At 43.7% G+C, this 60,948-nt stretch overlaps 1 protein-coding gene and 1 long non-coding RNA gene across 2 annotated transcripts; both read right to left on the bottom strand.

Moving 5' to 3' along the window:
* Nucleotides 1-17,565: 17,565 nt before the first annotated feature.
* Nucleotides 17,566-30,869, bottom strand: CALM2 (calmodulin 2). The gene is made up of 6 exons (XM_064158356.1): nt 30,748-30,869; nt 26,288-26,318; nt 21,125-21,268; nt 20,942-21,048; nt 20,047-20,182; nt 17,566-18,803 (listed from the first exon to the last, which is right to left on the bottom strand). Exons 1-6 carry the CDS (start codon nt 30,748-30,750, stop codon nt 18,775-18,777), a joined length of 450 nt encoding a protein of 149 aa, XP_064014426.1. The 5' UTR covers nt 30,751-30,869; the 3' UTR covers nt 17,566-18,774.
* Nucleotides 28,025-30,274, bottom strand: LOC135183402 (uncharacterized). Its single transcript, XR_010305547.1, has 2 exons — nt 30,106-30,274; nt 28,025-28,875 (listed from the first exon to the last, which is right to left on the bottom strand). It is a non-coding gene; the product is annotated as an uncharacterized LOC135183402 (long non-coding RNA).
* Nucleotides 30,870-60,948: the final 30,079 nt, after the last annotated feature.

The raw sequence follows: 60,948 nt of genomic DNA, 5'->3' as shown, positions 1-60,948 counted from the left end.
AGGAGATGCCACATGGACTCCAGACAATTCAATGTGAATTATGCCAGAGACCTTTATTGATCATTTCAGCTCTCAATATATCCCTCGGGACACAAAGCACACGCCTACATATTAGCATAATTAGTCAAGGACAACCCTTCCAACCCCTGACATCCTGTGATTCTGTGATTATTTGCATTTTCTCTGGCTGCCTGGGAGAAGAGACCAACCCTCCCCTGGCTACAACCTCCCTTCAGGTAGTTGTAGACAGCAATGAGGTCCCCCCTGAGCCTCCTCTTCTCCAGGCTAAACACCCCCAGCTCCCTCAGCCTCTCCTCATAGGGTTTGTGTTCCAGGCCCCTCACCAGCTTCATTGCCCTTCTCTGGACACATTCCAGCACCTCAACATCTCTCTTGAATTGAGGGGCCCAGAACTGGACACAGCACTCAAGGTGTGGCCTGACCAGTGCTGAGTACAGGGGCAGAATAACCTCCCTTGTCCTACTGGCCACACTGTTCCTGATACAGGCCAGGATGCCATTGGCTCTCTTGGCCACCTGGGCACACTGATGCCTCATCTGCAGCTACTCTCTACCAGTGCCCCCAGTTCCCTCTCTGCCTGGCTGCTCTCAGCCACTCTGTCCCCAGCCTGTAGCGCTGCTTGGAGTTGTTGTGGCCAAAGTGCACAACCCTGCCCTTGGCCTTGTTAAATCTCATCCTGTTGACCTCTGCCCACCCATCCAGCCTGTCTAGGTCCCTCTGCAGGGCTCTCCTACCTTCCAACAGATCCACAGCTGCTCCTAGCTTGGTGTCATCTGCAAACTTACTGATGCTGGACTCAATCCCCTCACCTAGGTCATCAATGAAGATATTGAACAGGACTGGGCCCAGCACTGATCCCTGGGGCACACCACCAGTGACAGCTGCCAACTGGATGTGGCACCATTCACCACCACTCTCTGGGCCCAGCCCTCCAGCCAGTTCTTGGCCTATATCAGAGTGAATCTGCCCAAGCCATGAGCTGCCAGCTTGGCCAGGAGCTTGCTGTGACAGAAGGTATCAAAGGCTTTGCTGCAGTCCAGGTAGACTACATCCACAGCCTGCCCCACATTCACCAGGCGGGTAACCTGATCATAAAAGGAGATCAGGTTGGTCAGGCAGGACCTGCCCTGCCTAAACCCATGCTGGCTGGGCCTGATCCCTTGGCCATCCTGTAGGTGCTTTGTGATGGCACTCAGCATGACCTGTTCCATGCCCTTGCCTGGCACTGAGGTCAGTGCTGAACGTGGGCCAGCAAGGCTTACCTCTGCCAGCCCAAATCTCTAGGGTACTGCTGATTCTGACCCTCTGCAGCAACCACAAGGCAGTTGCAGAGAGCTGGCTAACTTTGCAGAAGTTAGTAGTAGTGAAGGGGGAAAGTCTAAACAAACTGCTTTTGGAGGTCTGTGATCCCTCTCACTGAACTGAATTAAAACTGCCCAAATTTCCTGGAGTGACACCTAACAAAAGTTTGGGTCCTTAATTTATAAGCTTAACAAATTTGACTTGGGCACAATTGGTTAAGTAAAGGTGAGTAATGCAAAAGGCATTTCCTGGCATAGTCAGGACTGCAGAAAAAATAAACACCAAACCCAAGCTACTAACCTTTAATTCTGACAGTCACAGACCCTCTGGGTCATGACTGTTAAAAGATCGCTTAATTTTACTTCAATTAAGTGAGTGTTGGAAATCTAAGCTTGTGGAAGTGACAAAAATACTGCTCCTGCATGTAGAGAAGCTGACATTTAGCAACAGACATGAGGCTGTGAACAGCACAGAGCTTTCTCCTGCTGGTTAATACCAGGATAAAAAAAACCCACCCCATCATCATCATCCGGAAAGCAGGACTTGTGTATATTCTGCTCTGTTTATAATTCAGAGTTAATATAGAGCACAGAGACGTTGCTTTTACAAAATCTCTGTCCTGCCTGCAACTGTATTTTAAGCCATTCACAGGATGTTGATATGCATTTGTGAAATTGAAAAGCTAGCCCCCGCAGATAGGGTTACTGCAGCAGTGCAGCGGCTTGTGTCGTCCTTGTGATGATGGGATTTAGATGGGCAGCAGTTGCTCGTGAGACTACTTAGGCTACATGATCAAAAACCTCAGCACAGATGCCAGTTGTGTCTAGCTGTTAGCTGGAGGTCAAACGAGAGGGGTTCTAGCACAGAACAATTACAGAAATGTAAAGCCATGCTCTAAATCAGCAGCCGAGAAGATCTACTCTGCCCACAAAACACACTAGATGCAGGCTGAAATGCCAAGGCTGGAAACACTGTTTTAAAGGATACTGTGAGGACAGGCTACAAGAGTTGGGGCTCTGCAGCCTGGAGAAGGATTCCAGGAGACCTTGGAGTAGCCTGCTGGTATCTAAAAGGGGCCTACAGGAAGGCTGTGGAGGGACTATTTACTTGTAGTGACAGGATGAGGGGAAATGGGTTTAAACTGGCAGAGGGGAGATTCAAACTGGATGTTAGGAAGTTCTTGACAGTGAGGATGGTGAAAGAGTGGCACAGGTTGCCCAGGGAGGCTGTGGCTGCTCCTTCCCTGGAGGTCATAGAAACATAGAATCAACCACTAGTGACTGGCTGCCAACTGGATGTGGCACCATTGACCACCACTAGGTGGTTAGGGTTAGAGGTGTTCAAGGCCAGGTTGGATGAGGCTTTGAGTGACCTGTTCTAGTGGGAGGTGTCCCTGCCTATGGCAGGGGGTTGGAACTGGATGATCTTTGAGGTCCCCTCCAACCTGAACCATTCTATGATTCTACAGGTGATTTGCTGCAAATTATAGTAGCAGTATCTATAACTCATTTAAGGGGTTGCTGTTTACTCAGAATGGCTGTTCTACCACAGGAGGCCACCTGGCACAGAACAGCTAATGAGATCCTAAAGGATTTTCAAATGAAAGGCTAGCATTTGTTTGACTGAGAAAGTCTGCCCCCTGATAATTCACATTAATACAGTCCTTTGCTGTGTTTTCAAGTAAACACTGAGGAACAAACTCTGCTGCTGTTTATGTCTTAAAGATAAATTCCCTTCTAGAACTGTAATTGTGACAAATAGAGCATCAGTAATTTGGTTTGCAGGGAACAATAATTGATGGCAGCTCAAGACTGTTGATCAGCAAACAGATTCAGCCCCAAAAGAGGAAAGGGCCTGCCTGCTGCAAGAAGTACAGCCAGAACCATGGCTGAGTCAGGTATGAATCCCTGACAGACAAAGGACAGCATGTACACAAGCATTATCACCGCAGGGTCTACTTTCAAAGGAGCAAATTAGCAACTGCTACAGTAGGAACTTCTACACTTCTATTTGCTCACATTTTTCCCCCCAGAGCCATACCCAAGTGTATGTCAAAGGCTTTCAGGAGGCATGCTTTAATAGTCTCACAAATTGTGAGCAGGTTGTTATCAGCTATAATTTGAGTTCTCCCCATCTTCAGGCACTGCAAGCTTCTAGTCAAAAATAACAGATCCTTGAACCTCATAAAGGGCCTTGGAAGGAGCACGATGTCCTCAAGACACACCTGGTTATGCCAAGCTTGACAGGGGTCCTGAAAAAGCAGACATGTTGAAGGAAGCAACACCTACATTTTCATGTCTGAAGCTGACAGCCAGCTGAGTGCTCTCAGCAGTGTTGTTTTCACTTTTCAGCTGTGCTGGGGGAAGAGCAATCTGCCAGGGCTCAGCCTACTCACTGCCTTCTTTCTGCCAAGCCTGTTCCATGAGGAATACGTGGGCAGCAGCCCCTCGGCTCCTCAGAGGAGCTAGGCTGCAGTTCAGCCATCCCATATGTGCCCCTGCCTTCAACAAATGGCTGCACACAGTGCTCTGACGACACAGGCAACTATTAATAAATGCCAGTGATCAGTTCCCATTGGACCCTCTCGACTTTTGAAGCACAGTGAATCCTTCAAGCAAGGGCTGCCAGCCCGGGCTGCCCGAGTACAAAGTCAATCACGAGACGTCCAGTCAGTTTTGACACTTCACCCCCTCCCTGAATTATAACCTTTCTTTAGTTCGAGCAGCCAGCCAGAATCACTTGCTGTTAGAGTGATGGTTTTCCTTTTATGGTTTACACATTTTGTGGCTAATTGTGAAGCAGGCCATGTTTGGAATGCCTGGGCAGCACACGCGTGAATCGCGGCAGCCAGCCACTGCTTCTGCCTTCCAACATGTACCACGGAATTGTTCTCTTCCATCCCTTTTGTAGTACAGTACATTCCACGTTGTGAATCATTTTCATGCAAAAATAGCAACCAGGGATGACTCTATGTTCACAACAGAGAAGCAAGAGCTGGCATCCCATATATTCAAGTGCCAGGTTTAGTGGTGTTGTAACCAACTACTGAACAGATGGGCTTGAGTGTCAGCTGTAGAGAGATTAATAGACCCCTAAACAATGCTTCCGAATAAAACAGGGTTAAAGCACAAATTCAAAGTTTGGTCCTCAGGGAAGATCCAAAAATCACAGAATCACAGAATGGCAGGGGCTGGAAGGGACCTTAAAAGATCATCTTGTCCACCCACCGCTACCAGAGCAGGATCACCTAGACCAGATCACACAGGCATGCATCCAAATGAGTTTTGAGTATCTCCAGAGAAGGAGACTCTGCAACTCCCCTGGGCAGCCTGTTTCAGTGCTCTGTCACCCTCACAAGGAAAAAAATCCTCCTCAGGTTTAAATGAGGCTTCCTATGCCTCAGCTTCCACCCATTGCCCCTTGTCCTGTCATGGGGCATCACTGAGCAGAGCCTGGCTCCATCCTCCTGGCACTCACCCTGCAGATATTGGTAAATATTGATGAGGTCACCTCTCAGTCTCTTCTCCAAGCAGCACAGCCCCAGCTGACCTCACAGATCATCAAGTCCAACCCTTTACCACAGAGCTCAAGGCCAGACCATGGCACCAAGTGCCACGTCCAATCCTGCCTTGAACAGCCCCAGGGATGGCGACTCCACCACCTCCCCGGGCAGCCCATTCCAGTGTCCAATGACTCTCTCAGTGAAGAACTTTCTCCTCACCTCCAGCCTAAATTTCCCCTGGCGTAGCCTGAGGCTGTGTCCTCTCGTTCTGATGCTGGCCACCTGAGAGAAGAGAGCAACCTCCTCCTGGCCACAACCACCCTTCAGGTAGTTGTAGACAGCAATAAGGTCTCCCCTGAGCCTCCTCTTCTCCAGGCTAAGCAATCCCAGCTCCCTCAGCCTCTCCTCGTAGGACCAGCCTCAATGCTGAAAGGGTCAAAAGCGTTTTAAATATTGCAGAACTGTAATTTAAGCAAGAAAGGGATTTTACACATCATTGTTCTGCCACATAAATATGATATGCATCCAATCTGCTGACTCCTCTTGTGAGCTGCAGAAACATTCATACCTTGGTGCACTTGCAATATGAATTCCCCTTAGCCACAGAGGCAGAACACTTTTGCTTCTTTTAACCCCCTACAAGGGAATTAAAACAGAGAACAATTGGGTTTTTTTAGAGGATGGGTAACATTAGAAAGAACACATTGCTTTTCACTATATACACCACAAAGGACTTCAAGACTGAAGAGTCACAAAGAGAAAGCTTAGGTGGTTTGGTTGCATTCTGAAGACCTTTTTGCATGAGCTGACAGTCACAAGTGGTGTTCCTCAGGGCTCAGCATTAGGACCACTTCTGTTTAACATCTTTCTCAATGATCTTGATGAGGAGGTAGAGTGCAGCGTTAGTAAATTTGCAGATGACATTGAGTGTTGATCTGCTGGAGGGTAGGAAGGTTCTACAGAGGGACTTAGATTGGATCAATGGGCCGAGGTCAGTGGGATGTCCTTCAACAAAGCCAAGTGCTGAATCACGCACTTGGGCCACAACAACTTCATGTAACACTATAGGCCTGAGGAAGCAGGGCTGGAAAGTTGTCCAGCAGAAAGGGACCTGGGGAGTTCTAACTGACAAACAGCTGAACAGGAGCCAGCAGTGTGTCCAAGTGACAAAGAAAGCCAACAGCATTCTGGCTTGCATCAGAAACAATGTGACCAGTAGGACTAAGGAAGTGATTGTCCCCCTGTGCTGTGAGGCCACACCTTAAGTATTGTGTGCTGAGTTTTGGGCACCTCAATACAGGAGTAACATCGAGGTGCTGGAGCTGGTGCAAAGAAGAGCAACGAAGATGGTGAAGGGCCTAGAGAATGAGTCTTAGGAAAAACAGCTGAGGGAACTGAAACTGTTCAGTTTGAGGCAGAGGAGTGTGAAGGGAGACATCATTATTCTCTACAACTACATGAAAGGCAATATATAGAGGTAGATGCCAGTCTCTTCTCACCGGTAACTAGTGACAGAACAAGAAGGAACCACCTCAAGCTGCACCAGGGTAGGTTTAGGCTAGACATTAGGAAAAACTTGATTCTGTATGTCACCTTTCTTCCAGCAGCCATTACAAAGATGATTCCTGCAACAGCTCTTTAAAAACTGTGCTTAAGAGATCAATGCCCTAGTGGGCTACCAAGGCCACGGGAATAAACAGTTGTGGAAGGCAGCAGGTTCTCATGCACCAGGTGAGATGAAGTTAGTGTTGGTTGTAAGAGCATTCCTCGATGAGCTTACTGTGCTTTTCTGCAGTAATTTAGGAGCTACCACTCTGTATTTGTAGTTGTCATGCTCAGAGCAAGCAGTCAAAAGAAGAGAATACATCACGTGCCTCAACAGCTCCACTGTGAAGCCTGTTGGCTCAACTTAAGTTTCACTTCACCTGCAATTCAAAGAGCATCAATAGAGCAGCTGAGGTGGGACACACATTGTGTTTGCCTAGTTTTTGTGTGGAAGGGGACAACCTTCTCTTGAGTTTATTCAAATACGGCACCCCCTGGCAGCACGAACTGAGCTGACACTGCAAAGGGCTAAGCTGATTTGAATTACTTGTGCTCAGGTCATACACAGAGCTCCTATGCCTCAGCCAACACATGGCAATTTATGCCCATCTTTTGCATTTCAGATGGCCATGCATATTTTATTAGTGGAAATATTCATTTGCATGGTACTTAGAGTGAAGTGAATTTTTTGAGTGCCTCTGGACAACAGAACAAAACACTAACTGCCTGGGCTTTGAAAAAGAAGCAATTACTGCTGTCATTTTTTCCAGGTGGGGCTTTGGGTTGTTGCTGGTTTTGTTTTGGTTGGGTTTTATGGTTTGTCGTTGTTTGCTTGGCAGAATTTTGTTTGCTTGCTTGCTTTAAGAACCTGGGCAATCAAAAATGTGGGAGATGTTGGGTAATAGTAGGAAGAAACAACACTGCCCAACACTTACTAGTATCCTCTGCCACTCCCTAAGGTAGAATATCTCTCCGTTTTTACTTCAAGCTGGACTGCCTTTTCATTTCAAAGTGGCTGGGTTTGAGTCAGCTCTGGTCTGAAAGAGCTGCAACCACAGTGGTATCTACTGGGGCTGTGTGACTGCAGAAGCCTTATTTCTCAGATGCTGAATGGGGACAGCCTTCAATGTAAATTGCTGTTTAGGTCCCAGCTCAGCAAAGTTCATACTTGACATTCAGCACAGGCTTTGACCTATTGCTCAAGCTAAACACTTACTTGCTTTATTGGTTAGAACTCAGCATGTCCTTTAAAATATGCTCTATCAAAACATATCCCACAGGTTGTCAAGATACTATCTTGTGGACTTGATCCAGATCCCACTGAATTTAGTGGGAGACTCCAGTGGCCTTCAGCTGAAGCATATAAATGGGAGTCACAGGTGTGCTTCAGTGTTAGAACACAAATAATTTTCTTCCTATCATGTAATTTTCATCTGATTTACTTACTTGCATGCAAACCTGGGAGCTGGAGGAGAGCTGAGAGCTTAGTGGTCTGGTGTAGGATTAGTATCCTGAAGAAGTGCAGAGAGGAGAATGATGCTAATATTTCTTCTGATATTTCCATGCAACAAAGTACAACGTGGTGGACTTGAAGGTAGAATCTGACTCAAAAGTGTGGTCCAGCATTTTGGTACCTGTCAAGGTTCTGACTTTGCTGCAGCATGGCTCCCTTGGAAGGTGAAGCACTGATGCTTGCCTAAGGTGTTAGTCATACATGAATAACCTTGCAAAATTGCTATGGAAAGTGAAGAAGTATTTTACAATAATCAGCCTTTATGGGAGGAAGTTTGGGGGGAAATATATCTTAAGTGTAAATATTAAGTCAAGTTTCCAGAAAAAAATGCAAGAACTCATGACAAACCCCCAAAAAGCTCAGCTTAAATTTATTGCTTGAAGAACTGAGACTGTCAGACTCATTCCTGCAGGGTACTTGGCTAAAAATTCATGCCAATTTATTTTTCATCCCATTACTGAGATTGCTGTGCCAAAGGGCAAGTCAATCTGGAAAAGGATTTCCCAACTAGGATCTGCTTTGAGGCTGTAAGTCAGCAGAGAAGACAGGCCCTCCCTGTGATAAGTGAGTTACAATACATGTGTGTAAAGACCTATGCCAAAGATCTGAACTGTGACTGTTTTCTGCCTGGCAACAGGTTTACACAGGCTACATTCACTGGTCCTCTGTAGCTGCCACAAACATCCTTCTAAGCTTTTCACAGAAGAGGTAGAAAACTCTGTTCAGGAGGTGAAGAGCTTTGTTGCTGGGTAACTATTATACTAGACATAGAATGGAGAATGGAAGAGCACCTCAAGCAGAGAAGCAGAAGAGAAATAGAGCCCTGGAGGATACAGGGAAGACAGCTTCCAAGTAGTGGAGTGAAGAGCAGCTCTGTTTGTTGGCAAGATGAAGCTCCCACAAGAATGGCCATGCATCAGAAAAGTTCAGAACTGATGGAGTTCAAACAATTAAACCCATCTATCTATCCTATATTTTGAACAATGAGAGTAAGATGAGGAAAGAGCAACAGTGCCTGTGCTTACCATGGAATGATTTAGGTTGGAAAAGACCTTTAAGATCACCAAGTTAGATCATTAACCTAGCACTGCAAAATCTATGTCTCTCACAAAGAAACTGAAGTTGAATATGTAGGTTTAATTTTGGAATTGCTTGCAACTGCAAAGGGAAGAGAGGTGGTAAGAAGAAAGGAAATGGAACAAGTATGCAAAAAAAGCAGAACTTTGACCTACACCACTCAAATCTCTGAGAGGAATAATTAGAATTTTAAAAAGTAGTTCTTGTATGTGGAAAGTGAAAACACAAACCCAAAATATGCTGAGGAACGAACTTTAAAGTTCAGATGAAGCAGACAGTACAGGCCATGTATCATCATGAAAGACAGTAGCTGAAGATGAGCCAGCAGTGTGCCCAGGTGGCCAAGAGAGCCAATGGCATCCTGGCCTGGATCAGGAACAGTGTGGCCAGTAGGACAAGGGAGGTTATTCTGCCCCTGTACTCAGCACTGGTCAGGCTACACCTTGAGTGCTGTGTCCAGTTCTGGGCTCCTCAATTCAAGAGAGATGTTGAGGTACTGGAATATGTCCAGAGAAGGGCAACGAAGCTGATGAGGGGCCTGGAACACAAACCCTATGAGGAGAGGCTGAGGGAGCTGGGGGTGTGCAGCCTGGAGGAGAGGAGGCTCAGGGGGGACCTCATTGCTGTCTACAACTACCTGAAGGGAGGCTGTATCCAGGTGGGGGTTGGTCTCTTCTCCCAGGCAACCACCAATAGAACAAGGGGACACAGTCTCAAGGTTGTGCCAGGGGAGGTCTCGGCTGGATGTTAGGAGGAAGTTGTTGGCAGAGAGAGTGATTGGCATTGGAATGGGCTGCCCAGGGAGGTGGTGGAGTCACCGTTCCTGGAGGTGTTCAAGCAAAGCCTGGATGAGGCACTTAGTGCCATGGTCTAGTTGACTGGACAGGGCTGGGTGCTAGGTTGGACTGGATGATCTTGGAGGTCTCTTCCAACCTGGTTGATTCTATGATGCACAAATTAAGTCTCCAGAGCCTTCACCCACCTACATTCTGAAAGCAAGCCACAGCTATTGCTTCTCTCCACATATGTGCAATTGACATAAATTCTTACCTTGTCTTAAAAAAAAATTAAGGTATTGAGATTTGAGTTGCTTTTAAGTGAGCACGTTGCTAGCATTTTCTCTGTGAAATCTAGGAGAAAGTACACAGAAGCAATTGGTTGCAAGATACCAGCTTGATATTTTCCTTCTCTCTCTGCCTTCTCATTAAAACTGTGTTGTGTTCATTCAATTGAGCTGGGCTTCTTCAAGAAACCACATAATGCATAGCTCCTTACCATTAGCATTTTTAAGCAAGTGAATTTGGGCATTTCTCCCCCACCCCCATCTGAAGGTATATTATTAAACTCAACTCTCATTTCAATTTGTTTTTCTTTCAATTTAATCAAAGACTGAGAAAAGCACAAACTGGTATCAGCTCCCAGTTATTTCAGTGATAGTTTTAAATTGATCAGATTGATTTTTTGTTAATATTGCTCATCACTCCAGAGCTAAGGACGAGAGAAGTCTCTTGTCTGAGAAGGCTCAAGAATGTTCTCTAGAGAGACACTGGCAGTGAAATTTTGCCCTTGGGCACAACTGCCAAGATAGGGCCTGCCCCTCCCCTTCAAGGAAAGCATAGCTGAGCTGAAAGATGTCATTTCTTTTGCTTCCTTTCATCCTAATATGTGACTAGTGGATGGATAACTAGACAGCGAGTGAATATATCTTCCAGCATTGGTGGTGAAAACAGCTTACTTGGCCAGGTGCAGAAGAGAAGGCTGAAGGCAGAAATGTGTACACTTGAACATTGGATACATTTTTCCCTATGCTTCTGATATAAAATGTAATTGCATCAGATGTCCTCTGGAAACTGTTTGCTTAAGACTACTCAGCACATTACCTCAATAGCTGCTTGCCTACACTTCACAGATAAAAAAGTATCTCCTTCCAGATGCAGATGAGGAATAAAGCCTTAGGTTTGATGCAGCTACTTCCAATCTGCTTCAGCAGTAAATGACTGATTCTTTGGTTTTTTTTACATCTAATACAGAAGCAGACTTATCTTTAGAGGCAGCCATGAAGGGACTATGAAGCTGTGACACCTTGAACTCCTTCCCCCAACACACTTTCTCCCAATTACACTGCTTTTGTAGTAAATATGCCTTAATAAGAGCAAAACAGTAAAAGCATTTTGTACCTTTCCTCAGCAAACAAAAAAAAAATCACAGAATCACAGAATGTCAGGGGCTGGAAGGGACCTTGAAACATCATCTGGTCCAGCCCCCACTGCCAGAGCAGGATCACCTAGACCAGATCACACAGGAATGCATCCAAATGAGTTTTGAGTATCTCCGGAGAGGGAGACTCTGCAACTCCCCTGGGCAGCCTGTTTCAGTGCTCTGTCACCCTCACAAGGAAAAAATCCCTCCTCATGTTTAGATGAAACTTCCTATGCCTCAGCTTCCACCCAGTGCCCCTTGTCCTGTCATTGGGCATCACTAAGCACAGCCTGGCTCCAGCCTCCTGGCACTCATCCTGCATATCTTTATAAACACTGATGAGGTCACCTCTCAGTCTCCTCTTCTCCAAGCAGCACAGCCCCAGCTCCCTCAGCCTCTCCTTGTAAGAGAGATGTTCCATTCCCTTCACCATCTTTGTGTCTCTGCACTGGACTCTCTCAAGCAGTTTTATGTCCCTTGTGACCTGGGAGTCCAGAACTAGACACAGTACTTCAGATGTGTTACCAGGGTAGGTAGCACACCAGTACTCACCAGGGCAGAGTAGATGGGCAGTAGAACCTCTCAACCTCCCAGCCACAGCCCTTCTAATACCCCAGAACGGCATTGGCTCTCTTGGCCACAAGAGCACGTTGCGGGCTCATGGTCAATCTCCCATCAGCTAGCACCCACAAATCCTTTTCCTTTTCACTGCCTTCCAACAGGCCAGTCCCCTGGTACCTTTTTATCAGAACCTTGGCAACAAAATCCATACTCAAGTATAATTTCTGAGAAATAAATCATGAATCTATAGCATGGCAATTTGGGCCTTTCTGGGAGGAACCTCCAACTTAGATCACACGCAGAGATGTGTCTTCTGAGCTAATGCTTCTTTAGGAAAGGGCAGAACATGGGCAAACTCGAAAGGAAAGAAAAAGCTGCCACAAGAGATGCTTTGTGGTGTTTCTTCTCAAGTGTTGTGAAGAACTACACATGGATTTTAAGTGGTTTTAGGGGAAGCCACTGCCTGCCCACAGCATCAACCCCAGCTACTGATGAGCACAAGGGTGGAAAAGCTAGCATGGATGCACAACTTCCCTGTGTGTTTAGCCTGGGCACCACAGTCCATACCCAAAAAGAAAACTTGTACTGGACAGGAAGAACAGCTCAAAGTGCTCATTTGCTCTTGCAAAGCAGCCTGTTAACCTGGCTGGCAAACATCAACAGAAGACAACCTCCCATACTTTCTATCTTGGCAGCCTTTTAAGAATGTAACACATGCACAAATAAATGCCAGTATTAATTCCATGGAAAAATGCTTAGCATTCTCAGAGTTGAAAATGCAAATCAATTATACAGTCTGTCTTATTCACACCATTAAAAAAACCAAACCCAAATAACTCCAACATATTGCACTATTTTGTGACACAATTCCAAATTAGTGTTAGTTTTCATACATTTAAACCCATTAAGGAGCTTTATTTTCAAGGATATCCAAGGCCTTTTGAATCAAATGTAAAGAGTACACTGACCACAGAGCTTTGCAGTTTCTGTGTTCTGTGGGAACAACCTGGCAGCAAAAGCAACAAAAGACTCTTTTCCACATGGAATACAGGGAGCTTCAAAGGTCTCTTTCAAAGGCTTAAAGTTTGGCTAATGAGAAAAGCAGAGGCTGTTTAAGAGGGGGAAAAGTAAGAAGTGTTTATAGTAGTCAGAGGCTTAAACACCTTAGAAAAGGAGGGAACCAAGAAACCTCAAGCCCTCCTGGTGCTGCTAATCATCCAAGGCTTCCAGTGTTATTAACAAATGGAGAGAAGGGGAGAAAAATAGGACTTTTTTTTGCCTCTTAAAAGCAGCATATTGCAATAAAATCTCTTAGTTCAAAAAACAAACAAACAGCTCTTACTACAAAGAGCTTAATACTTCTACAGTCCTGCCTATGTAGAAAACTAGCAGAAATTCCTTCCCTCAAGGGCCCTTCACTGCATTTTTCTGACTGCCAAAGCCCATGTGGCTTTTCAGAAGGTGCACAGGACCAGTGGCATATTGCTGTACAGCAGGTAATTGATCCTACCTGTAGGCTTGTCAGACTTGGAAGGAATGGGAATACCTGCCTAAGCTCTAAGGTGGCCTTGTCCCCAGCACAAGATAGTGGCCACTGAAATAGCTGAGGGAGGGCTGCAGAATGAAGAGCCAGTATTGTCTGCTGAGCAAGGTGTCAACAGCTACAGAGAAAAGCCCTAGTTTACTGATAGGGAAGTTTAGCTTGAGCCAGTACATGCCTACCCAAAGGGTGTACCTGCAAGATAAGGATTATCCAGTTGAAACAATCTAACAGGCTATTCCAGCTGTGAGGGCCACAGGAAACGTATCAGATTCAACTACCACCCTTGTAATTTGAGAACATACAGGAACAGCATTAGGATCCAGCCTTAGAATCCTGGTATTGTTCAGATAATAGCACTGGACTTTGTCTTGCACTTAATTTCTTCCTCCCCCCCTCATTCCAATTTCCCTAATTGTACATTCTTTCATCTTTTCTTTCCCCTGTTTGCCTCTTTGCCTATTTTCAGGTCACCTCCTTCTGGAAATAAAAAAGAAAGGACAAGAGACTGTATGATATCCTGTTTGTATGGCAAGATACTAGAGCAGGAACTATCTGCTACTCTGCATACATAACACATCCAGTAAAATGTATTCTCCAACAGTCTACAAATAACATTAAGCATACAAGTTACTGTACCTCCTCATCGGGCCAGAGGAATGCATCTTTAGGCTATTACTGTTAAGAGTTTTCTTCACCAAATCTTCCACATCTTTCAAGAAAATCAGTTTGAGGCATTGCAGTTGGACTAAGTCTTTGTGCACTTTCTGGAACATGACTCTCAGGACCTGATGTTTAAAACACTGGAATGATGCCCTCTTCTCCATAGCTCATATTTAAAAGAGCCCCAGGAAATATTTTTTCCATAGAAGTCATCCATTTAGAGTGAAAACTGCTGTTCACCTGTAAGTTGACATTATAGCACACCTATAAGTTGACATTATAGCACCAGATTTGCATTTACAGGAAACTGGAAAATTAAGGTCCCCGTCCCATTTTCCTCTTAATTTATTTTTCTTTCCAATCTTACTCTAAGTCCTTAAAGACCTATTTTTGGGTTTGTACTGTATAGACAGTTATCTAAGACTCAGTTTTTCAAAAGCAGAGTAAAAACTCTAATTATCCTTGGAGAGCAAGAACTGGTTCAAACCCAGAAACTAGAGTAGATGCAGCATGATTGTTCTCACGTCAAAGTTATGTCTAAGATAAAAAAAACACCATAGCTGAGCAGATAAACCATAAAAATACACTTTACCTGACAAATTTACCATCTTCTCACTCTCTCTGTCCCAAAAATGATTTTATCCAAGTTCTGTTAAGCATAGGTTTATTATGCAGCATGAGATTTTTTCCACCATTGCCTCTTTTGGTTGAATTTGCCTTTTTCTAAGAAATACTTTAACCACACAATCCAATGTATTCATAAATATCAGCATCTCAAATACATGCTCTTCTCACTTAGGAAAGATTGTTCTACAACTCTTTGCTAAACTGACCAGTCTATTGTTTGACAAAGTTAGAATGAAACCTCCCTAAGTATCCATGGAAAGAATTCAAAAGAAAAGTTGCTTTTAACTGCAGTATTTCAAAGATCATTTTTAAAGTCTCTCCAGTATTCCCTACTCATGTCTACTGTATAGCCAGCAATTAACTTAGAACTGTGGAAACTCTCCTTGTACATCAGATTGCAAAGCAGCTTAACACAGGCTTCACTCTTCACTGCACCAAATTACTGTTCAAGAAACACAGTATAACCATAATAGAAATTACATACAGAACTGTAAGCAGTCACTTTGCGACTCGCTCTGTCCAAACAGTTTGTGATAGAGGCCACTAGGACACAGTGCATTTAGATCCCTTATTCCTGCAGGTCTTTAGAGAGCAATAGCCTTATTTGAGCTAAGTACCCAGTCTGCACTGGCTCCCATCACCTGTACTCCTGCATTACATATTTTCATCTATCTTCTGAGCTACAGTCTCCCTCAAATTATTACACTGAACTTATTAGCAGATCCCAAATCCTCGCTTACAGTCTCCTTCACCCATTAGCTGTCTGTTGCTAATTTATTAACTGGATCTTAACCGGGTACAAACATACCAGCTCCTATTCCTCATCCAGTGATCTACCCCTCCAGCAAAACAGCACAGCCCTAGGTGATTATAGAGAATTATTTATTTTGAAGACAAGATCACAGCCCTGACATACAAAGTGTCCTGTTTGGCCACCTCTAACAGAAGCAGGAAAAGAGACATTCTTATAAAATTTATCAGGCTATAGCAAGCAATGATGCATCTTTCTATACACAGAACATCCACGGTATGCAGACAGGGTTACACACCCTGCTAAGCCTAGGAAGCTAGCAGGGGTGCTTTCACTCCAAAGAGTCATTCAGATTGAAAAGGCCCTCCAGGTCACATGGTCCCAGGCCCCTATTCAAGTAGGGTCAGCTAAAGCCATTTGCCCAGAGCTTTGTCAGCTAAATCTTCAATCTACAGACTCAGTCTTTGACAAACCTCTAAAAAAGCATTTTCTACTGCTCAGAGTTTAGTGGTTGTTTTTTTTCATTTGTGCCCATTGTCTCATTCTGCCACTAGACACTACCAAAATGAACCTGGCACCATCTTTGTTCTCTTCCACCATGTTTCTTTTGTACACAGATAGGATCTCCCTATAGCCTATACATTAAGGGAACTGCACTCCTCAATCACAAAATCTGCCACCACCTCACCTCTCAGTTTAGAATAAACCAGCACCACCAGATGCTTTACTGCACTGTTGTACCACATCATAATTACAGTATAGAACACAAAAACCTCCATCGTATTTAACAGACAATGATTGTATCTTGGCAATATACCAGAAGCTGAACTTGACATTTTAGAGTATTCCTGTGTACACATGTAGCCAGAAATCTGCCCAGAGTGATTATCTGTTTCACAACAGCAAAAATCACCTGCAAATGCACCTCAGCCAAAAGGCTGTTCTAATAATTAATGCCACTAGATTCCACCACACTTTACCTCAGAAGATATTATTCTATTAGCAGAAAGCATTGGAAAATACCACCCCTATTCACAGTTAAAGGAATAATGTAAACAGGGCTAAAACGTTTCAGTATTGACCTAGAAATCATACATTTTTCATTTGCACAATAGCAACAGAGACAAACTAGCAGCTTTGATTCCTGAGACAACAAACCAGAAGCCAGCAACAGCAAATAAAGGTAGTCTTCCCCCACTCATTTCATGAAAGACAATTACTTTGGCTAATGCTATAAACAAAGGGATACTTTCCCTTTTACCTTAGTCAGAGGTTTCTGAATGCATGCAGTATCGTAGAAGACACTGGGGCAGAGCAACTCCCCAGTCTACTGAAAGCCATAATGCTGGATTTGCAAATGCAAGTAGTTCTTATCAGATCCTTATTTACAATACTTACCTTGAAAATTACACTTTTCAATACTCCTGCAACCCAGTCAAGCGGTTACGATGGTCAAATTCTCCTCACCCTGTGCCACTTGAAGTGTCTTGTCCCCAGGCTTCTAGGCCACATGATGAATACTGGGCAAGGTTTGTTCAGTTACTCATTTGGTAGGAGGCAAACCTTAGCTGCTTGATTATTTAGACTGCACAAGCTTCCTGAATCAGAATGCCAGCACACAAGCAACAATTCTAAGGAATTCTGAAGATGGCAGTTTAAGCATTTTCAACAAGCCTTCTCTGGAAAATCAATAGAGCTACTTACAGTCCTTTAAGATTGAAATCATAACCATTTGATCAGATGTGTCAGAAATCAGGTTGATGAGCTGTCCTAATTTGGAATTTTTACTGCCACCAATTATAAATACCTCAGATTTAGACAGTTTAAAAAGATTAGCTAAACACTCTGCTGGGACCAGTGAAGGTAACCAGATGCAGGAGCCCATGCTTTGCTTAAAGGCAACTGGCATACCAAAGTAACAATCATACAGCCTATGTAAGCTTGTTCAGGTCTTGCCAGCAGAGTAGAGGCCAAGAGGCACAAACAGCCTCTAGCATTTTTTGGAGGTCTTTGATTTGTCCTTGGTCAAAACCAGGTTTTCTGTTTAAATCTTCACAAAACCCCCTAGTGCTAGGAACACAATCATGCTCATTACCAATAAGAGAACATTTTCTTTCTATACATTTTTGCTGACTGCATCCTGAATGGCAATTCAAACATGGTGGTTTCAGACATGAAAGCTTCAGAAAGGTGTGAGACTAATTACCCCGATAGAGCAGCTGACAGGGAATAAACTCCAAAGTAATTAAAAGAAAGCAAACAGGTTTAGTTGTCTGAACAAGGAATTTTAATTTTAGGTCAACTATTGAACTAGGTCAACATCCAGTTCACAATGTCTACAGATAGTGGGCATAGCCAGTCACTACGGTAAGTTTATTGAAGCACCAAGCTCCACACAAGACTGTAAAATACATTTTAAACTATTAAGAAAGCTTCTTCAAGTCAACAATACTAGTAAGGGCCAGAGTTTAAGGACTAAGTTTTCACCTTCCAAGCTATTTTAAAACAGCCAATCCATTGCATAAGCAAACCAAACTGCTACATACTGAAACACAGAGCAGCAACTGTATTGAACAATTCCTGTAAATAATTCAAGGATACATTGAAACAGTATGGGTAAATTGTAATTTTTTTATTGGAAAACAAATATACAACTTGGAATGGATTTGAGGCAAATCGTGCCATAAGCAGATTTTCTGAAAATAAGTGGCTAAACAAAGTTTAAAAAGCATAGTAACAAGAGGATAAAATGTTTTCTGGTACAGGACCAGCAGTACAAAAAAAACTTGTGTACGAGTACCTGGATAAATCACCCGTTTTGCATTAGTGCAACTTAAGTTTCATATTGTTGACTGTCAATCGTCCACAACATTAAGACTCCACATTTCAACAACATGTTACAGGTATGGCCACAAGTTACTGTGAAGTAAGTTAGGAGAATCATTTTTACAGTGCATTAGCCACATGCATAATATACTATTCACATGTTTTTATCCTGCAGTTAGCTGTGAGAGTCCTTATCCTCCATCACACAAAGAAAAATAAACTCCTTTATGTACTGGAGAACAAGAAGCAACATATCACTTTAGGGAATTGCTAATGCATAGTAAACCCTAGCTTACTTTATGTAACTTGTAACACGACTCATACCTAAGTCATTCTAAAGAAAGCTTTTTTTAAATAGACAACCCAGATGTTCCCTCAACCAACTCCATTTAACTTTAGATGTGCAGAAGGGCTTAAATATCCAGAGTAAGCCACATGCAACATTTGTTACTTAGATCAATTTTCCAAAAATCAGAACAATGACAGTAAGATAAAGGAGAAAAAACATGGAGGAATGGCCTTCTAATTACTATACATGCATATTCTTTTGACAGTAAGGGAAAAACCTTTTACAGATAAGTTACAAACAGAGAAAAGGCAAATAAACAATTTTGTACAAGAAATTTAACACATTCTGTACAACGTCTTCACTTCGCTGTCATCATTTGTACAAACTCTGCAAAAGGAAAAGAATTACACAATGATTATTCAGGGAAAAAATTCTCAATTGCAAGGTCTGTGAAGAAACCTGCCTTTTAATACTGAACAGTTTTGAAACTATGTTGAGTTACAATCAAAACAGCAGCCTCAAGGCAGTAATTTTCTAATCACACCTAAAAACCTATTTAATGGCAAAAGTCCTCTACTTTATGAAAAATGTTGGTCACCAGATTAACTGGTAACAGCCTTACTTACAAAATAAAATATTACAGGGTCGTCATGCCCACACGCTCTGATAAGCACAAAACATCTAAGAATCACTATGAAATCAGTAGCAAATTGTGCTGAGTGGCAATAAACTACATAGGTCCACAAGCAAGACCATGCTAGTTTGAACTCCTTTCAAAGCAGAATAGATCAAGTCCTTGCTGTTTCACTCGACCAACTTTAACCAGCTGAATCACTGCTTATTTGCATCACACTGGAAGTTCAAATCCCACAATATAGGACACTATGTATCTTGCTGAACCATAGTTTCAGATACAGTAATAAAACGAGGGAATGTAAGAAGTTAACTGTGAAGAGCAATAGGAAACCAGAAGGATGCCAGTGGGTTCCTAAATGCAGTTATGGAGCAGCAGGTTTGTTCATGAAAGACTTTCACTCCGGTGAGTACTCATCCAGAGGCTGCAACCAAAGAGGTCTTAAAGGGAAGCCACATGCAAAGAGCATTATCTGAAAATACTCTAGTTGTTTTACAGTATGTTCAGAAAACTCAAATGGAAACAAGGTGCTTCTGCTATGCTACATGCAAACAGACCTTGTTCTGCTTGCACAATTCATCTAAGTTTCAATTCCAGGTAGAAATAACCAACTGCTGCACCTAAGAAAAAGAGCTTCTAAAGGTCTTGAAGCTTTTGTGTATTTCTACAGAATTTTCCTCTATAATTTGTAATTTTAGAAGCATTAAAAAAGTGATTTGACAGATCAACATTTGTTAGTGAACAGAGTAGTATGAACAGTATGTGAACATTTCAGCTAGCTTACTTATTCAATGACCATTAGACATGCTAGCATTTTGGAAGTTACTCTCTACACTGCTCAACTGAACTGTCATTTTATGCCTTTAGAACAAAGGTAGCAATAACTTGTTCAAGTACATGATGCATATACTGAAGTACATTAAAGAAACCTTGGTGGGGCTGTCAGCACCTACAGTCATTAGCATGAAAAGCACTACATAAGTAAAACCTCCTTACCTTCATAGTTTACTTGACCGTCACCATCAATGTCTGCTTCCCTAATCATTTCATCAACTTCTTCATCTGTTAGCTTCTCCCCAAGATTTGTCATCACGTGACGGAGCTCTGCAGCACTAATGTAACCGTTACCATCCTGGGAAGGGAAAAAAGGAAGACTGCAATAGACTTGTCTAAGATCTAGTGACTTAAGTGTAACTGCATAGACTTTACCACATTTCTCAAGGTGAGAAAGCTGTTAGCACATCTTCAGCATTGTCCAAAATCTTAGTTTTAAAAATCTAAGGCAATCTACTTTTGCTGTCCTATCTCAAACACATCTTACAATCACTGGAAAAATCTTAGGACTTTCACAATGATTTTAGGTGACTGTCTGGTTCAAGTGTCTGGTTTAGACCAGAAGCTCCTTATCTCACTCACCATCTTCACTGAGTTCAACAAACCACTTTTAGTTGCTGAAACACTGAAGTACTAGTATATGCAAACTCTAGACTGCTCCTTCTCTCCCCACACCAAGCTGCTTAAAATAATCTATTTTGTTTCAAAGTGTATCTTGCTTAAGAAGCTAACTTTAACTAAACTCCTAAATGAATCTTAAAAAAAAAGATAGAGAAAATATTACCATTTAAAATATTTAAACAATTTCCCTGCCAGTTATGTAGGAGTATTTTAGTATCATAACAAGCAGCAGCTTAATAGTATAACTCATTACTACCATGACTCATTTGACTTTCACGAGCAGTACCACAGTAGACTGACCTTTAAGGCTGCCTAGAAGGTCTAGATGACAGGACTGCAGATAACCTTCTCACTGAATTCAAGAGTAATGAGAAATCTCATGGTAATTACAAAACGAGTTCTCACAACCAGAGTTATTTGTTAAACATTTGAGTACCTTGTCAAATACACGGAACGCTTCTCTAATTTCTTCTTCACTATCTGTGTCTTTCATTTTTCTTGCCATCATTGTCAGAAACTCTGGGAAGTCAATTGTGCCATTGCCTGCAAGATAGACAGACAGTTAGAATAACACAGGTTTCACTTTATTTTGTTAAATTGCTTATTATCAATATCTTACCATCAGCATCTACTTCATTGATCATATCCTGTAGCTCTGCTTCTGTGGGGTTCTGACCAAGCGATCTCATCACTGTCCCCAACTCCTTTGTAGTTATAGTACCATCACCATCCTTGTCAAATAGTGAAAAGGCTTCTTTGAATTCTGTGTAACAACAGAGAGGAGTTAATCCCTTCAGCATTGAGACACTAAGTTTGTGTAAGAGCCTACTGCTGCTTATTATTGTACATTAAGCTTAAGTTCATTCTTGTAAGAAATTTTTGCTGTACTGCTCAGCCTGCTATAACCATAATGCCAATACAGAAGCATCAGCATCTGGAGAACAGCTTGCCAGTCTACCAGTCAACTGGATTCTGACCTAAATAAGATGGGTGCTCATCCATTTCTGAAGTACTCTGGTGTTTGTTACTGCCTGTATCCTTGATACAGAGACAAAGAGAACAGCCATCTGCAACTAGAAGGATCCAGATCCTTGGTAGAAACTGTTAGTCATGAAAAAATAGTATGAAGTTTTCAGAGAGGGAAGAAACTACTGAAAATACAAATGTCACAGCTTAACATCACTTCTATTACCAATAGAGACAAGTTAATTGTAAAAAGGTATAATCAGACCAAATTAAAAAGTTTACTATTACAACTTGCTTCCACTTGGACATGCAAACCTGAACAGTATATACTACACAAAGCCACAGTACAGAACACCATATGTGTTAAGCACTTGGCCATACCTAAAGAATTCTCCTGGAGTTCTTCAGTCTATGTGTATATATAGGTCCAGTCAGTTGTTCAAGAAAAGTCACTAGTCTTAATTTCCAGCAAACTGCTTAGAAAATTCCTTGAGTTCCAGATAGTATCCAAAAACAGTCTTCATAGTCAAAAATGGTCTTAAGACTGCTTAACTGTTTCAGTGCTACTCCAACTTTTTACAATGGCTGTATTGTAGCCAGCATTACTAATACAAGCATAAATGTTTAATTGTCAGATCCAAAAACTGAGTTGGTTTTAATCCATGCCATCTGTTTGTCTCTGGTCACATAGCTTAAACTATACAGAAATTATAGTTGAACATGAACATCTATTCTCTTACATAGTTCAGATTTTTTTTACAGCTTAAGGCACTTGAAATCATGCCTTTGAGAAGTCATTATCTCAAGAGTTCTCCTGCATCAGTAATACTCCTAATAATTAATTTTCTACATTTCCAAGCATCCAGCTTTTCAGATGGTGTTTCCCAGACCAGAATCGGTCACAGTAAAGTTGTGTTTTCACATGAACCACAAACTCATTTCATCCATTTCATATTCTGAAACACTTGGTGAGTAGAAGCTTGGCAAGTGTTAAAAATGTAACTACAAAACCAGGCTTTTTATAGTTCATGAATACAGCTATAATACCAGAGCCAGAGTTGAGCCCCATCCAGGAAAAAAACACTCTTCTAAATCTAACAGTCTGAAGTGTTCCAAAAGCCAACTCCCACTGTTTAGCACAGAAGAATCACAGTATGGCTACTAGAGGACCAGACAAAACAGTTCTAAGTGAGTACTGTGTAATTACAAAGCAAAACCAAGCCTAAATAGGCAGCTATAACCTATACCTACAATAACTGCCCAGCACTCTTTGAAGACAGTTTTGGTTATCAAAGGCAACAAATAGGTTTACCAGGAATAAAGTTCTGTACTTGGAAAGGACAGGTTTTGAGTCAAGCCTAGTAGAAAAGTTCAGTCTATCATGGAAGGACCTTGAAACAAACACTTTGTTTTCATCAAGAATCAGGTACTGAAATGTCAAGTTACTCAAAATGTTTAGCTGTTAACCACTTCATCCTTAGCTTGAAAGTTAACTGTCACTACCTAAACACTAAACAGACTTCAGAGTACTGCAGTGACCCTGTTTAGAAAAAGCAATGCTTTACAGTAGTGTTTTTTGTTAAGTTGGGTTTGTTGATTTATTTTTTCCCCCTTCTAAGACATGCTTTCTACAACATAGTCCAGCCAGTGGTGTATCTTCTGAACACTTGAAGGACAACTAACTCAAAAGATGCTATAAGTAGCCTAGAAACAACTAGTTACACATAGTAACCATAAAGCAAGGGAAAAAAATGTATTACTGTTTCAAATGGTGAATTAAGCTAGAAATATGCTTAAAACATCTCTTGCTACTCCTAGAACCACCTGCGGAAATCACAACAAATAGTGACATATGCAGGCAGTTTAGACTGGAAGAGCAACCTGGCATAGCTTTGAGGTACTTGCAGCAATGGCCAGTAAAGGCAGCTATGAAAGACTGAAGTTCAGTCATCAACTCAATTCTGGCTTCCTGCAACATTAAGACATATGTGCAACAAACATTTCCCACACACAAGGAACAACTTGATTCCATGTAACATGTAAAGCAAGTCCTTCCTCTATTCAACACTCCTCCACAGCAAATTCCAAAAGAAAATTCTCTTGCATCCTAGATTCTAACCTGTCAGGAACCCAAAGATCATGCCAGCAGAACCACTCATCTTTCAGGTCAGTCTACAAGGTTACAGTCTTTCCTTCTTTCTGAAAAACATGATGCATCAAGAGACAACACTAATTCCAGACCACACAAAATAAAGGCCAGTCCCACATAATGTGAACTCTAACACCCTAGCTCAAAATGTTCTATTTAACAATAGCTTGAGGCATCTTTGCACCGCATTACCCTCAGAGACGAGTGGCAGTCTTCAGTGATCTAATTGTTCAGTGAACCAGAACTACCATTCCCACTCACACAGATTAGCCAGGCATATCTGGAACTTTGGTAGAACATCAATTGTTCTATTCACAGCCACCAGGAGCTCAACACTTAAATTGTTATTTCCACTATGAAATAAACTCTACATAACTCTTGTGGTAAGATACTCAGCGCAGAATCACAGCATACTAAAGGAACAAAAAACATACATAGGCCTACTTGTTCAGAGACCACTTAGATCTCAGAGGTCTAGTGGAAGGACCACTAGCTTACCAGGCCAGATGTTTTGGGACAAAAGTATCTTAGATTTCCCCCCCTATGCCGACTACTGACAACCAAACGATCCAGATCTGTATACCTTGCATTAAAAGATTTAATCAAAGCAATATCTCACTTGACTCTGCATTTTCAATTCTTACTGCCTGATGCTGCAACTAGCATTCGTATTCTATACCTACTCAGCTTTCAAAATCCTATCATACCAACAAAACCTGGGATGTCTTTCACCTCTGCCTATGAGAAGACTGTCTCCTGTAAAACTCATTGCTCACACAGAAGAGCATCTGAAATCTTTAATAGCTGTATTCTGGTGCTTCACGGCAAATGTAGAAGATTTGGTTTAAGTCCAGAAGTGGTTAACGATTTTGACCTTCTCTTTAAGGAAGGGAATGGTTTTTTCTACCTTGTAGTATGACTGTCTTAAGCTTGCCTTCAAATAAAAAGCTAGTGATCTTTGTACAAACTGAAACAGAATGGTATGAGGGTCATAAACTTTTAAAACCAGTCTCTGCATACATGCAAAGTTCATCTGTAACACCTTTCCCATACATGAACACTGGCCTTCAACAGCAAAACTAAGTGCAAGTCAGCTGCAGCCCTTCCTAAGCAGTACTAGGGATGGTTCTCTTATAGGCCAGTGGGCTTTCATCACCTTAGAGGTTTATGGTTTACTTGCAAACATTTGCTGCATGAAATACCACAGCAGAACCAAAAGTGGCAGGCCATATTACACTGAATACTAACATTAAGTTATACATTCTTTCCACACAGATGAAAACCCTTTATGTCAATATGACAAGCTTATTAATACTCACTTTCGGCTCTGAGAAATGTACTATCATTACTGAATAGCTAACATTTGTACTAATCCTGAGGTAGTGTTAATAAGCTTCCTGTTTGTATTCCATAATCAGCTACATCAAATAATAAAGCCTGCAACAATGAAGCACTGTTGGAAAGACAGCAGTGACAATTGATAAAGCCTCCTCCAACTACGTTGATCACAAAACCCTTAAGATATGTAGGCTAATTCCAGAAAAAAATAATCTTGAACTAGATTTGACTTCTGTTTATTTATAAGCTAGTACCAGAGTCACAAGGGAAAAAACTAAGGACTTTCCACAAAACCCTAACTACTCTCCTAGGGAGTTAAAGCAATCTTCTCAAGTCTAAAAGCTACAGAACAATATTCTTACATTGCAAATTTGGCAATTACAGAAAAAATAAGCTTCATTATGACATTTCTGTTTAACATTGTCTTCAACAGCTACATCACAGTTAAACAGCAATACCTCTCTCAGAGGCTGTTACTTGTATGCCTGACTTGGCAGTATTAGATTAGCAGAACTCAACACCTTCTACAATGAGTTTACATGACAGTTATGCACACTAAGAATTTCCACTAACATTACACACTCAGCAGACACAAAACCCTTAACTTTTTAAATGTCCATGGCAAAGCTAGTAGTGGAGAATTCAGTCTTAAGTCACATCAATTAGTCAAGCTAAAATCAGTCTTCAGAAAGCAGTGACAGACACTGTATCCATCCAGCTCACACGAGCGGGAGACCTGATAGCCATTAAGTTTTAGCCACTAATAAGACAGATGTCAGTGCACAGAAACCAGTGTTAGAGGGCAGCAGTAACATTTAAGAGATGTGTATTTACTTAAGCATTTCAGAGCAATCATCACTTGTGCCCAAGTACACAATGCAGTTCCAAATATGGAATACCAAGAGTTGCCATCATGAAGGCAGTCTGCTGCCACCAAAACCAGCCACCCTAGAACACATTCACTGACAGGACACTGTCAAGTACATTTTTGCCTTCTGTTAGAAAAGCACTCTAGACTCCAAGCTTTCATCAGCTATTTACCCTTCCACTATAGTCCTGCAGTCATGAAAGAAAACAGCCTCAGGTCTGCTAGCAAGTAAAGTTGAAAGGATTGTCTAATTATTCTATTAAACAAAACTTCATATTAATTGTATTCATGCAGCTTTTACAGTAGATAAGCCTTCAAAACTTAGGTGACAAGTTAAAACATTCCACAATACCTCTTTAGTGTCTAAGAAAGCTAAATATCTTGTGTAACACAGACTGTCAATGGATTAAGAGATGTGCCAGGTCAAGTAGGAGTAGCAACACAGCATGTGTAAACCTCACCTGCAATCTGCTCTTCTGTCAGTTGATCAGCCTGCAATAAAAGAAGAATTTCATTATAGCTGTATCCAAAGTTCAAGGCAAAATAAGACACAGACATGTAGAGGCCTTTGAATATGGTAGCTCCACTTCAGGTCTTATCTGTAGCATTCTGAAGTAATTCTACCTAATGGAGCTCAAAAGCCATCAGGATTTCTTGCTAAGTAGTAACTGGCAGCTTGTCCTCATTTCCTGACCCTGCAATATGTGGTACACCCAAATAATGGATTACACACCATATGTATCAATTGCCCAAGCAATACTACCAAACTAAAGGCACACTGATCTCTAGATTGGTTAAAAAAAAAAAAATTAAAAAAAAATCACAGAAGACTACTGGCAGCAATACTTTGGAAAACTGTCCTCAGCTTAAACATGTAATACTTTAGGTACAAACAATGCAGTAGTAACCCACAAATCCCAAATTTAAGGCAGACTAGTCTCTACTGCTAAGTTACAATGCTGTAATTAGAAATATGTACTCTCTTCTAATTAAGTCATCTCTAGATTGACATGAAGATTTATGTCTAAGACCTGTTCAGAAAAAACAGAATTCATGTAACTAGCAGCTTCAGATCAAACTGGTAATTGTAATGCATCTGTCATATGGCTATGCAGACATTTTTCAGACTGCTGTCTATAAACTCATTAGTATAATGTAGCTCAGTGCCATTAGAGAAAGGTTCAGTGGTGTAATTTCTGCATTAGTTGGCTAAGCCCCAGTTTTTATCTCATTTTATGATTTTGAATCAACTGGATTTGACAGCAAAAAAAAACACCCCTCAGTCTTCACCTCTGATCTCAAAATGGACTTCACTGCTGAAAGAACACAAAGGTGTTTGAGGACTGCATAAATACATTTAAAGCAATTCTTCAAATTCAGAATAGTTTCACTTGTGTTGCATTAAAAAGGCCACACTTCCTTCAAAGAAGCTCCTCAAACAACTTATCCCACAGTACTCCACAAAAAGTGAAATAAAACCACCACAACTTTGAATTACAGAAAAGACAGACTGACTGCCTAAGTTCAACAACAATGAATCGTCGTGGTTTTTTTTTCCTTCCTTCCTGTTGCAACCATTTCAGTCACCACCTCCTTTCTACAACTACTGTAGTACTGGCAGTCAGAAACACTTTCAATTATTAGCTGTGCCCAAACAGTCTCTACACATTAGCCAACTGTCATTAAAATACTTCAGAAAGGGTGTATGTTAACCACCAACTTTTACTTTGTTCATTTCAAGTAACTGTATTTCTGTACTTGGTAGATCACTTCTGTTACAGGAAAAATAACCAAAAGCTAGCTGCTCAAACAACCATACATGAGGTAAACCACCTACAAAAGTGGATGTTTAAAATACAGCAACAGCACAAGACAGAAGGCACGATCAGCCACTTCTCAGACTGCCCATGGCCCATCTACTCCTAAAAATCAAGGCCACACTACTGAGTAACTTCTAGAAAAGCAGTCAATGGGTATCTACAGCTACACACTTACTCCAGTTTTAGCAGCAAGAAGTATTTCCACACAGGTTCAGCTTTTTTTTATTAAAAAAGAGATATAGTGACAGGTGGAAGGAAGCAAATCCTGCTGAGAACCATCAACAATATGCTTTGAAATGTGAGCATTCTACTCATCACTCTGAAGCCTAACAGACTTCTGCTCATCTAGAGTGTATCATTAACACAAAGAGGCTCACATTTTTGCATGCTTATTTACATTTTTATTGCTCGAGTGAACAGAACAACAATGTGCTACATTTCTGTAGGGTATTTTTATCCACAGAAAGCTGTAGATCAGATTTAAGTAGCAAGAACTTAGTTTATTTAGGTCAATACTTATGGGTTACTAAGTTGAGTCACATACTGTTTTATATAGACAGTTTTATATAGACATGACATTAAGCAGTGTTTAAGCTGTTAAGTGTTCCCAAACTTTTCCAGCAATTTAAAAACATCCTACAGCTATTAACCGTAAATTTGGAGAAGCTATCAGCACCTGTAAGAGGTAAGGTGTTGGAGAAGAGCATGAAGCTTGTGAGAAGCCACAGGTACACGGCAGTTGAAAGATAAGCGAGGAGGTGGGGCAAGGTTGAACAAACACCATCTGTACTCTGCAGTGCTAGGCTCTGTATGGACTGCTGCGCAACAGCAGTAAAAGGCGGAGCCTGTAAGTCTGCCAGATCACTCCCTCGGAGGCCATGCCACTCAGGTGCCAGGCTATCATCCTGGATCCATCCCAACGAGCTACAGGCCACTGGTGTCTTCCTAGATATTTCTGGATTTCTTTTGTCCTGAACTTAAGCTACACGTACACCGTATATGGGGCAGCATGCAGACCTTCAGTAATTAAACCAAATGCCAGAAACAAGTAGTTAAATTACAACCATAACATGACTACGTTGGAGTTCTTATATGCCCCTTACGGCCAAGATCCACCTGAAAGTCACAGAACCCATCACAGTTTCGACACAACATTCCAATTCATCTTGCAGCACTTCATTTTCACTGCAGTAGTTACCATCCCCCACGTTGAGGCTCTGACAAACAATCTGCGCTTCGAAGGAAAAAAAAAAAAAGAGGAGCGTTTTTGTGCAACAGTTTCAGTAGCACAAGCAGCCTCTAGAGGTAGCGTTTCATCAAGGCGGTAACGGCTATGCAGTAACCAGTTTGGAAGAGCCTCAACAGAGCTACCACCACCTGATAAAAGAACTAACCAGCAAATCACAGAACACATGACACTGTTTCCTTCCAAAACGTGGCATTTTGGTGTACTTTACAGGTGTTAGACCTAAGAGTTTTGTTCTCACAAGATTAACTGAAGAACAAGAATCAGACATGTTAGCACATTAAGGATAAAAATCACACAGTAGGTTAGTCGAATTTAAGATCAACACATTCTGCTTTATCTAGCGTATGCAGCACTGGACAACATATATTAATTCACAGGCTGAGCCAGTCTGGCCTGCCAGGATGAACTATAACCACATTCAAAAGTGCCACTGTGTCTCCTGGACACACCCATTTTCATAGAGACCTTGCTTGAAGATACTCCATTTTTGGTTCTGTACATATGACTAAAAGCACTAAGTCTCTTTTTTCTAGATTTGCTGTTTTTTAACTTTGTAGACGGTTTGCTGTATAGCTTCATAATTCGAGCACCTAAAAGTCATTCAGACTTCTTTCTCTGCCTAGAGAGAACACCTCAAAACCTTAAATCTAAGCACCCACCATTCAAAATAGACATGGCAAGATGATAGTGATCTGATTCCTCAAAAGCATGTAATGAATGAAAAAGCAATTTCACTATACTGCATCTTCTCTTAATGCAGGGATTGTATTAAGTAGTCACTGGTGTTGCTTTTGCGACAGAACTAAGATTTTTTTGCATGTCTTTCAGTATCCATTTGTTTTAATTTTTAAAAATTAAGCTCATATCCTTTAGACCGAATTTGAAACAATCGCACAAAATGCGTTCTACTTCAACAGCTGATAGGAACTGCTAGGAAAAATAAATTGTGCTTGATGAAAAAAATGCGTAACTGTCCACCGCAATGGCCAAAAGGGGAAACAAAAAGCGTTAAAAAAAATAATTCCTTCTTCAATAGAGCCACCGACAGCAAGGCGTTATCACGAAATCGTCAGAAAAGGAAAGCTTCTGTATGAGCTGACAACAGGTCTAGCAAGAAAGGAGATGGTGCAGTGAGGTAGCCAGCCCCTCATCATCATGCTGCTCAGAAGCTGCAGGGCTCCGCATTGCATTATTACCAGGCGCAACACACCTCGCTAGCAAGACAGACATCTTAAACGCTCGAAGCAGCCGTTGCCGCGCCGCTGGCTCCCCAGCCCCATTGAGCCGCACACGCCGACTTGCCGAAACGGGAGGGTGGAAGAGGGGGAGGAAGCGATAAGAAAGTAGAGCTGGTGCCATCGTGGCAGGCTCCTTTCCCCCCTCCCGGCACCCCCCCCCCCCCCCAACGCGGGTCTCCTCCCAGAAGGAACCGTTATCTGCCGCCCGCCGCCCCCCCCCCCCCGCCAACACACGCCCCGACAAAGCGTCATGGCGCTCGAACCGAATGGCAGTTTGAATTTCGAATCCGTACCAACGCCCCAGGGCGGGAAAGGGACCCGGGCGGGATTCGTCCACCACCACTTCCTCCTACGCACACGGCGCCTCCGAGCGGGACCCTTCACCCCAGGCTGCCCGCATTGCCAGACTGAGTCCACCGACCACAGCAAGGGACACCTTCACCTCTATCCCCCACCCATACGCAGACGACCTCACCCCACAGCAGCCAAACCATCTTGCCTCTCTTTCCCCAAACCCATCCAATCATAGGCAGCCCCCACTACCTTCGCCCCACACGCCGAGTAGTGAACAGCACCCATAAAACCCTACCGCTGCCCCATGCCCAAGGACTCACCATGGTGGCTCGGCCTGGCTGTAGGGTGTGGTGGAAGCTAACAGCTGCAATGGGCACACCAGCAACCTCCCCGCTCTACAGCTCGCCTCACACTGAGCCCTGCCTGGCGGACAGCAGTGCCTCATAAACCGCCTCACAGCCAGTGCGGATCGCTCCGCGCCGCTCCCTCCCCCCTCCTTTTCCCCGTCAGGAAACAGAGCTGAAAAAGAAGTCCCGGCACTTCGCACTCCTCTCCAGGCCCCCCGCACCCCGAATGCGTTCTCTTTCTGCCGCTGACCTCTCCCAGCCCCCGGTTCAGCAAGGGGCACGGTGCGGAAAAGAGAAGGACTGCAGCTGTGAAACCGCGGAGAGGAAGTGCTAGAGCGGGTAGGCTGCGGGACTATTTCTTCAGGCGGAAGAGAATTTCAGAAAAAAATACCGAGCAGTGCAGTGCCTCCAGAAGGAGGGCGCTGATTGGTGGATTCGTACCTGCAATGCGTCACTTGGACATGCACAGTCTGAGCTGGGAAGCGGTTCCCCCTCCCCCCGCCCGCAGTGCGCGGGGACCGGCCCGCCTCGGCCTGGCTCAGTCTAGCGCTGGGCGCCGGGGCCGGTAGTGCTGCCGGCGATCTCTTTGCTACCCCGCGGCCAACGCCCGCGGCGTGGGGTACCGGCCGGGACCCAGCGCCCCGCTGCCGCCGCGGGCACGCGCGCGAGGAGCGGGAGCGGCGGCAGCCGCCGCAGAGGGCCCGGAGTGGGGGAGGGGCGGGGCGGGGCGGGCTCCGGAGCGGGCCTAACGCGGCCTCTTCCTAACGACAGACCGGCGGCCGCCGCGGGGCATTGGAGGATGCCCGGCGGAGCAGACACCGAGCCGTAGGCCTCGAAACGGGGCTGCTGTCTCCCTTGGTGCGCTACCCTGAAGCCTCACCGAAGTGCACCTCAGAAACGTATACCCAGGAGCGCGTTGCCAGAGCGTTTCAAGCCTTGTCTTGCTGTGCTCCGGAAAGCCTCACCCACAGCGTTACTAAATGAGACTCGTTCTGCATCTAACGCAGTCCAGAAAAACTCCACCTCGCTCCGCTAGCCAGAGATGCTTCATCATTGGTAGCATTGTTAGAAGAACAGATGCCTTTCTTACAAGCTCTCTGTGTCCTGGTCCTGAGAAAAACAGATGGCCTGCAATTCTGAGCTAAAAATCTCAAGTCTTACTGGGTTTGAAATGCATTTGGGCAAATGACTGCAGACAGAACTTCCAAATATGCAAACGTGCTTTCTAAGGTACTGAAGCACAACACAGAGCTGCAATGTTGGCTGAGTTCAGTGGAAGCAGCCCTGCCTCTCCTCTCTGAAAACCACTGCTCATTTGGGGACTGTAAATAATGCTACTCAGCTTCAGGGGTCCGAGTCTCGGTCTCCTGACCTAAGTTTCAACACAGTAATATTACAATAAAAACTATTAGTACTTTTTGTATCTGTTGCAATGTTTGGTTGATATTTATGCAGTACTTAACAAAGGAATGGTATTTTATGGCAATTTACTTATCACTACATGCTGAAATGGTTTCATTAACCTCTGCTCTTCGCAGTCCCTAGACCATATAAATAGGATGTGCTTAGGAAAGGACTGGCATGAACAAACTTTACAAAAATTCCGTGGTTTTCCCTCTGCATATTAATTTACATTCTCAGGCCTGCTCTCTTTTCAGAGATTATCTTTTGTTCAGCAAATGCAGGAACAAAAGTGAAAATAAAACAAAGTAAGGCTTTGTTTCTTAAATGATCAGCAACCCTTTCATCGTGCCCAGTGTCTGACTTCTCTACCTTACTTTGTGGTCATAGGGAACACAGAAGACAGCACTGCATACTTAAATGTGGCTTTCAGCCTTGCAATTAATATTTTGTGATGCAGAAATTTTTGGGCCTCCTTTCATAAGAGTATTTGTAGTCCACAAGTTAAGGACATAAAAGTGATTGTCTTTTCAAATGCTTTCCCATTTTTTCAATGCCTAATATATACCTAGATTAATAAAACACTAGTATCAAAAAAATGAAAGGTAAAAAGCATGAATGCCAAGGTTATTGCTACACACACCTCCTTGTACCTCTGTGATAGGAAATGGGAGCAAATCCCTACCTGTGGCAAGGCAATGCTTGATAGACAGACAAGCCTTCGGTATGGCTTCAAGCAGTTTTAGTCCCCCTCCTGTGCCCCCTTTGGTCGTGTTTTAAAGATTGCTGTGACGTTCCCAACTTCTTTGCAGTCCCAGAGGTGTGAATCACAGCAGGCAAGTTACAGACCAAAACATTTGTCACCTGCTCTAGACCTGGGCTAGAAGCGGCTGCACCCTGCAATCTGGAGCAGAGCTGAGTGCTGCTGTATCTGTGTGGAGCAAAACCATATCCTGTGTTAAGTCCTGGCAACAAAACACCCACGTGTGCATGGTTCTGGACCTGATTTACCAAGCATTTATCTTGGCATCTGCCCTTTATCCCCGCAGTATGTCAGAGAGGCAAAACATCGTGATACCAAGCTTCTTAAGTGGGTTGCTCAGGTACTAAGGCACAAGGAATATAAACATTTCTGTGAAATAGGTCCTGAGGGAGTTGAGGAAAATTATATGGAAGTGCTGTACTGAGACAGCAGGTTAAGCCAGAGTCCTGTTGCAGGAGTTTGCCACTGGTCATCCCAGGAGTATGGAGGCTTTAGGAAATGAGGCACATAGCGTAAATAAAGTGTAGATTCTTTAGTTATGGCCTAAGGGTCTCTGAGGCCAGGGACTTGAATGCAAGAATTTCAGGTCCTGGAGAAGCTGACCACTGTACTGTTTATGTCTGTGTCCATTAAAATACCAGGTATCTGTAATATAGTCATTTCTTTGGATTCTTTTTAGTTACATTCAGTTTTCTCAAGGGTAAAAGAGAAGTGGTCATACAGATCATCCCCTCTGCCATGCTTTTTATGCCCCCTGGTTCCCTGATCTCTTTCTCTCCCCACTGCCTGTTCTTAGGAGTCTCCTTTTTTCCCCATCTGCATTCTCCTCCAACAGCACCCATTTCCTGTGGGTTTCATCACCACCCCCACCCTGCTTCCATCTGTTGAAGAGATCAGCCACGAAGTTAGCTTGCAATAACACAGTGAATGACACCAACACTTACAGCTGCATTACTAAGCATTAAAGTGAAATTAATGGGAGAAGGGGAAAATCCACCCTTCACAAACAGGTTGTCAGCAATCTCAAGTAGGTAGAACAGCAGCTTCTCAGGTATATTAGCAGCTTCTCAGGCATATTGAGGCCAGGCTGCTCTCTCTGTAGCTCAGAGAGGCAGAATGGCTTTCCAGCTGCCTAGCTGAGACGCTCTTTGCAGCCTGTATGTGCCAGGAGAGGCAAGGAAATACATCAAATGACCAGCCGCAGCTGCAGGCTGCGACTGACACCTCTGACAGAGCAGTAATGGGAATTGCAGTGGTCCAATATAGCTCTATCAACTCAGACTTTTTAACGTGGTAATTTGTCTCTCTGGTATGTAATTTAATAGATTTGTCAATGTTTGTGCACGGGCATTTTTTTCCTGTGTAGAAGTACAGTCTTATAGAAGTCCAGTTTCAAGACTGGGGCAGCAAATTAGAAAAGGAGTTTGAGTTGTTACAAGGTTAGATGATTGAGGCAACAAATTAGAAAAGCAATTTGAGTTACAAGGTCAAACGAGCTCTATATGCCAGCAGTTTTCACAGTTACTGTGTTTGGTGCATTTAATATTGTGCAAATTCAATTTATTTTATCATTTTAACGATACATTAATGAATCATGTGGACTGATACAGAGTGCTGTGCATAGCCTATGTCAGCTTGGCTATGTCATGTCTATGTAGATCATAGTAAGAATTTGAACAACTCAATTAGAAATTAATTGCAAATTTTCTAAGTGAATTTCTGAGGTAAGAAGGAAAAAGTTCTCAGAGTGAGTACTAAAACTGCTACATAAAGAAAGAAAATAGCTCATGGCTGGTTTTGCATAAGGAGTCTAATTTTTTTCCAGCTTTGTGTGTAATAGAGAACCTGCCACTGAGAAGGAACTCTATGTACAGTCCCAACTTTGTGGGGATAAAACTAGTTTCCTTGCTGAAGGCCCATTCAGCCCCAAGCAAGGAAAAACTGTGTGTAAAACTGTTAGGTTGCTAAACAAGACGTCATGAGACATCTTTATTTCTGGTATCCTGTGAGTACCTAGTGATGAGACAATCCAGAATGCTGAGAATGGGGAGGAATTTGGGTGACTGCTTATCTGGCTACCCTCACCTCACCTGGATGGCAGCAGTGGTTAGGAAAAAATAGAGGTTTGTTGACTATTGGATGGAAGACACCACCTGCAATATACACATGGTTGTGGGAATAGCTGTGCTTTCTCCTTGCGTGTTGAGAGTCTTGCCCTGCCCTTTGTGCCTGATCCCTAAGGCACTCACATGTGGACTGCAAAGTCCCTGTAAATCACTGGGATGGCACTTCTTACCTTATGGAATAGGACAGGAGGGTCCTTCCATCGCTTCAGTCTCTGTAGGAAGCACATAGAAGAGAGCATGGTCCAAGTCCCAGACAGAAGGGACTGCATCAAATGCTTTCAGAATACCATTCAGGTTTGTAGTTAGTGGATACAGAGCTCTATTTACATGCATGCCTCAGTCAAGGCTTGATGTTGTAAAGCTGATTCAGGTGACCTAAAGCTGAGTACTTAACTATATTGTGACCATTCACTAAAATGAAACCAACAGAAGATTCAAAAAAAGTATACAGGTGCACTCATGTGGAACTGAGAGAGGTTGGAGGAGGATGCAAGATCTAATCATCAGCCCTGGAGCAGGATTAAGAGTAGAGAGCCAGTGGGACTCAGAGTCTTGTTTTCTGTTGTTTCATTTTATTGGTGTGGGTTTTGTTTGTTTCTTTGGTTTTGGATTTTTGTTTTTATTTTGTTTTGTTTGTTTTTAAGAGATAAACAACTGTTTCCATTTTTGTGAGGATTTCTGATGAAATATTGTCTATACATCTGCAGTATTTTCTGGACTCCTATGAGGAAAACATAACTGTAGCTCTTCGTCTCACCAGTCTGTCATTCTGGAAAATGAGAAGGCTGCCTGACTAGAGACAGTAGCAGATCCTCTTTCTAAACCATGTTCTTGAAGTTCAAGAATAGATGGCCCTCAACACTAATTATGAGCAAGGTCTTGCTTTTTCTGTGATTCATTTTCTAAAATACCTCACTAGGAGAGAAGACATAAAAAAAACTTACTTGCTCCAAGGTAAGAGAAATCCCACACTCATCACCTGTAGTACAGTCTTGTTTTCCAAGATATGGAAATAATAACACTTAATGAGAAGCAGCATAACTTCCAGGAGATCACAGAATGTATTCCAATGTCTTCAGGTTCTGCAAAGGCTTCTTTTTCTTTCCCTTGAGGAACTTTAAGAGAAAGTCTTCAAGAGTCACCTGCACTTCTACACATAGACCAGCAACCTTCATCCATGAGAACTGCCACACAATTAGTATCAGAGCAGTGCTTCCAGTTGCACTGTCTGAGATGGGAGCTGTTCAAACTGTGTGCTGCCTGTCTGCAAACATGATCACCAACTTCAGTCTCAAATACAGACTCTCTTCAGTTTGATGAATGCAATTGAAAGAGTCTTTGCAAATGAGCAGTGGCTAAGATTTTACCATTTTCAGTGAGAACACACATATAAATTATGCTTATTCACCAACCAGACTGTGCTGTTGTTACAGGTTGGTATCACAGAATCATAGAATCAACCAGGATGGAAGAGACCTCCAAGATCATCCAGTCCAACCTGGCACCCAGCCCTATCCAGTCAACCAGACTATGGCACTAAGTGCTTCATCCAGTCTTTGCTTGAACACCTCCAGGGACGGTGACTCCACCACCTCCCTGGACAGCCCATTCCAATGCCAATCACTCTCTCTGCCAACAACTTCCTCCTAACATCCAGCCTAGACTTCCCCTGGCACAACTTGAGACTGTGTCCCCTTGTTCTGTTGCTGGTTGCCTGGCAGAAGAGACCAACCCCACCTGGCTACAACCTCCCTTCAGGTTGTAGACAGCAATGAGGTCCCCCCAGCTCCCTCAGCCTCTCCTCATAGGGTTTGTGTTCCAGGCCTCTCACCAGCTTTGTTGCCCTTCTCTGGATATGTTCCAGCACCTCAGCATCTCTCTTGAATTGAGGGGCCCAGAACTGGACACAGTACTCAAGGTGTGGCCTGACCAGTGCTGAGTACAGGGGAAGAATAACCTAAGATCATGTGCAGTATCAGTTTGTCCAAAGCTGAGCCCATAAAATAGGGAATGAAGACATGTAATGGAATTAATAAGCTTGACAAAATGCATGCAATCAACTGTTTGAAACTGCCCACATGTAGACATCCAGGAAGAACTTAGTGATTCTCCATTTTAATGGAAACAAATGGCTAGAGGAAACACAGGCTTTTCCAGGTTTGACGTTTTGGTGGCTTTCTGCATGTGAGGTTGTCATCCTAACATATTTTTTCTTCTTTAGCAAACAAAAATAACAGGATAATATCTAACTCCTATTTAAAAAATTGCAAGTGGAGGCAAAGCAGTGCTTGTAATAGGGTTATTGCTGCAACTTTCATTGGGGCAGAGTGCCAAATAATGATGAAAATGAAATCAGTGTAATGATGCTTTTTTGGGGGGAATGAAATGTCACAAAATATTTTGCACACTTCCTACTGGGGACCAGGGCATATGGGACTGATTTTCAGTGGAAGGCAAAAGGATTTTGTTTAAAATTGGTGCAGGTAGACAGCTGCTGGAACCAAAGGCTAAAATCTGTTTTAATGTTCTAATGACAGCAAACAATGGAGCACTTAGTGATCAGAAAACTTCAAAAATAGTATAGAATATGAGTATAGAATCTAAGTAGACTAAACATGGTGTTCTCCTTCTCTTTTTCACCCAAACAGATAATGTTTCACCTAAACTGAAACTGCTCTGGAAATTCAAACCGTGTTCATTTAGTTGTGTGCTCAAAGCTCCTGCACATTTAAAGTGGTTTTTATCTACAGCTGAAGAACTCCACCACTGTTGAAGCCAGTAGGCATTTCACAGGCTTGCTTTCAGTGGGCCACAGCCTAAGCATCTTACTCAATTTTTTCCTCTGTCTGTACTCAGGCATGCTTTCAGATGAGTTTATCCACATTAGGGCTGACTAAATACTGAGCAAACAGTGCACAGTTTGGCTCTCTTTTATAAATAATGATTCTAAGGTTTGATTGAGCAACACATGAGCCTGAGCCATAGAGCTGCATCTGGCTCCTGACTATGTTAACTCTCATGGCAGAGATTCTTTTCCCAACGTGTTTTATTTCAGCCAAATCTTGGCCTAAAAGTTCATGCAGAAAGACAAACTGTGATTCAGAAGCCTGTATCAGTGCTCTGGGTAACACACTTACCAAGATAGCCTGCAGCCACATGCCAGCTTGCCATTGACCTTTTATCTGCATAAATAGTCATGACCTTTGGGCTGCTCAAATTAGTGCTAGCTGCTTGAGCAGTTAAGTATCACACCCTTGTACTGCTCAGGCAGCATCTCCTTGCTTCATAACTGCTCACACTACCTCCTTCACTGGATGATGGAGGTAGGTGGTGGCATGGGGCAGCTTTCTTAGCTCTGTAGGCATCCTCTGCCTTGAAGGAAATCCACTATTGGCTGGCTAAGACCACCTTAAAGTCTCGCTATATCAACTGAGCAACACAAAGAAGACTGAGTGAAGAAGCTGACAATCTCCCTTCAGATAAGCACTTTTCTATAGGGCACAATAAACCTTCACCTTTGTTATTAGTTTAACTTACCATCCCATCTCATTATCTCCCACAACACTTAAAATAAGTTCTAAAAGAATTTTAAGATAAAAACCAACCAAACAAAACACTAAAATAGTTAATTCTTTTGCTAAGCTTCAAAGACAGTAATTTTGCTTAAAGCCCGTGGTAGATCTCTAAACCAGAGATCGTTTTTAATCTCCTCTTTATTCAGTGGACTGTACACTGCAAGGCTTAATGCCTATTATTTTCTCCTGTGGACCAGAGCTAGCGTGCTCTCTCACGTAAATAAACATGTAGGCCTATTTCAAAACGCATCATTTGTGGCCCTGAAACCACAGCAGTTATTTGGGGAAAGAGGTATTTACACCGTTTTACAAGCACATCTTTCCCAGTTGTTTAGAAGCGATCTTTTGGTAGCTGAAATGGCAGTATTGATGGAAATGTTATGGGAAAGGGAGGAGAGGGGAGAGGGGAGAGGAAAGGAAAAAGGAAGGGAGATAGGAAAGGAGACAGGAAAAAGGAAAGGAAAGGAAAAAGGAGAGGAAAGAAAGAGGGAGGGGTGGGGAGGGGGAAGGAAAGGGGGGAAGGAAAGGGGGGAAGGAAAGGGGGGAAGGAAAGGGGGGAAGGAAAGGGGGGAAGGAAAGGGGGGAAGGAAAGGGGGGAAGGAAAGGGGGGAAGGAAAGGGGGGAAGGAAAGGGGGGAAGGAAAGGGGGGAAGGAAAGGGGGGACGGAAAGGGGGGAAGGAAAGGGGGGAAGGACAGGGGGGAAGGCAAGGGGGGACGGAAAGGGGGGGAGGAAAGGGGGGAAGGAAAGGGGGGAAGGAAAGGCTTGGATATTTTAAGGATGTAAAGCTGGAAAAAAAATGCAAACATTTTCAGTTCCATTCTCCAAGACAATGACTGCACAGACGCATTTGGAAAGGAGGTTGCTATCCTTGAACTTGCTCCCAAACTCTTTTGTTCTGATTTCCTTTAACTTAAGCTTTTTTTTTTTTTTTCCCCTGACTTGGCTGTTTCAGTCATGTGGTAGCAGATACCAAGTGTGGTTTTCAATCTGATGTACACTGCCTGCATGATGCTTAAAAAAATTCAGTTGACTCCTATTAGCATTCTGGAGACATTTTTAATTGCACCAACTGTCAGGCAAGCAGTGAGATAGCTAATCACTAATCCTCATGTTTTTAAAACTACTTTTGAGGGAGGCATCCTGCAAGTAAGAGTGGGAGCTGCATGCTGAAGCACATGCCTGCTGCCATGGGCAGACCACTGGAAGGGAACTAACTGTTCTGCTGCATCAGGTCCTTCAGCTCTACACCAGTGTCTAGCTCACAGTAGTCAAAGTGTGCAGTCTTTCACACCATGTTTCAAGAATATTGTTTTGCTAGAAGGGCTGCAGTGCAGCCCATAGCCACTCAAGATGCAAGTGTCCTGCCTCTCTCCCAGGAGGATGGTTTGGAAAAGGGCCACGAGCTCTGAGAATCAGTCAGGAGGGTGCAAGACTTGCAGATGTGCCTTTTAAACTGCAGTTGGAGTGGGTGCAAGAAAGGATAAGGACTGGGGTTGTTTAGCCTGCAGAAGAGGAGGCTCAGGGGGGACTTCATTGCTGTCTACAACTACCTGAAGGGAGGCTGTAGCCAGGTGGGGGTCGGTTTCTTTTCCCAGGCAACCAGCAACAGAATGAGGGTACACAGTCTCAAGTTGTGTCAGGGGAAGTATAGGCTGGATGTTAGGAGAAGTTCTTCAAAGAGAGAGTGATTGGCATTGGAATGGGCTGCCCAAGGAGGTGGTGGAGTCACTGTCCCTGGAGGTGTTCAAGAAAATCCTGGATGAGGCACTTAGTGCCATGGTCTAGTTGAGTGGCTAGGGCTGGGTGCTAGGTTGGACTGGATGATCTTGGAGGTCTCCAACCTGGTTGATTCTATGACTTTTGCTCCTGTTTCTGTGAACAGTTGTATAGAAACAAGGTGCTATGAATCTCAAAGTCTATTTGCCAAATTATGGCATCCTCCTCTCTAGTTATACCTAAGTAAGGGCATTTATATTTCACCAAAGAAGCAGCTGAAGGGGAAGGCTGCTCTGCAGCCTTCTCCTCTGCAGCCAGAGCCCCTTACACACAAGCTATGTTGCAGCTGCAGAAGGAAAAATGTGGGTTACCCTTGCTGAAACATTGGCAGCACATCACTGTTTACAACTGGAATTCTTGCTGCCTGCTTTTACCAGTGACAACTCAGGACAGGAATAGGAAACTTCACATGATGATGAGGTCAACTTTTTTTCACTTTTACAGTGCCCCTAGATGAGCACAAAGCTATTGAAGTTAAAATTTATGGTTGCTTTGAAAACAATGAGCTCGAACCACAGTTTTTAGCTGCCTCTCTTGTGTTATCTTTTATAGCACTTCCAACAGCATACTCGTTTGAAACTTCTTAAAGCAATTTGGTTTGCTTTCATTTGTTCTGCATTTCAGCTTTCCCACTTTGATTACTGGTGGCTGTACCAGGAGCAACTTTAACTTAAACCTTATTGAGCAAATGAGAAGGCAATGCACATGTTTGCAAAATATGTTTAACTTGTATCTTTCATCCGTGGTTAATACTGAATTTATTTAACTACATAAATAAGTAGTTCACTTACAGGCCAGTCAAACCACTACTTTACAGCTCCAAGGTTCCCCTTCTAATGTTTTCATTTATTTTGTGTACCTGGAGTTAAAACTAGTCAGTGAGACAACTTTCACATGTGGAAGAGACAGGGATGCTCAGCTGTTAGAATCATAGAATCAACCAGGTTGGAAGAGACCTCCAAGATCAGCCAGTCCAACCTAGCACCCAGCCCTATCCAATCAACTAGACCATGGCACTAAGTGCCTCATCCAGGCTTTTCTTGAACACCTCCAGGGACGGTGACTCCACCACCTCCCTGGGCAGCCCATTCCAATGCCAATCACTCTCTCTGACAACAACTTCCTCCTAACATCCAGCCTAGACTTCCTTCAGCACAACTTGAGACTGTGTCCCCTTGATCTGTTGCTGGTTGCCTGGGAGAAGAGACCAACCCCCACCTGGCTACAACCTCCCTTCAGGTAGTTGTAGACAGCAATGAGGTCTCCCCTGAGCCTCCTCTTCTCCAGGCTAAACACCCCCAGCTCCCTCAGCCTCTCCTCATAGGATTTGTGTTCCAGGCCCCTCACCAGCCTCATTGCCCTTCTCTGGACACCTTCCAGCACCTCAACATCTCTCTTGAATTGAGGGGCCCAGAACTGGACACAGCACTCAAGGTGTGGCCTGACCAGTGCTGAGTCCAGGGGCAGAATAACCTCCCTTGTCCTGCTGGCCACACTGTTCCTGATACAGGCCAGGATGCCATTGGCTCTCTTGGCCACCTGGGCACACTGCTGCCTCATCTTCAGCCTACTATCTACCAGTACCCCCAAGCAGCTTTCCTCTGTCTCCATCCCACTACATACAATGTACATAAATTACACTTTGTAAGCCACTTATGCTGTGGTGGTTTGTGCATGTGAGGTAAACTCCTGCTCAGCCTCCTGGTTTGGATAACAGCCCTGTGAAATAATTCCTACCAGGAGAATAGGGATCTGTTTCTGTTCTCATGCAAATGAAATTAGTGGAATTATATAAGCATAAAATTGAAGGCAAATGAGAGGAAACTTGTTTGCTCTTTTGTGCTTTTATGGAGTTGGGATCCTGAAACACAAATAAGGCAAATAAGGCAATGCTCTCATAAGAGATGGAAAGCATGGCATCAGGCACCTAGCCACAGCATCTAAGACTTTCAAACTATGCAATGCATATCGATAGCTAGGTAACAGAATTAACACCTCAGACTGGGAAACTCCTTAGAGTTAAGCAAAAGGACATACTAAGAGCAGGGGGTCTAAACAAAATCACATCCCTTCTCTATCTCCATAGATTCTTAGCTTCACAGAATGGAAGGGGCATTAAAAATCATCTAGTTCCAACCCCCCTGAGACTGGCAATGACACCCTCCACTAGACCAGACTTCTCAAGGCCTCATCCAGGAGGCCCAGTGCCATTCTGGGGTGTATTAGAAGGGCTGTGGCTAGCAGGTCGAGAGGTTCTCCTGCCCCTCTACTCTGCCTTGGTAAGGCCACATCTGGAGTACTGTGTTCTGTTCTGGGCCCCCCCCCCCAGTTCAAGAGGGACATAAAACTGCTTGAGAGAGTCCAGCACAGAGCCACAAAGATGATGAAGGGAATGGAACATCTCTCTTAAAAGGAGAGACTGAGGGAGCTGGGGCTGTGCTGCTTGGAGAAGAGGAGACTGAGAGGTGACCTCATCAATGGTTATAAATATGCAATGGCTGAGTGCCAGGAGGATGGAGCCAGGCTCTGCTGGGTGATGCCCCATGACAGGACAAGGGGCAATGGGTGGAAGCTGAGGCATAGGAAGCCTCATTTAAGCATGAGGAGGGACCTGGACATGTTCCTGTGTGATATGGTCTAGGTGATCCTGCTCTGGCAGGGGGTTGGACTGGATGAGCTTTTGAGATCACCTTGAAGAGGGTATCCACAACCTCCCTGGGCAACCCACTCCAGTGTCTCACCACCCTCACTGTAAAGAATTTCTTCCTAATATCTAGTCTAGCCCTGCCCTCCTCAAGCTTCAATCCATTCTCTCTCATTCTGTCGCTACAAGTGCTTGTAAAAAGTCCCTGGCTTTCCTGTAGGCCACCTTCAGGTACTAGATGGCCACTGTGAGGTGTCTCCAGAGCTGCCTTTTCTCCAGGCTGAACAGCCCTGTAGCCTATCACTATAGGGCAGGTGCTCCAGCCCTCTGATCATCTTAATGGCTCTCCTCTGGAATCTTATCCATCTGCCTGTGTCAAAGCTGAAGGGAAAGATCTTAGAGTCAGGGATCTGTTCCTAAAAAATAATTGTTTAGAACTTCTCCATGGAACCAGCAATGGGAGTGTTTTCCCTCAAAACTTACCCCAGCACCATTGAAAGCTGTGTACTATGCTGGTACAGAGCTAAAGCTCTTAATCTGTGGGAATTCTCCTCCCTCTGCCATTAGCTGCATATGTAAAGCCCTGCATAAAGCATTGTTGTCTCTGGGATCTGGGGGTGGAGAAAGGAATGGAAGAAATCTTGTAGCAGAATATATTTAGTTTCCAGCTCTTCCAGGATGCTCTTTCACACCTCTCAAGTGCATCCAGCCTTGTGCTGTGGAAATGCAGCAGAACCAGCAGAGCTCTCTGCCTTGATGAAGAGGCCTAGATTCAATAGAGCAGCCTCAGTCTTGAAAAGGTAAGAGACCCCTCCGTAAGTTGTTTGACAAAAGACAACCCACAGGAGAGAGGTGAAGTTGGTTCCTAATACTATTCAACTGCACTAAAAGGAAAGGAAAATTTTGTGGCTGTGCAGAAATGAAAAAATGAGATCACAATAATTAGTTAAAAGGGCAGAAATCACATTTACCAAGATCCCTTCTGTCTGCAGTGTTTGGTTTTTACTGCTTTTTCACTTAGCAAGACTAAAGAACTTACTAACTTGTCCTTAAGGAGTGCTACTGCACACGAGGAGTAACCAGCTTGTGGTTATCTGCTGTGACCAAAATGCTGACATCTTGAAATGGATGTTATTCGTTGCAACAGCTTTGACTGAGGCCATTTCATATGGAAACAATTAAGAGGCAGAAAGGATATCACAACAAAGGAATGAGAAGAAAGATCAGGAAATACAAGCAGATTGGATCACTCTCTAAAAATAGAGACAGTATTTGCTGTTGGCAATGAGAACAAATCCAAGACTTGAATTACCACAGGAGAGCAGACATGAATTGTAGATTTCCTTACGCGGTCTAAGAGGAAACAGTTCAGATTAATGATGAATGTAAAATTTAGGTCCAGGAGAGAGAAAATCTAACTTATTTTGTCTGTGTGCAAAAGGGAGTGAGTCTGAAAACACTGCACTGAAAAAGTGATCACAACAGGAAACTGCAGAGAAATAGAAGGCAAGCATGGAGGTGTTCAAGAAAAGCCTGGATGAGGCACTTAGTGCCATGGTCTAGTTGACTTCATAGGGCTGGGTGCTAGGTTGGACTGGCTGATCTTGGAGGTCTCTTCCAACCTGGTTGATTCTATGGTTCAAGTAGGAAAGAAAAGAAAGATATCGTCTACGTGCATTTCTTTTCAAGCAAGGGGAAAATACAAATGTATATTGAGGAGCACTCAGAGAGGTTTGCATATTTTCTTGAGACCAACCTGAACATGCAAGTGGAAACCAAGGAAGAACAACATCTATTTCTAAGAGGTGTATATTCCTACAGGCAGAAGATACCCAGAGGAAAGGCTTTTTCTCACACTACTATCAGGGAATGAGCAAGACAGTTACTGGAAAGCATATATCATCATAAAGAATACTGAAACACCATATAATGTCTGAGTAGTTAAATGAACACAGTATTAGTGCTAGGTGCTGTGAGGTAGACAAGATGCTGTCAGTCATACATAGCTGAGAGCCAGGATGTCCATGCCTCTCCATTCTTAAAGTAGTTATCTGTATTTGCAGGAGTTTGGAAATCACTTTCAGTAGCTACCAATACTAAGGTTCTTAGTGCCTTAACTGCTGTGGGTTGCAGCTGTATGCACACATACACAGAATTTTGCTGTGTCCCAAAACCTAAGTGACTCAAAATTACATTTACACTGTTAGGTGATAGCAAGCTGCCATCTAACTCCTCCCTCTTGGCCACTGTTCAGGAAACTAATTTCTGTTGCTGCTGAAATCAATTTGAGTTTTATGGCTGACCTCACTGGAGCCAGGATTTAGCTTAATGTCTTGATGTAAGGAGCTAATGTCTCTTCTGACAACAGCTCTGGCTATTGTCAGAAGAAATATTGTCAGAGGAAAAATATTTAATGCCTTGCATCTGAAGGAACATCCCATTCATGATATCAGCTTACCTGGCAGAGGGGATATCAGGTATCAATGCCTTCATTCCTGTTCAAATGTCCTGCTTTCTCCTTAGATAATGGGAATGCCCAAGTGGATGGCATCTCACTTCTTCAGGAAGCTGAGAGCTCTGCAAATACCCACTAAACCTGGCCGAGATTCCTATAACAGAGGGATGGTCAGGGTGCACCTGAACCTCTGAGCATGGTGCTACCAACCTGGCATACTGCCTGCACTTTCATCTTTCATCTTCTGGCCTTCCCTCCACTCCCCCTGCACCTCAATGACCTCCACAACATAATATTTCACAACTGCACTAGTCTAAAGCTAGCAGAGCTTCAGAAAGCTGTGTGGCTGGAGTGGGTGGCATTTACTAACAGCATTCTCTCTCTGACTCCTTCTCCTTTCTGAAGCATCTTTCAGAGGCAGTGAGCTTGCCTCCCACCTCTCTTGCCACTCATCCCCAGGCCACTACCTCTAATCACTCATGGAACCCATGTGATTTCCAGTCTTTTCCTAATTTTAGGAAATACTTTTGTCTAAGTAATGGCAAAGTGAGGCATGGCAAGAGGCAGGTGGCAGGGAGGAGGAGGCCGGGAGCCCCACATGGGATGTGAGCTCCATCCATCTACCAGCTGACCGCATAAAGCAGTGGTTGTGGGATGAGTAATCCTGGGTCCCACTGGCATTTTAGAAAGAGCTATATATTTGACATAGTTTCTCCAAAAGATTCCTTTAAATAGTAAAACTTTCACACATTTGTATTCTGAGCTCTTACCACTTTATTTTTAAAGGGAATGTAGGTGTTCACGAACAGTGGGTGTGAGACTGACAGCACTAGACCAGAGCTCTACATTTGCAGAGTAACTGCTGCATTGACTACTATGCTGCAAACTGCTGTCATGAAAATACCAAGGATTGAGAGGCTCTTCCTATCCCTGTGCTTATTTTATCTTTGTCATTGCAGCTGAAGCTGCCCCAAAGGGAGCCAGCAGCCAAGATGGGCCATGCATGTGTGTGCACACACATGTTCAGCCACTCGCTGGAACAGACACAAGGCTGTCAAGCCTCCCAGCCAGTGACTGCTTTTAAGACTTTGCCATGCATTTGGATTTTGCACTTCATTTTGCACAGAATTTGTCTTTGGCATGGTGTCAGGAGTTCTCTGACACATCCTTAAGCCAACATGTTTGGGTCTTTTTAACAACTGTTTTAACAAAAGTCAGTTTAGACTCTGATACTTGTACCCAGCGTTGGAAATATCAAAGGTTCTTATGAGGTTTCCAAGGGCTGAGGAGACTCCCAAAAGCATACATGCTAATCTCTGAAAGAAAACACCCTGAAGAACACTGCTCTCCATAACTAGGGTAGCTCATGCCTCTATGCATCATTTAATCACAGAATCAACCAGGTTGGAAAAGACCTCTAGGATTATCGAGCCCAACCTATCACCTAGCCCTTCTAATTAACTAAACCATGGCACTAAATGCCTGATCCAGTCTCATCTTGAACAACTTGATAGGCAATCCTGCAAACCAGAATGATCATACTGGGCTTCCAATTCTTTCTTCCACTCCAGCCCACTCAGAAATACCTAATGAAAAAAAAATCATGTCAGAATGCCTCTGGATTTTTAAAAGCCTCTTTTTATTCCTTACCTGTTCCTTGAGCTATCTATGCTGTACGTGATAAGGACACCAAGCTAGGAGCAGGTGTTGATCTGTTGGAAGGTAGGAGAGCCCTGCAGAGGGACATAGACAGGCTGGATGGGTGGGCAGAGGCCAATGGGAGGAGATTCAACAAGGCCAAGTGCAGGGTTCTACACTTTGGCCACAACAATCGCAAGCAGCACTACAGGCTGGGGACAGAGTGGCTGGAGAGCAGCCAGGCAGAAAGGGACCTGGGGGTACTGGTAGATAGTAGCTGAAGATGAGCCAGCAGTGTGCCCAGGTGGCCAAGAGAGCCAATGGCATCCTGGCCTGCATCAGGAACAGTGTGGCCAGTAGGACAAGGGAGGTTATTCTGCCCCTGTGCTTAGCACTGGTTAGGCCACACCTTGAGTGCTGTGTCCAGTTCTGGACTCCTCAATTCAAGAGAGATGTTGAGGTGCTGGAATGTGTCCAGAGAAGGGCAACAAAGCTGGTGAGGGGCCTGGAACACAAACCCTATGAGGAGAGGCTGAGGGAGCTGGGGGTGTTTAGCCTGGAGAAGAGGAGGCTCAGGGGGACCTCATTGCTGTCTACAACTACCTGAAGGGAGGTTGTAGCCAGGTGGGGGTTGGTCTTTTCTGCCAGGCAACCAGCAACAGAACAAGGGGACACAGTCTCAAGTTGTGCCAGGGGAGATCTAGGTTGGATGTTAGGAGGAAGTTGTTGTCAGAGAGAGTGATTGGCATTGGAATGGGCTGCCCAGGGAGGTGGTGGAGTCACCGTCCCTGGAGGTGTTGAAGCAAAGCCTGGATGAGGCACTTAGTGCCATGGTCTAGTTGAGTGGCTAGGGCTGGGTGCTAGGTTGGACTGGATGATCTTGGAGGTCTCTTCCAGCCTGGTTGATTCTATGACAGGTGTGGTGCCAGTACAGCATAGAAACCTCCCTTTCTTCAGGCATGCCAGGTATATTACTAAATTAAGTGAGCTCCTACATTTTCCTCCTAGACTATAGGCATGCAGTTTCCTTTCAGCTATTTCTCTGAATCCTCCAGTCCTCATTTTCATGTGCTTTGACTTTTGGCTCAAGTTATTAGGAAGAATAATTCTTTAGCCTGTATTTTATTCTTTTCTTCCTTTGAATAATTTAGGGTCAAGTTATAATTTTCTCTCACTGGCTCTAGTCTTGTGCAGAGAAGAGGAAAATTCTTGTCATTTTTGTCATTTTTTTCCCCCAAGCTAACTGGAGTGGTTTTGTTAATGTGCTATGCTTGTATGCTCAACCCCCTGCTAACCATCTTAAGAGCTGGTTTTCCCTTGCACATTTAGTAGGGAAAATCAGAAGGGGCTCAAAGCACTGTGCCCATTCTGGATGCTAGAGAACACGTAGGCAGGATCTGCCTGACACAGAGTTCCTCTGAAGGTGGCATCTGTCTGCCAGATTACAGGGGGCTGTAGTCAGGCGACAAGAACTAGAAGAGACTGTTGCCTTGGACCTGCCTTTTCATGTTCCACCTGGGAAATCTGATTTCCAAAGTTTGTTTGCTTTCATAGTGCTGGCAATTTCTGTTACACAGACAGAAATGCTGTTGCTCAAAACCAGGTCAGGCTCAAGGCTGTGCACCGACTGTGAGCCCAAAGACCAGATTCAGGGTGACCTGAGGTCTGCCTCTGCAGAGAAACTCCATGCAAAACAGCAACACAGTCTCTTGCTGTGAGGTCATCTGAGGCTTCTTGCACATTCTCCTGATTTTATGGTGGGATCTTTTGTGATGATTCTCATCCCTGCCTTCCCTCTGTTCATTTTTAAAGTACTTTTGCAGCAGTCAGTTCTCTGAAACACCATTTTCTTTCCTTTGAATTGACTGAGAATCTAGGTTAAAGTGACTGACTGGTGTGACAACAAAGGAGCAATTGTCACCAGATCCAAAGGATTTGATATGCTGTGGGTTATGAAACGTACTCGGACAGCCCAAGTTCTGTGCCAGATTAATATTTGATGTCATTGGACTTGACTGGCTGTAAGTGAAAAAGCTGAGGCCATTGTTGGCAAAATGGCCATCTTCCTTTCAGGGAGAGGTTAGAGCCTGTAGAAGCTGACAGTCTGACAGCCTCATCTTCCATTTACCCATAAGGACCAGTTGATGTGAGCAATGACAAATCAATCTTCTCCATGTTTAATGATTGATAGGTCAAATTCTCTTTGCAGCCCTTAGGCATCGTGTGTGTTTTCTATTATAACAACCTTGCATCTTGCAATAATTTAGAGGGCCTCAGTGCATGGCTTCTCTTTAAAGTAGCTACTCCTCCTTTGTCCCTCCTCAGGCATCCTTGCCTCTCCTAGTGCCTGTGGCAGCAAAAACACCTGTACCAATCTGCTTCAAACTCTTCCACTCGTTCAGTAACAGCAGGTGCTATTTAATCATGGCCACAGTTAGTGGCAGTGACTTATACACCTGGTAAACAGAAGATGGAAGGTTCATTAAGCCACACCTAAGATCCAAATATTTTCTTCTGGGCCCAGCTACTCATGAGTGAGACCTCCCCCCTACACAGTCCATGCAGCTATATAACAGTCCAATATGCTTAGAAATCCTAAACTCTCTCAAGGAGTAAACAGTTTTGGGCTCCAATGACCTCAATGGTACTTTTTGTTTGCCTGTTGATCCTTTGTCTTAAGTTACCCAAAATATCTCTAGGCTAATGAGGACCACGTACCAGTGACATCTCATTAAAAAACATCCCAGCAACACAAAACCAAACCAAACCAAACCACCAACAACAACAACAAAAGGAAGCTGCTGTTGTGCACAATGATATTAAAAAATAAATCAAATGAAACTTGATGCTTTAAATGGAAATTGCAAAACTGTATTTGTTCTAGCTGGCTAGAATACTTGTTGAGTTCCAAGCTGTTTGTCCCCTTCTGAGAAGAGATGGGGTCTTCTCTATCTGAACTATAATTCCAAGGCAGCTGTGAAGTAAGACTTGGACCTTTCCACCTTCAAAACAGTTTTATGTGTACAAGAAAAAATAAACCATCCCATGCAACACAAAGCCACTCATTTACAGAGTGAATGAAGAGAGAGTAGATGCATTTTCCAAACACATGAAGCAAGTCTCTTGTAGAGGTGAAATATTTGGCTCCAGTTACTTTACTGAAAAATTCTGACTATGTCTCTCATAAAGTCCTTTCAGTATCTACAAACTACAGCCAGTATAGTATCTGAATAATAATAATTAACAATAAACCACTGTGCTAGTGTGAAGCTGGCTAGAATGTTTTGGTGAGAAGAACTAGATTACAGGCTGTGAAAGGAAAACAATGGTTATGTCTACTTCACGCATAGGCTTGCTGCAAGGTAGACAGAAATAGGCAAGGTAAAAGGTAATAGAGAGGTAATAGAGAAACATAACAGCCCTCCAAGAAACCTGAGTCCCCAGGAGGGCTCTCAACCACCCTTTCATGTTCCCCCTACCCCTCCCAACCTTATCCCAGTCCCAAGGAAGCATGGAGGTTTGGCCAGGGGGTTAGGAAGCAAAGCAGATTAGTCAAAAAAATGAAGGGTGAGGTTAGAAAGATGCAGCTCTGAGCTCCCCAGCAGAAGTGCCTTTATCCATGTTTTGCTTTTTGTTTTTATACATCTCAGCAAGCCTATGAGTGAGGTAGACATCAGCCTTGTTTTCCTTCCGCAGCCTATAATCTAGTTCTTCACACCAATACATTCTAGCTAGCTTCAAACTAGCACACAATGAAATTATATTAACTTATCCATTGATGCTATTTTATGGCCTATCCCTGGAATGTTCACCTCTCCACTCAGAGCTTCCACTTCTAAGTTTCTCTGTTGCTCTGAGCTAGAAGTCTAGCTCAAACAACCAGAAGGTTGTTTTCAGGATGGAGAAGGTACAACTGGAAAGTGAGACTAAGAACCAGAATAAGAGCTGCCAGCTCTGACAACAGGATAAAGTGAAAACTAAAAAGAGGAGGCAGGTAAAATAAGCACATTGTATTCTTTGGTGTCCAAACAGGTGACATATGAGGTTAGAACAATACAGTGAAATATTATTATGACAAAACACAAAGAATTCAGAGTTTGTGCCTTTTAGCTGTGTGGCCTTCCAGTGCTGTCTGCAGGAGGAGCCTTTTCCAGCCAACAGAACTGTCCTACCGAAGTGTTGTGTCTTCTAAAGCCATTCTCCAAAAATTTCAACCATATGAAGTATGCAATGCAAAGCAGATATCAAAAAATAGATACCAGCTCTGCCCTTGATATTAAATAGCACAACTCAGATTACTGCAATCAAACATTAAAGAAAAAAAAAAAAGGCATTCATTATGAATGCGAATTTACATCCTCTCAATTGTAGGAACTATCAGAAGAATATCTCATTTAAATTCAGCATTCTTTAAGTGAGGCTTAAAAATTGAATTGATTGGAGAACAACAGCATCTCTTCCCTGCCTTCAACCCTTGCAAATACTTAGTACCAAAATCTCTAAAATAAGAACCTTTTCTTGAGAAATATATACCTAGGCTATTATTCTTTTCATTCTATATCAATTACACAGACATGATCAAATAGTTGAGTTTGTTGCATTGGGATAAGAATACTGATGGAGTTAGGTAATTCCTTACATCAGTGCTCTTGATTAACACCAATGCACAAGGCCCTTTGTCCTTGAACTTCTAGAACAAAGGCAAATCATAGAATCAACCAGGTTGGAAGAGACCTCCAAGATCATCCAGTCCAACCTAGCACCCAGCCCTATCCAGTCAACTAGACCATGGCACTGAGTGCCTCATCCAGGCTTTTCTTGAAGACCTCAAGAGATAGTGCCTCCACCACCTCCCTGGGCAGCCCATTCCAACGGGAAATCACTCTCTCTGCCAACAGCTTCCTCCTAACATCCAGCCTATACCTACCCCAGCACAACTTGAGGCTGTGTTCCCTTGTTCTATTGCTGGTTGCCTGGGAGGAGAGGCCAACCCCCACCTGGCTACAAATCATGGAGCTAGGAGTTTTATTTGCAATGTCAAGTGTCTTTTGCTTGAAAGCACTGTGCTCAAAATCCCTCCCTGGGCTTTTCACAGAATCCCAGAACATTAGGGATTGGAAAGTACTTTGAAAGATCATCTAGTCCAATCACCCTGCCAGGGCAGGATCACCTAGAGCAGGTCACACAGGAATGTGTCCAGGCAAGTCTTGAGTGCCTCCAGAGGACGAAATGCCACAGTCTCTCTGGGCAGCCTATTCCAGTGTTTTGTCACCCTCACAGTGAAAAAGTTTTTCTTTATGTTCACATGAAACCTTCTATGCTCCATCCTGCATCCATTGTCTCTTATCCTGTCATTGGGCATCTCTGAGAGGAACCTGGCTCCACCCTTCTGACACTTGCTCCTTATATGCTTATAAACATTAATAAGGTGGCTTCTCATTCTCCTCTTCTCCAAGCTAAAGAGACCCAGCTCCCTCAGCCTTTCCTCATAAAAGAGGTGTTCCACTCTGTTTTCTTTGTGGTCATACTGCTGTGGGCTCCTCCAGCTACACCTGAGTCTTCTTGGCTCTCTGTCCACTTTGTCTCCCTGTCCACTTTGTCTCCCTTGTACCCACTATGGAAATTGCTGCCTTCAAGCTGATCTCTACTTTAATGGGTAGATTACCCCCTAGCCAAATCACCAAATCATGAGTTCAGATCCTGAAAACCCTTATGGGGAGACTGTCCAGTTCCAATAGTTTCAGTTATCTGTAATCAAAAGAATGTAATAATTCTTTTCCCACCTGGATGGGTGGGCATCCACCAGGAACATCAGCCTAAGCACACAGAATATACTTGAACCCTTTCTGAAGTGCTCTAAATTCAATCATCATAGTTGTAAATGCAGTTCTACTTCTCAAGATGCAGCTGGAGAGCTATGGCTCCAGTATAATTTGTCTCAGCACCAGGGACTCTCCAAACTTTGTAGGCTCTGCTGTCAATTCCAGACACTGCTTTTCAGAACGTGAGGTATTAGGCCACAGGGACTTGACTTTGAAGCTCCTACTGGTATCTCATCTTTGGACTAGTATCATCTGTGATGGCTTTTTGTTTGTCTACCACTTCCTGACATGTATAGCTGGGCACTGCAGTGAAAATGTTACTGAACAGGAACCTACCTAAGCCCCCTGGGTTCCATCATGCCCAGATGCCATCTGCCATGAAACTGGGTACTCAATGCTGCCACCCTTGCACCATGCTGTCCATGCTGGACAACTTCCCCATAGACTAAAAAGAAATTTCTTTTCTTCTTCAGGGGCTGCACAGAGGGAACCAGGTGTTATGGTAAAGAACTGAACAAGGTCTGGCCATCAGCATAAAATGTTCATAAAGTGCAGGCTGAAAGCAAGGCAGATTATTTCTTAGAGATCATAGACCTTCTTTTTGCTTCAGTGGATTTTACTCATTTCCTGTCTGTTGGAAAACTCATTTCCCTTGATTTCAGAGGACACATGCTGAATGGCAGATCACAGGCCAGTCACTTGGCTGAAGCCAACTGACACCTCTATGTTAAGCTAAACTAAGTGATCTTTGGCCCTATTAGAAGCAAAGTCAACCATATGTATGCAATACCTACACACACACAGAGCAGCAAAACCTCTCCACAAACCCAGGCTGCACTACTCCAAAGATTATAAGTCACTAAGCAGAACAAAGGTCTATCCCTAAATGCTAAGGTGTTTTTTTTTATGGCTGATAACATACCATGCCCCACTGTTAGGCTGAGGACTTTTTATAGCTGAACAAAACCTAATGATCACCTTTTTACGTAGCACCACTCATAAAAATAAAAGAATGAGAAAGTGCTCTGCCAAGAAGGTCAACATTGTTATCTCTGTTTGTCAGAAAGCAATGCTGAGCAGCAGAGAGTGGAGCTAAGGTGCCTATAGTGCCTTACTCAGAGGGGTGTAGGAGTGCAGAAGACTTCCTCAGTTCAGAAGTCAGAACAGTTATAAAGAGGCCAACTTTCTTTGCTTCAGCGATTGCAAACACAGCCCTGTATGTAGTAGGAATGTTTCCTGACCACTGCAGACAGTAACTCAGCTCCAATGACTGCACTAAGAGTGCCCGTGGCAGCCAGGACCATGTCTACGCTAGGGCATGGGCAGATGAACAAGTTCCTGCACTGTCAGCTGGAGTATGAAATTACAGCACTTCAGCTGCTTTGCAGGAGTGGCTGTGTGCGCCCGGACACTGCCGCAAAGGCGATGCCGCTCCTCATTCAGTGAAGTGATGTAAACTGTGCTGGTGCAAGGAGCTGAGGAAAAGACAGGTTAGGAAGAAAGCCAAATTGGGGGAATTTGCTGACTCTGCCACTTTTCAGCCGTCCCAGATAATGCATCCTCACCACCATTCTAAAACTTCAGCCTCTATCTGGCAGCTGGTGCGCTGCAGCCACCAGTGCCTCAGGTGGACCTGGCACAGTGTCTGCAGCTGTACAGGGTCAGCTCCTCTGCAGAGTAGCCCAAAGGAAAGAGACAGCTTCCTGAACCCACACAACTGCTCATTGACCCAAGGTCCTGCTCCCAGCTACTCCAGGAAGCAAGTAAATGGCATGGCAGATTTTATTGTTTGGTTTAACATGAAACTTAGAGAGTAATTACATCCAGTGCAATAAACACTGGGCATTGCAAAAGGGGAGATAACTACACTCACGCAGACATGATGAGGGGACCTTTTCTTGGTCCTGGTCTGATCCTTCTCTTGTGAGGAGTGGATTTTCCACCTGAGAGGAGCCTTTGCTGCATGGCCACTGGCCTGGCTTGCTGACCTTGCTTTCCTGTGTGCTGTCAGGGAATGGAGAGTGAACCTCATGCTACAAAATTCACCTCTCAGGATAACTCATTAACTCAAATTACCTTTCTTATCTCACTTTGCTGGTAAGTCATACTAACAGCCCTTCAGGAAGACTTTGATAACTTTGTAGAAGTCCTCTGTGTGGCCTTACAGACTAGATTGAGACCAGCCAGTGCCTGTTCCTTTACTTAACCAAGCAGCCTCAGCAAGGGAAACTGTAATGCAAGACTCACCTCTTCAGTAAGTCTGCTCCTTTTGCCTCTGATTTATCCTCCATGAATGGCAAATTATGGTTTCCACATGCAAATCCCAGCAACATCCTCTGCAGCAAGCTATGCTGTTGGTTGGCCTGTTTTTCAGCTCGATACAAGAAAAACCTAGCAGCAGTTGGTCTCCTGATAGCAATGCATATAGCAAACTGTGCATCTGTATGTTGTCATGGAGATGCCATGGAATACATCTGAGGGTTTCTGCTAGTTGGATTTCTGCTGCATCACACATTTGTACAGAAACTAGGTTTTGACAAAAATAAAGTATCCAAAGTTTTCCAGAGCAGAAGTGGAACGTAGATCTGTGTCAGAGCAGGCCAGGTCACCTTATTCTTGACAGTTTGCATCGGCCTTAATTCTTTTTCTTTTCCACATACATTGCTCCTGATTTCCTACCTGCACAACATCACCAAGTTGAGAATGAGACCAGTAAAAAAAAAAATAATCAAGGGCTAAAAGCAGCAGGCTCTATGTTTCAAAAGCAACAATTAGAAAATGCAAGATGGTAGAATAGAAGACTTCTGCAAATGCAGTGGGGCTGAAACAATTGCCTTTAACAGCTAACCTGAGACATCTGAAACCTCCATGATTTTCTGCCTTCACCTGATGTTTTTTAAGTTAAGCTGTGCTAGATTGAAGGTAGCTAGAATGTTTCGGTGAGGAGAACTAGATCACAGGCTGTGAAAGAGGAACAAGGCTGATGTCTACTTCACTCATAGGCTTGCTGAGATGTATAAGAACAATAATACAAACATAGATAAGAGAGTCGCTCTTTGTCTGGGCTGCATTTTTCTAACTTCACCTTCCATCTCTCTGATTAATCCACTTTGCTTCCTAACCCCCCTTGGCTGACCCTCCATTCTTCCTTGGGGCATAAGGCAACATCTGGGGTAAGGTTGAGGGGTGGGAGAAGGTGGAAGTGCAGTTGGGAGCCCCTGCTGGGGACTCAGGTTTCTGGGAGGGTTGTTGTGCTTTTGTATTATCTTTTACCTTGTCTATTTTTGTCTATAACTGTATATACTGTAAATATCTGCTTGTATATTGTGCTAGCTGTAAATATAAGCTTCATTCAATTTCCAGAGCCAGCTGAGTCTAGTCTGGGTGATTTCCAAAGTGTTGGCGGGGAGTAACACCCAAACCACCATATAAGCAATTTTACTGCCTGTGTCCATATTTTTTGTTTCTTTCTGATTGATATTCTCACAAACTTAATAAAAGGTTATTTTCAGTTAAACAGGGATTAAAAGAAAGATATTTTAAAGGGAGAAATAATTCATCCATTTCTAAATCACACCTGGTCTGTGAAAGACAAACCACATGGCCAATGGAAATGATATTCAATAGTGCAGTAAATGCCTGCAATCAAACAGGTCAAAGACCTATCAGGTAATTGTGTAATCAAACCTGAGGAGCCCATACCAGTTTGAAGATCATCTTCAATCTGAGCATTAAAAAAAACCTTTGTCTTTCTACATAACATCTTTATGGCATAGCCTTTTCAATCTCCCCACAGTTAAAGCTTGCATCTAAGCTCCCATCTAATTGTGCTAGATCATTTTTTTTTAGTTGTACTTGGAAGTGACTGTCAGCTTTTGGCCTCCTTCTAAAGTTATTCAGATTTGACACTACTCTAGAGAACCTGCTGCATTTTCTTACCACTGCTAGTGCAGATCCACTGGCTGAAAAAAGCTCCCTTGTGTCTGTTGACATGAATAATCCCCAACATTTTTAATATAGGCTGCCTTTGCCAGTTGGCTGACACTTGTGCTATGCCATGAATAAGAGCTATTTGATGACAGTTGAGAAATGGACATGAGACACTTGCTGTTATATTTCCTCTGCTGTACAGGAGTGCATCTCTATTGTTTGTCACATGCGGGAACGTGAAGGTGTTAAAGGCAATCTGAACACAGCCAGTGATGACTGCAAGGCAATACAGAGAAGGGAGACCCAAAGCTTCTTCTGAGAGCCTGTTTCTTAGTTATGTTCCTTGAATGACTTTGCTGCTTACAGGAAATTTAAGTCACTGGAAGCTTAAATAACATACATTTTAATGTATCTACCTATCTAGAGTGTTCAAAGTGTGCTCTTGCGATCCAGCCAGAGAAAGTTGAGAGTTTTCTATGTGTCGTGTAAGCAACAGGATTAATAATGAATGGTTTACTTACCAGCAACTGCTGCTTTTCAAAAGACCCTTATGTATATATACCTGTGGAGTGTGCACTGCAGAACCACAAATTCCTGGCAAAACACTCCAGGAAAATCCCATGGAAAAACAGCTCAGGTTACTCTGCATGAGTGTGTGTGGAGTGTTAGTGCTAATAAGGAGGAGGGGGGGAAAGATAATGATTTAAGGTAGAATTGACAGAATAAGAGGGAAAATGTTTGACTAATAGGAAATGGGAGATGGATTGAGGTGCCAGAGGTACATGAAGTAAAACCAAAACTGAACCATCCAAGAACAGAACAACGTAAAAGCAGGGTGGAGGGATAACCGGGGGAGTATAGGCAGGAGGAGTTGGAAGGATGACATCAAAAGCAAACTAATACACACAGTCAGTAGGGTTTGAGAGAGATGGGCTGGTATGTCACTGCTCTGAGACTTCAAGGAGACTTCTGAGCCAACTGGGGTGAAGAAGGTAAGAGGAGGGGAAGGAGGACAGCCTGTTGCAATATAAATATCTACGGTATTAATAAGAGCCTCCTGGAGATGGATAGCAAGGGAAAGGTTGATTTTAAAGAAGATTTAATAGCTCCTAATGTTTTAGAAGACAAACCTTACAGATAACCCATTAAAGCCCCTACCCCCCCAAAAAAAGCCCCAAGAAATGTAACAAAATTAAAAGGACTAACAGGAAGAGAGAGCAAAAGCACTCTGAAAATACATTCAGAAAAAAAAACCACAAAAAATCCAGCAAGTAAAGGGCTGTTATCCTCAAACAGAGCATTCACTAGTGCCAGTTCAAGCTGATCCTTGTCCTGGCTTTTGCACTTACCAATAATAAGCAGATTTACAGGTTAGTCAAAGTTTTCTCCCCACTGAAGTCCTTACCAGGGTTTTCTCTGAAAATCTGACCCAGCCAAGAGAGGCACTGCCCTCTCCCCTGTTGTCAGGTCAGAGCTTGAGCTAAGAAGATACACCTGCCATAACGACTCACCAGTAAGGACCCTGTGCTTTCAATATAAAGTTTCAAGCACCTGATATTAGTGTGACACAGAGCAGCTCTGCTGTATCTGCCTACAGGCCTGGAATTTTGTAGAGCACTGAGCTGTTACAGGGCACCTTGGACCTTTGCAGTGGTTATGTTGCCTGTGGCTTTGCAGAAGGAGAGATGAGATGGTGAAGCTTCATAGCTGTGTGGGAAAGTAAGGTCTGTTCTCTCCAAGAAATGACTGAGACAGGAACCTGCACCAAACTGGCTGCAGCAGCATGAGAAAAATCAGAGGATGGAGAAAATTATTTTGTCCCAAGAAGAGGGAAAATTGGTGTGTGTACAAAGACAGTGTCCTAGTGAGACACAATGACACAATGATGGCATAATTTCCAGATGCTATGTCGAGCAGAAGATGCTTTGGAAAGCTCTGTTAGCCAGATCAGCTTTTGGGATGTGTGACTAACAGCAATGAGCCATAATAATTGTTTTTCAAATGTCACTTCCAAGCACAGTTTTCTCCTGATTATCACTAGAGCACATTTCTGGCACAAAGTGCCTCTATACAGTATATCTTGTCTTGGTAGTATCTGAGGCTAGCGCTCAGCTCTAGGCAAAAATGTTAAAAACAGTATATAATTTTTCTCTTGCAAGGGAGAATCTCACAATTTGGCCATCTGCTACCTTCCACACCAGTGACAGCTTGTCCTAGCATTTGCTAATAGAACCAGGACTAGCAGCTAAATAGAAGCCCTTCCTCCCCACTCTCCTCCCAACCTGAACACTATACCCCTGCCCACTGCACCATGAGCTCCTCTTGTATGGTGCCCGCCAGAGATAGCCTTCTTCAGCTGACAAGAGCCCAGCTGCTCTGTTCCTCTGCTGTGCACCTCTCTGAAACTGGTCTCTGCCCCTTTCCTTTTGCCCCAGATTTGTCTCCTTTGAACCACTGCTGCTGCTTTAGGTGGGGAGGGATGATTCTGATATTAGAAGATGAAGCTGCAGCTACTTAATGGTTGTGAATTACATTCCTACATCATGTCAAGCAGTCACAGTCAGAAGAGAGCTGCCTCTGCACCTCATGTGCCTACTTTCACATAGCTTGTGCCTCCTTGGGACAAATCTTCAAAGCAGACTGAGAAAAGGAGTGATAGGCTACACTGATTTCAGCCTTCCTGCAGACAGGAAGAGAGGGTTTCATAAAAGTATGTCTCTACAAGTAACTGTGACCCAGCATAGAGGTACCCACCCTACCTTGCAATGCAGTGGTCAGCTCTGGTGATGTGAAACTCAGTGCAGCTGGGCACCTTCACACTCCTACCAAACTCAGCTTCTGCTGGAGCCCAAGCAGACCAAATCCACATCCCTGCAGTACACTACAGCTCCCTGGGCAAAGTCCAGTAGCTCCTTCTCCTGTGTGCTCCCTGTGTGGCACTGGCACTGTGGCATGTCAACCATAGCTGCTATGGATGTGGCTCCATGTAGTTAGCTGTCCCATTCCCAGCCTGTGCCCTCACTCTTGCTGCACCCATCAGGCATCCTCCTGTCCTCTGCCTCTCTACAGAAGACAACTCTCTTCAGCAGGCAGCTGGTGGGTAATGTGCCTGACTCTTAACGGGTTTCTTTCTTTTGTGAAGGATGGATATCTCTCAAGTTGGTGACTTTTATATCTCTCAAATTCATAATCCCGTGATCACTGCAGTATTCAGCACTTGAGCTCATACAGCCCAGCGGCTGGCTGCAGCAGCATGCTCGGATGCTAAGAGCCAAGCTGGGAGCAGAGGATTTTATAAGCTGCCGAGACCTGGAGCAACTCCGTGCTCTCGGATACAATCCTTTGCCTTCTCACGGCACATGAAACGCATCAGTGTGTTTCAGTAGGACAGAAGACCCAGATGCAAGAAGGCAAACCTTGGGCTTGGCTTCACAACAACTTTTCCTCTGGCAGTTTCGCAGAAAGCTAAATATTCATGCACTCTAACAAGCATGTGTTTCTTTAAGGGGGCTTGTTCTCTTTGCGCTAATCCGGGCTGAACTGCGGAGCACAGCGGCATTTTGTTTTCCGTGCTCGATGAATTCCCCCTCGGGGCAGTCGCTTATTGCAGGGGTCCCTGCATCACCCAGATGATGAACCGGGGCTTGCTCGGCTCTTTTCGGCGAGCCGTGTTTTCCCTTGCTGGGCTCTCCAGCCTGAGCAGACATTTGAAACGGGAGGTGGTCTGGGTCGATGGAGATGATGTTTGTCATGGGGAAGAGGACGCATTCGTGCTGCCAGGCAACCAGCTCTGCAGTGCCCGTGCCAATGGCTGCAAACACCTCTGCAGAGGCAGGTCTAGAGGAGGAGCGGCCAGCTATTGGGGGGCCCCCATCACCCCACAGAGCCCAGGAGGTGGTACAGCTGCTTCTCCAGGGGCCCCTGCAGAGGTGAAATGGGGAGACGGGGCTGTGTCCCCACCCCTGCCCGACCGAGGGCTGCCGCTGGGAGGCTGGAGCAGGGACGGTGCCAGGCAGGGCTCGGGGGGAGCCCAATGCCCGCTG

This window comes from Pogoniulus pusillus, chromosome 18 (assembly GCF_015220805.1).
Source record: "Pogoniulus pusillus isolate bPogPus1 chromosome 18, bPogPus1.pri, whole genome shotgun sequence".
NCBI lineage: Eukaryota > Metazoa > Chordata > Aves > Piciformes > Lybiidae > Pogoniulus > Pogoniulus pusillus.
This window is presented reverse-complemented; position numbering and strand designations above follow the sequence as displayed.

Bases quoted from the DNA above. Each gene is read 5' to 3' on its own strand.
- CALM2 (XM_064158356.1), bottom strand. The intron at 20,183-20,941 runs GTACTCAAATGT...TTCCCTTCCCAG, and splicing joins CGTTCCGTGTATTTGACAAG to GATGGTAACGGTTACATTAG. The intron at 18,804-20,046 runs GTAAGGAGGTTT...TTCCTTTTGCAG, and splicing joins CGGTCAAGTAAACTATGAAG to AGTTTGTACAAATGATGACA.